This window comes from Hyperoodon ampullatus, assembly GCF_949752795.1.
Source record: "Hyperoodon ampullatus genome assembly, chromosome: 18".
Classification (NCBI taxonomy): Eukaryota; Metazoa; Chordata; class Mammalia; order Artiodactyla; family Ziphiidae; genus Hyperoodon; species Hyperoodon ampullatus.
The window spans coordinates 38,905,501-38,977,589 of NC_136931.1; the positions used below are offsets into that span (position 1 = coordinate 38,905,501).

Genomic DNA, 72,089 nt, shown 5'->3' on the forward strand with positions numbered 1-72,089 from the left:
ACCCCTCCCCACAGCACCTTTCTCCCGCCTTGTTGCTTTCCTCCTCTCGGCACCATGTCTTTGTTCTCTGTTTGTCATCGGACTCCTGCCCTAGAATGTCACCAGGAAGAGTAGGGATGTCTGTTGTCCTTGCCGCTGTCTCCCCAGCACTGTTTTGTTGAGTGGGGCAGTGGAGAGTCCTGGGAAGGGGAAACCACGTGACCTCAAATCAAATGGACCTCTTTGGCCCGAGTGGGGAGCTGAGTTTAGAAGGGACCCGAGAGGAAGCTGGAGGCCGGTTAGCCACTCCCCTGCAGCCCTCCAGACGGTGAGCACAGACAGGGTTAGACGGACGTTGCTGCTTGTAAGTAAGCCCTGGAGGAGGGTGGGGGGCATTTGTTAAGAAACAGGATGAAGTGTGACATCTTGAAACCAGGACCACAAACCCATGGCTGGCTCAGGACCTGCCCACCCAGCTCCCTGGCCCTCGTTGGGTAGACCTCAGGCTCCCACTTCTCAGGACTCCCCAGTGGTTCTGCCTCAAGCATCATGTGAGAGAAATCAGGCCATGATTAGGGAAGGCTCCTGACAAGTTCAGGAAGAAAAGAATTTCTGCCGGGGAAGGATAGAGGGAAGGGAGGTCATGCCAGCAGATGCCCAGTTTCCCAGCATTTTCATGGACACTGGAGTTGAGGCAGTGGGGAGTCCTGGAAGGCTGTCCAAGGATTTGGTGTCCCGAAGTCTGGGATCAAATCCCAGTTCTTCCTTTTACCACTGAATAGCTTTTTAGTTTGTGTGCATTCAGCTGCAAGTAACAGTTTACGCTGATGAGTGATGGTGGAAACTGTCCTCTTATTTTTTTTAACACATTTTTTAAAATGTACTTTTTGGGGAATTCCCTGGTGGTTCAGTGGTTAGGACTTGGAGCCTTCACTGCTGTGGCCCGTGTTCAGTCCCTGGTCAGGGAACAAAGATCCCACAAGCCTTGGGGCATGGCCAAAAAAAACCCCAAAACCAAAAAACAAATTATAAAAAACCAAAAGCTATTTTTGAAACATTTGCAACGGAGTGTCTCCATCCCATCTTTGTCCCATCTGCTGGGTCCCCCTCCTAGTTCATAAGTGGGTTTAGTGCTGTAGAGATCCTTCTGGAAGTTCTTTAGACCTAGAAAGGCATTTAGGATATATAGTCTTTTTTTTTTAAGTAGATGTATAGTTGATTTACTAGAATATATATTCTTGTATCTCCTCCCTACTGTCTTTAAGCAGATGGTAACGTTTTATACACTGTTCTGCATTTTACTTTCGCACAGAACAATAGTCGTGGAGAACTTTCTCTGTCAGTATATGGAGAACATCCTTGTTCCTTTTTAAAAAATAGCATCTTTATTAACATATAATTCACATACCATGAAATTCACCCATCTAAAGTGTACAATTCAGCACTTTCTAGTAGATTCACAGGTTATATATTCAAGATTATATAATGTGCAACCATCACCACTATCTAGTTTCAGAACATTTTTATCACCACCCCCCCAAAAAATTTTGTGCCCAAGAACAGCCACTTCAAATTCCTCCCTCTCCACAGCCTCTGGCAACCACTAATCTTTCTGTCTCTGTGGATTTGTCTATTCTGGACAGTTCATAAAATGGGATCATACAATATATGGTCCTTTGTGTCTGGCTTCTTTCACTCAGCATGATGCTTTCAAGGATCATCCATGTTGTACTGTGGTATATCAGTACCTCATTCCTTTTGATGTCTGAGTAATATCCCACCAAATTGAGAGACCACGTTTTGTGGATCCATGCATCCGTTGGTGGACATTTGGGTTATTTCAACCTTTTGGCTATTATGAATAATGCTGCTATGGACATTTGTATACAGGTTTTTGTGTGAATGCATGTATTCATTTCTCTTGGCTATATATGTAGGAGTGATATTGCTGGGTCACATGGTAACAGTGTTTAACTGTTTGGGGAGTTTCCCAGACTACTTTCCACTGAGGCCCCGCCACTTTCCATTCCCACCAGCAGTGTATGAGTGTTCTGATTTCTACACATCCTCACCAGCACTGATTATTGTCTGTCTTTTTGATTGTAGCCATCCTAGTGGGTGAAGCAGTCTCCACTTGTGGGTTTTTTTTTTTTCTTTTTTTTGCGGTACACGGGCCTCTCACTGTTGTGACCTCTCCCGTTGCGGACGCACAGTCATGGGGCCATGGCTCACAGGCCCATCCGCTCCGCGACATGTGGGGTCTTCCCAGACGGGGGCACGAACCCGTGTCCCCTGCATCAGAAGGCGGACTCTCAACCACTGCGCCACCAGGGAAGCCCATCCACTTGTGGTTTTGATTTGCATTTCCCTGGTGGCTAATGATGTTGAGCATCTCTTCATGGGCTTGTTGGCCATTTGTATTCTTTAAAAAAAATTTTTTTTTAAATTTTAAGTTGGAGTATAGTTGATTTACAATGTTGTGTTAATTTCAGGTATACAGCAAAGTGATTCAGTTATATATGTACATATATGTATTGTTTTTCAGATTCTTTTCCCATATAGGTGGCCATTTGTATTCTTCATTCTTTTTTACAGCTGCATAGTATTCCCATTTAGATGGACCCAGTTTATTTAACCTGTTTTCCAGTGATGGCCAGTGGATCACTTCCAATATCTCGCTGGTAGACACACACCTTGCCCTAAAAACCTCCTAAATGTATAATTTTGGATATATCAGGTTGTACCTGTAGGATCAGACCATGAGTGAAATCTCCAGGTAAAGGGTAAATAAATGTGCTATAATCTTGACCAATATTTCCCTGTACAGTTGATTCTCATTCCCACATGCCATATTTGTGAATTCATCTACCTGCTAAAATTTCTTTGTAACCCCCAGATCAGCACACCGGGTGCTTTCCCAGTCATTTACAGACATGTGCAGAGCAAGTGAAAAATTTGAGTTGTCCTGTGTGCCTGTTCCCAGCTGAGATCAACCAGGGCGACCCTCTGTCTTCTTGTTTCAGCTCTTACTGTAGCCAAGTGGCTTTTTCTTGGTCTGTTTAGTGCCACGTTTTTCACATTTTGGGGCTTTTGGTTGCTGGTTTAGCTGTTTAAAATGCCCCACAAACATTGTGCTGAAGTGTTGGCTAGTGTTCCTAAGTTCCAGAAGGCTGTGATGTGTCTCAGATGAGCTTCGTTCAGGTGTGAGTTACAGCGCCGTTGGTTATGGGTCTACTGCGAATGAATCAGCCGTATATATTAAATCAGGCGTCTTTAAACAGAAACACACGTAAGAACAAGGTTATGTATTGATCAGTTGATGAAAATGTTGGGACCAGAGGCTCATAAGAACCTGTATTTCCCCCAGGAGCAATAGTTCCTTATTCTCTAATTCAGTGTTTGTGGCAACTTTGTCGAACATAACTACCACGAATAACAAGAATCGATTGTGTAGGGTTTTTTTGTTTTTTGTTTTTTTAAGCTGTGCTTTACTGGGATACAAATGAAGTATAATAAAAGGCACAAACCTTAAGTGCACTGCTTGATGAATTTTGGCAAATATTACCTATGTGACCATCACCCAGATCTAGCTACAGACCGTTTCCATCATCCCAGAAGGTTTCCTCGTGGACCTTCCTAGTCAGTACTTAGCCCTCTCCCCCTCCTGCTGCTCGCTTAAGGCCATCACACCTCCGATGTTTTTCCCCATCACTTTCACCAGAACTTTACTTCAAGGGGATCGCACAGTGAATGGTCTTTTGTGTCTGGCTTCCTTTCCTCAGCATGGTGGATTTGAGATTCATCCATGAGCTTGCGTGTATCAGTAGTTTATTCCCTTTCATTATCAAGCTGTATTCAAGTGCGTGGATATAACATAGTTTGTTTCTCCATCTACCAGTCGATGGACACTGTGCTGTTTCCAATTTGGGGCTTTTGTGAATAATGCTGCTATGAAAATTTCTGTACAAATGTTTTTGTAGACATACTTTTCACATCCATTAAGTCAATTCCTTGAAGTGGAATTTCTGGGTATGTGTATGTTGAACCTTAGTTAATTCAGGCTTTTAGTTCTCTTCTGGAACAACATATCTAGTTGAAGGCCATTCCAGGAATATTTGGCAGCTCAGTATTGCCAGGATGCTGGGTCTGTCTCTGATTCACTGGGCCTTCCCCCTCAGGAGTGCAAAATGGCTGCTGTAGCACTGGCCATTGTCACCATGCTTCACATCATTCTCTCAAGCAGGAAAGAGTAGGGGCAAATAATCTTCCCAATGTAAGGTTCTGTCTTTTTTATCCAAATGTAAAAATCTTCCCATGTCCACACTTGGCTGCAAAGGAGGCTGAGAAAGGAAGTCTCTGGCAAAGGGGCAAAAGGCCTATACTCACTGTGAGTCGTCCTCTTAGGAGGGTACATTGCTGAATGGAACCAAATCCAAGTTCTGTTTAAAAGGATATCAGACTGAGACTGGCTGTTGGACCCTCCTGAGCCTCGGAGAGGACCCTGCGAGGCCACATTGTCAGGGGCCTGGACACTGGCTAGGAACTGGTGGCTTGTGTTCTATACAAGAGCAAGAGCCCCAGAAGGAAAACTAAAGAGACAAAAGCTTCTAGAGCAGTGGTCCTTGGACCAGCAGCATCAGCATCACCTGGGAACTTGTTAGAAATGCAAATTTTCAGCACCCCTCGCCCCTGCCCCCAACCTGCTGTTTCTGAAATCCATTCTTTCATTCTTTATTTTAAAAGCCTTCCAGGTGATTCTGGTGCCTGCCCACGTTTAGGAACAAGTGGTCTAAAGCATGTGTGGAATGTTGTAGGGGCTTTTCTTTCCCCTTCGCTTCTCTTAACTCCATTTTTTCCTGAACTTGAAGTGTTCTGTTTTGCTTGATGCCCTAGGCAGCCCTGTGTCTGGTCAGTGTAATCGCTGCTTTTGTTCCCTTCACCCCACCCCGTTACCTGTTTCACTCCTCAGAGTTTCCCCCCTGTTTTTTATACACTAGTATTAAGAAAAAATTCAAAAACCTTTTCAGATGCCTGATTTTCTTGGCAAGTCTGTGGCTTTATAGCTTCATTTAGAACAGCGGTGAATGGCAAAAAGGGAAAGAGAGAACATAGCAAACATTTCTAGTGTGTGACCACCTGTGTAAACAAGGCTTTTAGGAGCTAGACACCAGTTGCTTTATGAGCAATCCAAGTTTTATAGGGCACGCTTTTCTGTTGTTAAACTAATTCAGTGATTTTAGAACTCTAAAGGTCACTGAACATAAAGGTGGTGTCGATTTTAATTGCTCTCCAAATAGCTCTTTCTTTCTCTCTCCCCAAAAGTCTGGGTAGATGGATAGATGAAAAGAGAGATGGTGAGGCCTAGATCTGGGCAGGAATAGTGGTCATGGAGAGGAGGAGATAAAGTGGAGAGATTTGGGAGGTGGAATGGGTAAGACTTGGGTGAGGGACTTCCCTGGTGGCACAGTGGTTAAGAATCCACCTGCCAATGCAGGGAACATGGCTTCAATCCCCGGCCCGGAAAGATCCCACATGCTGCGGAGCAGCTAAACCCGTGCGCCACAACTAATGAGCCTGCGCTCTAGAGCCCGTGAGCCACAACTACTGAGCCTGCATGCCACAACTACTGAAGCCCATGCACCTAGAGCCCGTGCCCCACAACAAGAGAAGCCACCACAGTGAGAAGCACGTGCACCACAACAAAGAATAGCCCCCGTCGCCGCAACTAGAGAATGCCTGCACGCAGCAATGAAGACCCAGTGCAGCCAAAAATAAATGAATTAATTAAAAAAAAAAAGAAAGAGTTGGGTGAGTCCGAGGTGTGAGGTCAAAGTTGGTACTTAGTCTCTAGAGAGGGCTGTATCAGCTAGCTGCTGCCACATAACAAATAACCCCCAACTTTAGAGGCTGTTCTGGTTACTGTCGCTGTTTAACAAATTACCCCAAAATGTAGCAGCTTAATGGAACAACTGTATTATGCTCACAGGTTTTATGGGCCAAGAATTTGACATGGAATTTGCCCTAGTGGGTCTCTGCTCCATGATGTCTGCAGTCTTGGCTGGGAAGACTCGCAGGCTGGGGGCTGAGGGCTTGTTCATATGCCATGCATGGCACCTGGGCTGGGATGACTTGAAGATAAGACCATCAACCAGAGCATCTACTCATGGTCTCTCCATGTGTCTAGCTTAGGCTTCCCCATAGCATGGTGGCCTCAGAGCGGTAAGAATTCTATTAAGGTGGCTTATTAGGGCTTCCAGGGTAAATGTCCTGGTGGACATGGCAGAAACTGAGTTGACTTTTATGACCTAGCTTCAGAAGTCACATAGTGGCACTTCTGTTGCACTGTCCTGGTTGAAGTAGTCACAAAGTTTCCTCAATTCAAGGGGACTGGCAAGATCACACCTGGGTAGATCATGCGAGGTTGTAGACATTATTTCAGCCATCTTTGGAAAACACGATGCGCCACAGTGGATTAAAACAAAACTGTGGTTCCACTGGTTAGAATTTGGCCTTGGGTACCTCTGGTTACTTCTGTCTTAACCTGGGTGTGGTCAGCTGTAGGTCAGCTAGGCAGCTCTGCTTCTAGGGCTTGGCTGGCTGTGAGCTGGGATGATAGAGGTGATGGGCATGTGTCTCTTGTCCTCCGAAAGGCTAGCCTGGACTTTGTCACATGGCAGCTGGGCAAAGAGTAGGCTCAGAAACGCACACCATCACTTCCACCCCATTCTGTTGGCCAAGGCAAGTCAAAAGGCCAGCCCAAGTTCAAGGGTTGGATAATAAATAGGAGGAGCTGTAAACAGTGGGACTAGGGAGAAGAAGAGTCTTTGGCCCCAGTGGTCTTTTTTCCAGATCCCCTTACCATCAGCCCTCTCCCATTTTGCTGGGCCTGTCTTCTCAATCAGCGGATTCACAGAGTACAGTCCTTGACCCACGGAAGGCTTTGAGAGTCCTTGTGATGGGCTGCAAAGATGTGTAGAAATGCCAACTCGTTTGTGTCAGGTTGTGTTTGACTGCAAATAACGGAAAACCTAACAGTGGCTTAAACTGTAAGGATTAAGAAGTCTGGAGGCAGGCAACCCATGAGGAGTTGTTAAGAACCTAGTTTTTTTCTCTCCTCTCATCAGTTATCCTCCGTAGGTGGGCTTATCAGCGTCAGATTTATTGCCTCATGATTGCAAAATAGCTGCCACAGCTCCAGTCTTCTCAACTGTATTCAAAGCTGGAAGCAGGAAGCAAAAGACTTTCTCCCTAGAGAAGCTCTGTCTTTATATTCTGGAAGAAAACCTTTCCCAAATTCTGTCTTCCCCAAAAGATTCATTGAGCAGAACCCAACTCTCTACACTTTGGCTTTTACTTATTTGCAAAACTATGGCTAGCCTAGCTGCTAGGAAGCCTGGGAAAGTGAATGGCTGATAAAGGGGAGAGCAGTGCCACTGGCCTCGTCCAATTATTTTAAAGCTATTTTGGCCACAACCCACAGTAGGAAATATGTACACACAGAGACACACAAAATTGAAACGAGTATCACAAACTGATCCTTTTGCTTACCCTGTGTGATGCCTTTTAATATTTCCTATTCTATCCCATTCCATTTGACCCCATACTCTTTAACTTAAAACAAAATTCCTTGTCACAACCTGCTAATTTGATTTCACAACCGTCAAAGGCATGACCCATAGTTTGAAAAAGACTGACTGACTCAGAACAGCGTTTGTTTACATCTTGGAATTGGCAGGGGTTACCCCGAGCAGCATCAGGCTTCTGTGAGCAAGGTGAGGAGGGGCGGGGAAATGGTGTTTGGAAAAGCAACAGCTAGACTTTGCCACATCCTCTTCACCTATCACTTCCCATGAGCAAATGGTAGTGTTCCGTCGACTTTCATTTCTATGACTTGCAAATAACCTGAGGGTTACTAGCATTAAATTAAATCTAAATTAAAATTAGCCTGTTTCTGGAGCTTTGCGGGGACTTTTAATTCTGTATCCTGCTCAGCAGCCTGGCTTCTGCACAACTCCTGATGACAACGCAAAACTCCGATGGCATTCCAAGTGCCGGAGGAATTCACAGGATTTTCTGGAAGGACACTTTGTCATTGTTGCATAGTGGCTGTTCTCTTGAGCTGGTTGTGGTTTCGCAAGCCCATCTTTTCGTGCTTTTTATAGCCCAGTGGTGGAGAACGAGGTTCTTCAGAATCACAGGGTCTGAGTTCAAATTCTGGCCTCACAGTGTGGTTTGGGGCAAGTGTCCTGACCCCTGGGAGCCTCAGTTTCCTGCGCTGTGGGAAATGTTCCTCCTGCCTCCCCGGGGACTGGGAGGAATCAATAGGTGTGGGGTTAGCACAGGGCCTGATACCAAGGAAGCACTGGGACAGGGTAGGCTCTTCCTAGATGTATCAGCCAGCTTCGGCTGAGTGATTTGCAGTAATGAGTGAGCCCTAGATCTCAGCAGCTGACAGCAGCAAAGGCTCCTCTCTCGCTCGTGTGTCCGAGCTTCGTGCATTGGCTGTGGCTCCGTCCACGTATCCATTGTCATGCCAGGACTCGGCAGAACCGTGCGATGGCTTTTAAAGCTTCTGCTCTGAAGGAGCGCAAGGCGTCCACTCCCCTGTGCGTAATTTGGGGTTGCAGCTTGGCATGCTAATTGTGTGTCCCCGACCTCCCCTGGTCACTTTTTCAAAAGCTTTTTGAGTATGTGTGTGTCGAGGAAGGAGAGGGGCGTCTAATGTCACCCCTGGTTGAGAACCACTAGTCCTGATCTTGCCCAAAGTCAAGGACTGGGTCTGCTTTTGTTCGTTACGGTATCCTCAGCTCTCCCCCATGCTGGACACAGGGCGGGCAATTAGTAAATGCCTTTCTCACCAGGCTGCTCTTTGAACGAATGATTGGGTTTGTTTAACCACATGTGCAAATTCATTTGTTCACCCCACAAATATTTAGTGACCCCCTACCATGTGCCATGCTCTGTGCAGGCTCTGGGTGTCCCACAGGGAACAAAACAGACAAAATCCCTGTCCTTGGTGGGGGTTGACATTTTGGTGGGGGAGATAGACGACAAAAATTCAGAGAGACGTATGATTTTTTGATGTTCAAGTATTTTCAAAATAAAAAATTTTCATTTTGGAAAACTGCAAATGTGCTCAAAGTAGAATAGTAAAACATGGACCCCATCAACCAACTCTTTGCCAATTTTCAGTTTTCCGCCACTCTGACAGACCAGCGCTGTCCAAGAGAGCTTTCTGCCACCATGGGAATATTCTAGATCTGCGGTGTCCTGTGGGGTAGCCAGCAGCCACGTGTGGCTGTCAAGCCCACGAAATGTCGCCACCGTGACCGCGAACTAAATGTTTAATTTCCTTTACACTCTTAAGGTAAATCTTTTTTATTTAAAACTTTCACATTCCTCATTGTCCCCTTTTTTTCGCATTTGTTTATTGCAGTAAAATATACATAACACAACCTACCATCTCATCCATTTCGAAGTGTACGATTCAGCGACAGTAAGTGCGTTTGCATAGTTGTGCAACCTTCACCCCCATCCTTCTCCAGAACTTGTAGCATCTTGCAGAACTGAAACTCTGCACCCACTAAACAATAACTCCCGGTTTCTCCTCCCCTGCCCCCAGTCCCTGGCAGCTGCCATTCTACTTCCTGTCTCTCCGTCATAAGTGGCATCAGATGGTATCTTTGTCTTTTTGTCACTGGCTCACTTCACCTAGCTTAAGGTCATCCATGCTGTTGCGTGTATCAGAATTTCCTCCCTGAATACTATTCCATTGTAAATAGACACCACATTTGGCTTATCCATTCATCTGTTGATGGACACTTGGGTTGTTTCTACCTTTTGGCTCTTGTGAATAGTGTTGCTGTGATCGTGGGTGTATAAATCTGTCTTCAAGACCCTGCTTTCAATTCTTTTGTGTATATATCCAGAAGTGGACTTGCTAGGTCATATGCTAATTCTATTTTTAATTTTTTGAGGAACCGCCAAAGTGTTTTTCACAGCAGCTGCAACATTTTACATTTCCACTAACTAACAGGGCACCAGGGTTCCAGTTTCTCCAGGTCCTCGGCAAGACTTGTTAATGTTTGGTTTTTTGATAGTAGCCCTTCTAATGGGGGTGAGGCGGCATCTGTGGTTTTGATTGCATTTCCCTAATGATTGGTGGTGTGGATCATCTTTTCCTGTGCTTATGGCCATTTGTATATCTTCTTTGGACAAATAACTACTCAAGTCATTTGCCCTAATTTCATTTCATTAGCTTGAACTTAAATGCGCGTAGTCACACATGGCTAGTGGCTTCCGTATTGGACAGCGCAGGTCAGTATGCCCCTGACCTCCCAGAACTGGATTATTTTGCAGTAAATCACAGACATTTGATCATTTCACCCCTATGTATTTTAGGATGTATTACTAAAAGGTAAGAACTCTAAAGGAAAAAAAGCAGAAAAACAAAAACACTATGCCATTGTTATACCTAGAATCTTAATCCCAATTTCTTAGTATCATCAGATATCCAGACAGCATTCAAATTCTGTCTTTCCACTCTCAGTGGGTCCATTTGTGTCTTTCAAGGCTCCCTCTGTCTGCCGGGTTGAGAGCTGCAGGCTCCTGGGTAGCCCTGTGCATGAGTGGGTAGGGGGCACGTATCACTGGTTGTGTGTGGCCCATGGTTTCCCATTCACCACTCTATTTAGCCTCGTTTATCTCACCTGACAAATGGGGTAACAACAGGGGTTTGGAAGGACCCAAGGAGACCTGGTACCTGGCAGTTTAAGTCGGACCACGTGCATAATCAAATGATATGTCAACCCTTCCATATGGTAACTCCATTTTTCGTTTTTGAAGGAGCCTCCATGCTGTTCTCCATATTGGCTGCACCAATTTCCGTTCCCACCAACAGTGCAGGAAGGTTCCCCTTTCTCCACACCGTCTCCAGCATTTATTATTTGTAGACTTTTTGATGATGGCATTCTGACTGGTGTGAGGTGATACCTCATTGTAGTTTTGATTTGCATTTCTCTGATAATTAGCAATGTTGAGCATCTTTTCATGTGCCTGTTGACCATTTGTATGTCTTCTTTGGAGAAATGACTCTTCAGGTGTTCTGCCCACTTTTTGATTGGGTTGTTTGTTTTGTTGTTATTGAGTTGTATGAGCTGTTTGTATATTTTGGAAATTAAGCCCTTGTCAGTCACATCATTTGCAAGTATCTTCTCCCAGGCTATAGGTTGTCTTTTCCTTTTGTTTCTGGTTTCCTTTACTGTGCAAAAGCATATAAGTTTGATTAGGTCCCATTTGTTTATTTTTGCTTTCATTTCTGTTGCCTTGGGTGTAAACCCTTCAAAATGTGCTCAAGGGCCAAACGTGACAAAAGGCACCAGGTGGAAAAGCTGGGGCCTGGGGACTTTTGTCCAACCTGACTGTGCTGTGGCCAGAAAGTTTTGCTATTTGCCCCACTAGGTGAGATTCACAATGGCAGCTAAAATGATTGTGTAACAGTATCTATTGCTTACAAAATACTTTACTACACCAGAGGATTAAAGGCCTAAGAGCCTCTCCACTGCCATACGTGAAAATAAGGACTATGATTGTGCCCATTTTACAGATGAGGGCACTGAAGCCTAGAGCGGTGAAGTCACTTGCCCGACTTCAGCCCATGTGTGGGGAAGTGGAGATTTGAACTGCTGACTCCAACCCCAAACTGTAACCCCATGCTGGGCCTCTTGGCATCAACCTGATAGGCGACATAGATGCCAACCCTGGCACCTGAACGAGGGACGCATCTCAGGGGAACCCCGGACCTGCTGATCATTGACAAATGTTTTTCTTTTTATTATGGAAACTTTCGAGAAGGTGTACATTAACTAGAACGGTGTACTGAGCCCCCAGGTAGCCATCATCCAGCTCTAACAGTTACCAACATTTGCCATGTCTGTTAGCTCTCCTCCCCCACTACAACTCTATGCTGATTATTTATTTTGTACAGTTTTTTTTTTGTTTGTTTGTTTGTTTTGCGGTACGCGGGCCTCTCACTGTTGTGGCCTCTCCCGTTGCGGAGCACAGGCTCCGGACGTGCAGGCTCAGCGGCCATGGCTCACAGGCCTAGGCGCTCCGCGGTATGTGGGATCTTCCCGGACCGGGGCACGAACCTGCGTCCCGTGCATCGACAGGCGGACTCTCAACCACTGCGCCACCAGGGAAGCCCTGTTTTGTACAGTTTTTTAAAGGTAAAATTAACATGGTTGAATTGACATGTGTTGACATACACAAACCTGAGCTGTGAATTTTTAAACCCCCATGTAACGGACACCGCATCACCATGCAGAACCTTGCCCTCTCCCCGGAAAGTCCCCCTCGTCCATTGCTCTGCTGTTACCATCTGAATGAAAACACATGGATAACAGATTCTCACAGGCTGGAGCCTCCCACTGGACATTCACCCGCAGATCCCCTTTGGAGAGCCCTGTTGAGGAGACACCCACCTCCTGGCTCTACTTCTGGTCCGACGTTTACAGAACTTGGGCCACACCCAAAGCTTGGGGCATGGAGGAGGGGGGAACCCACATGGAGCTGGCGGCGCTCACAAAGCCACCTTGGGCGCTTGTGATCACCCTGGTCCAGGGCAGTGCACCTGGAATCTAGATGGGCCAGAATCCCGTGTTCCAGGGTCTTGTGACAGATGCTTTCTAGATCTTTCCAGGGCCTGGGGCTCTCCATACAAAGGAGAAGCAGCTCCCGTTCCTGCTCTCTTCCATCTGCTCGCTTTATCGCTTTTTTGGATCTGAGCTATCCCAGGCATTCACAAAATGCTAACAAAGGCTGTCACCCAGCTTCGTCTTATCTTGACACTGTGGCGTGTTGGCTTCACATTTAAAAGAGAAACAATATGAGGAGAGGACTGTCTGTGGGATAGTGGTTAAGGGCGGGGACTCTGGAGTCAGCCGACCTTGGCTCAGACCCCAGCCTGACCACTGACCACTGGAGGGATATAGAGCGTATGGCTCGCCGTTCTGAGCCTCGCCTTCCTCATCTGTGGAATGGGGCTGCGAAAAGCACCTGCTTCATAGGGATTCAAAGACGGTGAACAGGCTGATACGTGCAGAGTACTTCAAACCAGCAGCCATCATCATCGTCATCACAGCCACCATCATTACTGTCATCAGGTCAATCCTTGTTAGTCGTGGATTCCATATTTGTGAATCCGCCTATTTGCTAACATTGTTAACCCCCAAATCCGTACTCACGGCGCTTTCCTGGTCACTTGCAGACGTGTGCAGAGCCGTGAGTCTATCTTGAGTCTCCCGATGCACGTGCTACCAGCTGAGGTTGAACGCGGTGACCCTCTGCCTCTCTGTTCAGCTCGAGAGCTATAAACAAGCATCCTCTTTAGTGCCCTGTTGTTTTGCACTTTTGTGCTTTTTGTGGGTGGTTTTGCTGTTAAAGACGGCCCCTCCCGTGTAGGGCTGAAGGGCCGCCCACTGTCCATAAGCACAGGAAGGCTGCGATGTGCTCTGGAGAGATCGTGCGTGTGAGGTGACCTGCCCTCAGGCACGAGTTACAGCGCTGTGGGCCTTGAGCTCGGTGTGAGCGAATCAACCATTTATATTAAACAGGGTGTCTTTATTGTTTTTTTAATTATTTTTAAAATAAATTTATTTATTTATTTATTATTTATGGCTGAGTTGGGTCTTCGTTGCTGTGCGCGGGATTTCTCTAGTTGCGACGAGCAGGGGCTACTCTCGTGGTGCGCGGGCTTCTCATTGCGGTGGCTTCTCCTGTTGCGGAGCACGGGCCCTAGGCGCGCAGGCTTAGTAGTTGTAGCGCACGGGCTCTGTTGCTCCACGGCTTGCGGGATCTTCCCGGACCAGGGCTCAAACCCGTGTCCCCTGCATTGGCAGGCAGACCTCAACCACTGCGCCACCAGGGAAGTCCCAAACAAGGTGTCTTTAAACAGAAACACACATAAACCAAGGGGATGTATTGATGGGTTGATGAGAATGGGACCAGAGGCTGGCAGGAAGCTAACCCTGTCTTTCCCCAGGGGCTGCAGCTCAGCGGCCATAATCGCAAATTCATGGTGACCTTATAGGACATAAGCACCTCAGATGATGAGACCTGACTGTATTTTGCTAGATTGAAGTGCTGATGGATTATATCATATAATGTTATATACTATTGCATGATGTGTGTGTGTGTGAATATATATATATATGTACACACACTGTATGTAGATATAGTGCAGTGTGTCTGCATATATATGTGATAATGTACAGTGTTGTTTCCTGTGTTTCTTTTTTTTTTGTTGTTGTTGTTGTTTTTTGCGGTATGCGGGCCTCCCACTGTTGTGGCCTCTCCCCTTGCAGAGCACAGGCTCCGGACGCGCAGGCTCAGCGGCCATGTCTCACGGGCCCAGCCGTTCCACGGCATGTGGGATCTTTCCAGACCGGGGCACGAACCCACGTCCCCTGCATCAGCAGGCGGACTCTCAACCACTGCACCACCAGGGCAGCCACTTTCCTGTGGTTTTAAACTTGTATTTGACCTCTCGTCTCTCTGGCTACATCTTTCTCCTTTTCACTGACTGTCTCACTCACAGCCTCTCTCTCATTCTCTCTCCACAGCTGGCCCCCAAAAGGACCCTCCCCACATCCCCAGCTGGGGGCCCTGCGTAGAGCTGGAGTGGACGCCCCCTCCTTCCCTTCATGATTCGTTTGTAGCGCAGGTAACCAGCCAAGCATCCCGCTCATTCCCGGAGGGGCCGTGGTCTCCTGTCCACCTCCCCGGAAAGGACGTTCCTTCTTGGAAGAGCCTGGCTCAGCCACATCCTTCAGCCCCGCCCTCTCCATCCTGGGCCCCCTGGGTCATTCGGGCCATTCCCCCCCAACCTCCATGCCATCTGCAGGCAGGATCTCCCTCCCCCCTTTCCGTCTTCTCCAGATTCTCTGCAGATCCTGCCTTGTCATTCCCTGGCCAGGCCTTGCCCACCTTAGGCTGGTTAGGAAGGGCAGGGGCTCGTAGGCCACAGAGCTGGTGACATGGGAAGACAGTGGGTGTGGGCGGAGATATGAAGCCAGAGAGAGTGTGTTATCTTGCCGCACGGATGCAGCAAGAGCCTTGGAAGGGCCTCTCTGGGGACAGTCCCCGGGGCCAGCTCTAGAGGCGAGCGTGATGGGTGTGTGAGGCTCCGGGGCCATGTATTTCTGTTCTAGACTGGGCTTGTTAACCCAGGGCCCGTGAAGTGTGTACGTGTGTGCATACGTGTGTGTGTGTGTGTCCCATGACACACTTCCCCCTGGGAAAGAACGTGTAACATTTCTGGCCCACATGCATGCTTCTGGCAAGAGGGTCCTTTGTTTTCATCAGACTCTCCAGGGTACTGTTCAGAGAAGCCCCTGAACTAACCATGTGGGGTCCCTCCCTGAGATTCTTTATGTCACAGAGCCGTCGAGGGTAATAGGGGCTGTAGTGGTGATCAGGAAGTTCAGAGAATGCTATTGGGGGTTAGGGGTGGTGACCCAGCTGGGTGGGGGCACGACAGTCACCATGTCCTCAGTGAGTTCGGGACCATCCCCCTCCCCCTACCAAGAAGAAAAAGAGAGGGTAACAACTCCACGGCCCTGGACTGGGATTGTGTGTGATTTCTCATCGTGTTCTGTCTGCGTGGTTGAGAGGGAAGGATGCGTGGGCTGATGGAAGGATGGGCGGATGGGGACTTCCCTGGCGGTCCAGTGGTTAGGACTCAGTGCTTTCCCTGCCCGGGCCCGGGTTCAGTCCCTGATCGGAGAACTGAGATCCCGCAAGCCTCTCAGTGCGGCCCAAAAAAGTAAAAAGGAGGAGCGGATGGAAGGACGGGTCAGTTTGTGTGTTTGGAAGACAAGAAAGATGGGCGGTTGGGTGGAAGTTTGTAAAGATGGGTGCATGGAAGCTTGGTAGGATGTCTGGATCGGTGGTGGTTGGCGCGTGGGTGGATGGGCAAACAGAGAACTTGTTTTCTCACTTGTAAAATGGGGCACACGGCATCCCTTTCCCATGGGGGCTGAACAAGCTAACATTTGTGAAACGCTTGGCACAGTGCCTGGCACATGGTAAGCAGGAGCCAAATGTTAGCCGTCCTCATCCTCATCATTCTGACAGGCTCGGCCCGGCTCTGGCGGTTCCTCTGACTCAGAGCGCCTGCCCTCCTGGCCCCTCTCCCTCTCTGTTCCCCGCCTTGAGAACCACGCTGCATGTGTCTTCCAGGGGGACCCAGAGCCTGGGCCCCTTCATGCCGCCTCCCCTCCCTCCCTCCTTCACCCAGTCACGTGTAGGACAGGAGCACAGGCTTGGGGCCAGACTTGTGGGTTCAGGGCTGGCTCTGCCACCTGCTAGCTGGGAGACAGAGAACCATGGTCTCAGCTTTTCCTTTTACTCGTCTGCAAAGCGGGGGTGGCAGGACCCACCTCGAGGGATACTGTGGGGATTAAATGAGATACATGTGTGTGAAGCACTTAGCACGGGGCCTGCATGTGATCAGGACTCAGTCTGGGTTGATGTCATCACCATCGTCATCAGATGCTGGGGAGAGAGAGGGAGGAGGAAAAGGCAGCTGTCTGTCTCTGATCAGGAGGCTCTGGTACGGAGGGCACCTGCCCCACCCCTACCCATGCCCCTAGACTTAAGGGGACAGAAACCCTGACCCCTCCAGGGGTCTTGGCCCCAGGGAATGGTCCTTGCAGGGAGGGTCCTGGCACGCTGCCGACATCTAACTTGTCTCCCTTGCCCTCTTCCCGCCCCGCCCCATCCAGTGGCGATGGATGATGAGGATGGGAGATGCTTACTAGACGTGATTTGGTGAGTAATGGGCTCCCCACCCCACCCCACCCTCCCCCACCCTCCCCTCCCCTGTCCCTCATCTCCTCAAATGTCTCTCCCCTTCTCTCTTTCAGTGACCCTCAGGCCCTCAATGACTTCTTACATGGATCTGAGAAGGTGAGTGCTGGGGCAGGGAGAAGCATCCCCAGGGCAGGGGCCTGTGGAATTGGGAGCTGAGAGACACTCCCCGCTGATTCAGTAGACATCTGCCCCTTGCCTTCCATGAGCCAGGCCCCAGGGTTATGGCAGAGAGTGAAAGAGATGGCAAATCCCTGCCCTCACTCCATACACATTTCCTTGGTAAACAAAGCAACCGAGAGCTAATAAAGGTGATGGTGGAAAGCACCATGCAGAGCAGCATAAGAAATAATAATGTCACTTGCACAACAAAAGAGGTTTAAAAGAAAATGAATGGGAGGCGGAAGCAGGGGCTTCTTCTCTAGCTGGTGTGAACCTGAAGGATCAAAGGGAGGTGGCCATGGTGCTCTGGGCAGGGGAAGGACAGGTAGGAAGGTTGGAAAGTTTGAGAAAGAAGGCCAGTGGGGCCGGAATGAAGGGGAAACTAGAAGGTGGTAAGACTGGAGTGGACAAAAATCACCAGGTCATGAAGGGCTTGGAGGACTTGATCGAGGAGTTCAGACTTTATTCTGAACGTGACAGGCAGTTCTGACGGGTTATTAAGCAGGAGAATGCCACATTCCGTTTGCCCTCCAGAGAGTGGAACAAAGTGGGGGAGAGTGGATGTCTGTTGAGCCGAGGAGCTGTATCAGTCACCTACAGCTGCATAACAAGTTATCCCATCACTTAGTGACTTAAAACAACATTTGTTAGAGCTCTCAGTTTCTGAGGGTCAGGAACTGGGGAGTGCTTAGCTGGGTGTCTAGCTCAGTGTCTCCCCTGAGTAGCAATCAGGATGTTGCCTGGAGCCACTGTCATCTGAGGGCTTGTCTGGGGCTGGAGGATGTGCCTCCACAATGACTCACTGCCGTGGCAGTTGGCTGGAGGCCTCAGCTCCTCACCATGTGGGCCTCCCCCTAGGATTGCTTGAGTGTCCTCACAGCATGGCAGCTGGTTCCCCCAGAGCAAGTGACCCAAGGGAGAGAGGCAGGAGGAAGCTCAGTGCCTTTTATGACCTAGTCTCCAAAGTCGCACACTGTCACTTCCGTCATACTGCATTTACTAGAAGCGAGTCACTAAGCCCGCCCACACTCACAGGGAGGGAACGGGGCTCTGCTCCTTGAAAGGGGATGTATCAAATAATCTGTGGAGCGGAGGCGAGTGCGGAGCAGAAGTTGGTGGCCTGGGCCCCAGGGCAGGCACGGGAGGAGGTACCAGATGCTGGCTCTGGGATCTGTCTGGGAGGCAGAATCACTAGACTTGCTGGTGGCTTAGACGGTGAGGAAGAAAGAGCATCCAGAATGCCTCCTGGACTTGACCTGAGCAGCTGAGTGGGTGGTGGTACCGTTCTCTGAGACTGGGAGTTCGAGGTGGATGCCAGAAGTCCAAGGGCGGCTATTGGATATACCAGTCGGGGGTTCTGGAAAAAGATCAGCTGGACAGAGAAACTGGGGAGGCTTGGCTGTGGACAGCCATTCATTGGGCGCTTAGGGCCTGTTGTAGACATTGCCTATGTCTGCGGGAACGAGACAGGTCTCTGTGCTCCGAGACACGGGAACAGCACGCACGTTAGGCGCCCGGGTGGCAGGGCGTGCCGGGTGCTTGGGCTGGGCAGTGGAAGGAGTGACTTAGTAGGAAGGGACGGACAGTTGTCGGGAGGAGGTGACAAATGTGACAGGCCCTGCCAGATGTGTTACCAAAGACGCTTGAGCAAAGCCACGGAGGCAGGATTCTAGAGTTCAAGGCAGGCATGTCAGGAGAGGCTCGGACTCAGTGCTGGGGTTGCCTCGCGTTTTAATCTTGCAGCCAAGCCCCTTTCTTTGGGGCGACTTTTCTGGAGGCGGAGTTTCCTGTACCCCTCGAATCTCCCCCCGCAACCCCCCCACCTCGTCTTTGTCTTTTTGTCCCATGTAACCCTCAATTGGTTTTTGTTCTAGAGGTGGGCCGGCCCACTGCCCAGCTGACCTTTGACCTTGGGTGGGGGCGGGTCTTGTTGCAGCTTGACAGTGATGAGCTCCTGGATAATCCCGGGGAGGCCCAAAGTGCCTTCTATGAAGGTCCTGGGGTAAGTGGCCCGGGGGCTCGGGGAAGGCCGTGGGCTCCAGGCATCACCCAAGTCGCCTGTGGTGGCAGCCAGTGGGGGAGGGGAGAAGGGGTCACACTCGTCCCCTGAGGCACTTTGCCGGGAGGGGGGCAGGGGGCAGCCACTGAGGGGCAGTGTGGGGTGGAGGTGAGGCTGGAGCTGCTGGACCCCCAGCTGTGCCCTCCGGCCCCTCAGAGAAGGAGGTGTGGTCCTGAGTCCCTGGCCTTGGAGGGCAGCTGCTACAGAGCTGGAACAGAGGCAGAGGCTGGCTCTGGAGTTCACAGTGGGCAGGGCGGGGGCGCTGGGGGGTCCTGTCCCGGCCCAGCCATGGGTGGGGTGTGTGACCTGGGGGAAGGGGATCGACTGCTGTGGACCTCAGTCTCCACCTGGAAGATGAAGGCAGGGGTGATGAGCAAAGCCCAGAGCGGGGAACACAGTGGACTTTTATTGAGCACCTACTGTGTGCCGGGCCCATTACTCAGTGCCAGTCGTCCCTCCCTCTTCTTCCTCTTCTGTGGCCTCTCCCCTCCCCGCTTCGCTCCCCATCCCTCCCCCTCCTTTTTCCTCCTCCCCCCTCTTCTCTCTCCCTCCCACTCCCCCCTCCTCCGTCTTCATTAACATAACTATCAGTTACCAAATACCTATCATATGCCAGGTCCTTTACAGTAATTTTCATTTAGTCCTCACAACAACCACAGTAACATTCCAAATAATTTATCTGGCATAATATAAATGACTAAATCCAGAACCCAACAAATACACATTATGTTCATGTTATTACATTTACGGACCAGTAACAATGTGCATTATTCTTACCCGTGCCATCCTCTTAATGCCCATAACGTCCTGGTCAGGTTCTCAGCACCTCCTGTACGTGACGTCAGTGAACGTCACGACTGTCCTAGGAGGCGGGTTTGGTTATGGCCATTTAGCGGTTAGGAACTCAGAACTGCCTGGTCCTTGGTTGGGGGCTGAGCCGGAGCCCCATCCTGCCAGGCACTGCCCTCCACTCAGCAGCAGGATGACCCCTTTCCCCTGTCTGGGAGGCAAGGAGGGAGCAGTGCCCACCTCACTGAGCTGTTATTAATGACAACATGGACAGTAATAATGACGGTAAGAACGATAGATGATGTTTCTCGCGTGCCAGCCAAGAGCCACGTACTGCTCTGAGCCATCCACAAGGATTAACTCAGAATCTTTCAAACTACAGGTGTTGTTATTTTTTTTTAATTTTATTTATTTTATTTATTTATTTTTGGCTGCGTTGGGTCTTCATTGCTGTGCGTGGGCTTTCTCTAGTTCCAGCGAGTGGGGGCTACTCTTCGTTGCAGTGCGCGGGCTTCTCGTTGCAGTGGCTTCTCTTGTTGCAGAGCATGGGCTCTAGGCGTGCAGGCTTCAGTAGTTGTGGCTTGCGGGCGCTAGAGCGCAGGCTCACTAGTGGCGCATGGGCTTAGTTGCTCCGCGGCATGTGGGATCTTCCCGGACCAGGGCTCGAACCCGTGTCCCCTGCATTGGCAGGCAATTCTTAACCACTGTGCCACCAGGGAAGCCCCCGAACTACAGGTTTTGATCCATTGCCTGGTCAAGTATCAGTGGGTTTTCCATGCCCTTGGCATAATTATTATTTGTGGAATATTTGCTCTAAAATGCATGTATAGATTACACACTCGTGTCCTGGATTGCCATCCCGGAAAGCATTTAAGAAACATCAGGTTCGGGACTTCCTTGGTGGTGCAGTGGTTGGGAGTCTGCCTGCCAATGCAGAGCCCTGGTCTGGGAAGATCCCACATGTCGCAGAGCAACTAGGCCCCTGAGCCACAACTACTGAGCCTGCGCGTCTGGAGCTTGTGCTCCGCAACGAGAGGCCGTGACGGTGACAGGCCCGCGCACCGCGATGAAGAGTGGCCCCCGCTTCCCGCAACTAGAGAAAGCCCTCGCACAGAAACGAAGACCCAACGCAGCAAAACAACAACAACAACAAAAAGTTAAAGGGCATTAAAAACAAACAAACCAGATATATATGGGTAGGCATTTTCCATCCCAGTTACAGAATGAGAAAACTGAGACTCAAACAGGGAAAATGACTTGCCCAAGGTGGCAAAGAAGGAAGAAGAGCCAGGCTGTAGATTCTGGTTCATCTGATGCCAGAGTCCTTTCCCCAACCACAGTGCCCGCACCGCTTCCAACTCAACTTCCTCCTCTGCTCCTCCTCCCTCCCCGTCTTTTCAGATGTACTGAGCTGCAACCTGGCCCTTCTGTGAAGCCTCCTGACACCACCGTTTGCCCTGCTCCCCTAGCCAGTCCCTCCGAAGGCAGCACACAGTTACAGACACAATCACACCTTTAAGCCATCAATCCTCTGAGGTGTCCCTCTTCCTCATCTCAGTTAATAGCATCTACTCAGTTGCTCAAACCCCAACCTGCCCTGCCAACCTCCATCTGTCCTTTTCCTTACCAGCTCTCCCTGTGACGTGAGGCCCATCAGCAAGTCTGAATCTACTTCTAACGTGATCCCTAATGCTTGCGCTTCTGGCCTCTTCACTGCTCCTCCAGCCCAGGCCACCATCTCCGCTGAGAGCCTTCCAGCTACTCTCCAGGATTCCCGTCTTGCCGTCCACGGCCCCCACACAGCAGCTAGAGCTTTGCACAGCCTCCCCTGGTTCCCATGGCAGAGTCTGTGCTTTGCCTCACCGGGGCCTGGAAGTGGGTCTCAGCCTCAGCAGCATCCTCAGTGTGGCTTCCCACCCCCGCGCCATCCACCTGCCAGCGTCTGCCACTCCGTCACTCCCTCGGACTTGGCCCCCTGCTGTACTTTCCTCATGTCACTTTGTGGTGGACACAAGGTCTGACTCCCCAGTGGCCATTTCTGCTTGCTCTTCTTTTCCTGGCAAATGGGATTCCAGTTTGGATCGGGTGACAACAAATTTGAGGGAGCACACTGGTTCTCCCCACTCCTGGAACTGGGGGGAACACAACTTATGCTTTTGTCCTGGAGAGAAATCTTGAGGGTCTGGGATAACGGTGGCCACTTCCCTTTCCACTGCCACGGATCAGTTTAGAAAGAGCACGGGCTACAGTTCTGGCCGAGGAGACGTGAGGGGCGTTCTGTGGGGCGCTGCTACAAGCTTTCCTCACTTTTAAAAAGGGGAACAAGGAAGGGAGGGAGCTGCTCTCTGCCCTGCACCCTCCGAAGGTTTGGGTGCTCCGTGTACAAGAGGGGATTCTTGCTGCAGCTGCTGCAGCCGAGTTGCAGATGCTGGCCACTGCTGGCAGGCCTTGACTTCACCGTGGAGCCACTGGCACCACCACGTGTCCTGAGAGCTTAAACCTACGCTGACTCCTCTGTTACTACGGCCAAAACCATATGCACTATAGATATCTAAACTCACCTTTTTGCTGCTTTATCACTCCTACCTTCCCGCTCCTAAAATGTAAGCTCTGTGAGGGGAGGGGCCTGTCCCTCCATCACTATGTCCCCATCACGTGGACTGGGCATTGTCTGGCACAGCTACAGCAGGTGCTTGATAAATGCTGGCTGCATTCAAGTATGAGGCTCCTCCAGGGCAGGGACTCAGTCACTGTGGCTTCTGGGAGCGGCAGGGGCTCAAAAGCCTTCGCTGGATCAACAAGCAGGGAAGCCAGAAGACAGCTGCTTAAAAAACTAATTTAATAATATATAAGGAAAAACGTACAAAAACAAACTAACAAAGGAGACGCAACAGGGCTCGAGGTGCCCATGCCAACTAGCTGCCCACGCAGAGGGCCGATGCCAGCCCCTAGCTCGCCCTCCTCCTCCTACAGTTGGAAGGGCTCCACGGGCCACCTTGCCCTGACGGTGGGATCCACGTGGTCCTGAAGGCGGTGCCACTTCATGTGGGCATTCCGACCCTTGATCTTGCCAAACACCCTGAGGAGGCACCAGAGGACACAGGGGTCAGAGCAGGGGAAGGCGGGTAGCCCTGAGGGGGGCACCCAAGAGGGCTGAGGGCAGGCGGTGTGGGAACGTCCAGGGAAAGGACGGTACCTCTCACACTCCCGGCAGGGAAAGAAGCCCTGGCCCTTGCTGCTCCCCGGCAGCTCAGGGGTCCGCTTCGAGCCGGTGTTGGGGCTGGAGTTGGGGATGGACTCCCTCCTGTAACTCTCAGTAGTCCTCTGTAATTCGGGGGTTGGACGGTGGCTGCGTTTCCTCCGAGGGCTACGAGTGACCTGCAGAGGGGGCAGAGGTGATGAAAGGGTGCTGACCGCCCCGCCGCCCTTCTAAGGGAGAAGCAGGTGTCCAGAGCGTCCAGACGTCACGGGGTGCACCCCCCCCACCGCCACCCAGCTTGGATGGGCACCGGGCATCCAGATCCGTGCTGAACTCCTGAAGCCCTACCCCGAGACCCTCTACCTTCGCTTCTGTCCTGTCTGCTTCACCCAGCTCTCTCTTGACCCTCTTTTCTGGCACTGGGGCTCGGCCGCGGTCAGAATCGATCATTATTTTCTGAGTGTAGTAGTACTCAACACACTGGGCTACTGTTTTAGTCTGGACCTAGTGGAGGAAGACAGAGGCCGGCTAAGGACAGTGCCTCAGGAGCAGCAGTGAGGATGGCGTTGACGCCCTAAATCCCCTCCCCATGGGGCCAGCTGCCACTTTTTGAAAGCCCTCCTGAAACGTCTCTCCCCTATGGCTTGGTATGCTCCTCTGCTACGGGGGACAGAGAATCACAAAGTCCTCCTGGGGATGAAGGAGTTCAGAGAGAAGCCACCAGAGTCAACACCATCTAAGCTCTGCATGCTCTGAGCAACAAGGCTGGCCCAGGAAGGCTTCTCTCCAGGAAAACGCACACAAAGGTACACACGAGGACGCTCACTGTGACATCATGTGGAGCCACATGTCTACCGACTGGGACTAATTAAAGCAGAGTGTCCTTACGTGGTGGATACCTCATAGCCTTATGCGACAGCTAGGCAGAGCCCTCCAAAAAACTGAAGAGGAAGGAATACTTCCCAACTCAGTCTGTAAGTTCAACATTTCTCTGATACCAAAGCCAGACAAAAATATTACAAGGAAACAAGGCTACAGACCAATGTCCCTCATGAACATAGATGAAAATTTTTAAACAAAACTTTAACGAACAGAATCCAACAATATATATATGTATATATATATATATATATATATATATATAAAGGACAATATACCATGACTAAGTGGAGCTCATCCCAGAAACGTGAGGTTGGTTTAACAATCTAAAATCAATGTAATTCATCATATTAAACTTAAAAAAGAGAAATCATATGAGCATCTTGATAGGTGCAGAAAAAGCATTTGATACAATCCAATGTCCATTCCTGATGTAAACTCTCAGCACAATAGGCATAGAAGGAACTTCTCTTCAACCTGATAAATGATACCTACAAAATCCCTACAGCTAACGGTGGAGTGGTTTCCCCTCAAATATCATGAACAAGGCAAGGATTTCCACTCTCACCACTTCTACTCAATACTGTACTGGTGGTTCTAGAGTGCAAAAAGGCAAGAAAAAAAGTAAAGGCATCCAGGTTGGAAAGGAAGAAATAAAAGTGTCTTTATTTGCAGATGATATGACTGTCTATGTAGAAAATTCAGTGGAATCCACAAAGAAGTTACCAAAACTAGTAAGTTAGTTTGGCAACATTTCAGAACACAAGATCAATATAAAAATCAATTTTATTTCTATACATACTAGCAACAAACCATTGGAAACTGAAATAAAAAAGAACTCTATAACATCATAAAAATCACAAGTACTGGGCTTCGCTGGTGGCGCAGTGGTTCAGAGTCCGCCTGCCGATGCAAGGACACGAGTTCGTGCCCCGGTCCTGGAGGATGCCACGTGCCATGGAGCGGCGGGGCCCGTGAGCCATGGCTGCTGGGCCTGCGCGTCCGGGGCCTGTGCTCCGCGGCGGAAGAGGCCACAATGGTGAGAGGCCCGCGTACCGCAAAAAAAAAAAACCCAACAAAAACAGAAAAAAAACCAAGCGCTTAGGAATAAATCCGACAAAAAGTATGCAACAACTGTACACTAAAAACTTCAAAACATTGCTGAAAAATTAAAGATTGAAATAGAGCGATATACCCTGTTCACGAGTCAGAAGACTCAATATTGTTAAGGTAACAACTCTCCCCAGTTGACCTATAGAGTCAAAAACAGTACCAATCAAGTTCCTAGCAGGAATTTTTATTTTGAAATTGACAAGTTATTTCTAAAATTCATAGGGAAATAAAAAGGATCTAGAATACAAAAAATAACTTTGAAAAAGAATAACAAAGTTGAAGGACTAACATTTTCTGATTTCAAGACTTAGAATAAAGCTACAGTAAGAAAGACAGTATGGGAATAGCTTAATAAAAGACAAACAGATCAATGGAACAGAATACAGCGTCCAGAAGTAGATGCATATATATATGGCCAACTGATATTTAACAAAGGTACAAAAGCAACTGAGTGGAGAAAGTATGGTCTTTCCAACAAAAGGCATTGGAACAATAAATATCCATATGCAAAAAATGAACTCACCTTGTACCCCATAAAAAAATAAACTTAAAATGGATCATAAATCTAGAAATAAAACCTAAAACTAGAAAACCTCCAGAAGAAAACATAGGGGAAAATCTTTGTGACTTTGGGTTAGGCAAAGATTTCTTAGATACAACACGAAAAGCACAGTCTATAAAAGAGAAACTAGTAAGTTAGGCTTAAGCAAAATTAAAAACTTTTCTTCGAAAGACACTGTTAGGAGACTGACAAATTGCATATTGGGAGAAAATATTTCCAAAGCATATATCTGGATAAAGGACTGGTGTTCAGAACAAAATAAGAATTCCTACAGCTCAATAAAAACACAGACACTCCAATAAAATCAGAGGCAAAAGATATGGACAGCTCACCAGAGAAGGTGCACATATAGCAAAAAAACACAAAGATGCTCAGCATCATTAGTCATTAGGAAAATGGAGTCAGATGCTACTGTACACTCATTAGAATGGCTAACATTAAAGAGACTTAGCATACCAAGTGTCGACGAGGGTGTGGAGCAACTGGACCTTTCATAACCTGCTGGTGGGAATGGGAAGTGGTATAGCCACTTTGGAAAACAGTTTGGCAGTTTCTTCAAAAGTTAAACATACATCTATTGTAAGTTACCCTCATTCCCCTCCTAGGTATTTATAATCCCACCCCCATCTCTGCAAAAAAAAAAAAGAACCCAGTACATGTCTGTACAAAGACTTGTACGTGAATGTTCAGAGCAGCTTTATCTGTAGTCATCAGTAACTGGAAACTGCCAACAGGTGGATGATTAAATGAATAGTGGTCGGTCCACACTGTGGTATACTCCTCAACAATAAAGGGATGAACTATGGGTACACACGACAACATGGATGAATCTCAAAATCATTAGGTTGAGTGTAAGAAGCCAGACAAAGCAGATCACATGCTGTATGATTATTCCATTTATAGAAACCTCTAGAAAATGCAAACTAATTTAGAGTGACAGAAAGTAGACAAGACTTGACTAGGGACCCGGGTGGCAGGAAGGAAGGGTTGCAAAGGGGCAGGAGGGAACTTTGGGGGGTGACAGATATTTTCATCATCTTGATCATGGTGGTGGTCTTACAAGTGTATAAATATGTCAAAAACATTAAATCTTACACTTTGATTATGTGCAGTTTGGCGTACATCAAGTTACAAAAAGAGCAAAATAATCAGCAGGATATTAAGTATATGATGTCATCCTTCTTTGAGAAAGTGCATATAGGTGTGTAAAATCCGTATGGGCAGTAAATACCTGTCAGGTTATCAATCAGAAGTGGGATTGTGGGGAGGGGCCTGGAGGGCTTTATTTTGAACATGGGATTCATTTCTGTACCGTTTGGGGTTGTTCAAAGCAATGGCATTTCAGTTGTCAACTGTTCACAGCATGAGCAGAGTATCGCCCCTGACAGGCCCTGCAGTTCTAGCGCCTCGGCCGTGTGAAGGAGCCTTGTCTACACCAGCCTGCCATGTTCGCCTTACCATCTTGTGTATCAAGTAGAAGTCCTTCTTGTAGGCACAGAACGCCTTCTTAAAGAGCCTCTTCTCCATGGAGGTCCAGATGTCCAAACCTATTGGAGAAACAGCCAAGAGGAGGAAGAATGTTTCTCCTTCTGGGACCACAGCCACGGCTGAAGTGCAGACTCCCCTCTTTTTTTAGGCCACCGAGCGCCCATTATATGCCAAGATTTCTGCTAAGCCCCTTACTTGCTTTATCTCACACAATCCTCACAAAAACCTTAGCAGGTAGGGGCTCTTACCATCCCCACTTGACAGGTGCAGCAACTTGAGGCTTCCTCTGGTTAAGAGACTTGCCAAGGGCAGGCGTGGGCCCCTGGTTGCCTGACTCCAAGGCTGGAGTGCTCAACTGCGGAACGTGAGCCCAACCCAACCTGGCACCCACCTTGTGGCCACGAAGAGCCCACGAGGGAACCAGTGGAAAGGGGAAGGTTGGGTCCAACTAGAGAACAGCACCCACTGAGTCCCCCAGAGACGACGGGCCCTTCTGGGAGGGCAGGTGCAGGCCCCAAGAGAACTCCGGGAGGCACGTGCAGAGCTTGCCATGGAAACTGACTGGCTCGCAGGGGCCTCAGCCAGGCTAAAACCACGTGGGCAGCCACGCTCGTTACCTGTGTAGTGATAGTTGGCTAGAGGGTGAGTCCGTGGCTTCTGGGGTCCTCTCAGTAAGAGGGTCTCCAGGGCAACCTGGAACGAGAGGAGTGGTGGGCAACTCTCTGAGAGAGGGAAGGTGAGGTAGAGGCCCGCCTTCATTCTTTCATTCGTTCAGAAAATATGTGCAGCCCTCCCAAAAGCCACCCCTACCCCAGGGCGACTCAAAGTGTGGTCGGTCTGTGGACTGGCCACCAGCTGTGAACCACTTGGGACACACTGCCTACAGCACTAAGCAGACTGGTGAGTGCAGCTGACGTTACCTTTTTCATAGCAAGATTTACTTGATGACGAAACAGTGTGTGGACTTATTCTGGCACAAGCTCCTTATTTCTTCAGGGAGCAGCATTTGGAGTGGCACCGCCCCCGCCCTACCCCATGTTATGTTCCTCATAGCACTAATCTTTTTTATTTTTTTTATTTTTTTTTTTTGCAGTACGCAGGCCTCTCACTGTTGTGGCCTCTCCCGTTGCAGAGCACAGGCTCCGGACGCACAGGCTCAGCGGCCATGGCTCACGGGCCCAGCCGCTCCGCAGCATGTGGGATCTTCCCGGACCGGTGCATGAACCCGTGTCCCCTGCATCGGCAGGCAGACTCTCAACCACTGCACCACCAGAGAAGCCCAGCACTAATCATTATCTATCACTTTTAAAAAATGTATTTCATGTGCTCACTCTCCTAAAATGTAAGCCCTGCAAAGAGAGGGCATTTGTCTTGCTCAACAGCGTAACCCCGGTCAGGACTAGCTATGCAGTTTGCAGGACCCAGCGCAAAATGGAAACACGGGGCCCTGTGCTCAGAAACTATTAAGAATTTCAAGATGGTGGCAGCAGAGCATTACACCAAGAATGGGCCCCTGAGCTGGCCCCAGCCTGATACCATGACAGCACCAGGTATCAGGAGGACCCAGTAAATGTGTGCTGATTACTCTGCTGAGCACCCACCACGTGCCAGCCACTGCCTCTCAGCTTGAGAAAAAGCACCATGTAGCCCTGACTCTTGGGTCTCCAACTCGGGTGACGTGACTTCCTCCCCCACTACACACAGTTGGACTTCTTCATTTTCTAAACTTCAGGATTGTGAGGAGGGTCCTTGGAGAAGGCAGAGGCATTTCTGTTGCATCAGAGGTTTTCATACACCATTTTTAATCAAAAAGTGAATGTTCAGTAAATAAACCAGATTAATGCAGGCCCTGAGTTGGTTCTGCTACGCACCGCCTCCCCAGTGCTGCGCTGAGATGAGGTAACGCTGGAGGAACCCTGGTGCTCTGCTGTCACCCCAGATAAATAACTGATTGAGCCCGTATGTGTGCATTTCCCCTACGTTCAAAAGGACACCACCAGTCCCAAAGCGACCAGGGAGAAGGGTGGGTGGCCAGCCTTTGGTTCTCGTGAGCTGCAAAGCCCCAAGTAGAAGGCACGTGTCTTGCGCCTAGAGGCCCTGGCCCTAAGAGAGCAGGGAGCTTCCCACAGCTCCTCTGAGCCCACCCTCGCCTGCACCTCACCTGGATGTTGCCCTGGGCTTCATGCAGGCAGTGCAGAGCGAGCTCCAGGTTGGTGCCCCCGCCCGGCATCACGCTGGAGCAGGCCACGTTGCAGAGATCGGTCACTGTTTCCAGCAGGCAGCCCGGCAGCGGGAAGGAGAGGAGACGCAGAGGGTCAGCAAGTGCCAGAGAGGAAACCTCCCCAACAGCACAGATGGGGCGGGGGGCTCCTGTCACTATCTCCCTCACCTCTCTGCTAAAAGCAGGCTGAGGGAAGGGAGGGACAAGGAGGACGGGCAGAAACCCTGCTCCTGGCACCTGCTCTGGATGGCCTGCCCAGCTACTGGGTGAGAGGAGAGGTGGGGCAAGGGACTGCAGCACAGCAAAGCAGTCCTGCGCTGAAGGCCAGCTCTGCCCACCCCACCCCCACCTGGGGATCACTGCTTCTTGGTCAAGGTGAGAACTGGGAGGAGAAACCCCTTGGGGATGGAGAAGGGCCCTCGGGAACCTGGCCCCAAAGTCTCAGCCACCTCTATCCTGTGTTTTCGGGTTGGTCATCACATCTCCCCATGGCTTCCAGACCAGAGTAGCTACATGCTCGTCACTTCCAGCCAGTGATCTGTCCTGGAGCTCTGGGATCTCAGCCTGAAACTGGCTTCCTATGTTGATGTGTCTGAAATGAGGCCACACACACGGACATAAAGACATATGTGTGTGACCAAGATGGGAAATACAAGAGAGATGTGCGGTGAGCCCTGCTCAGCAGGGCTGTGGAACCCACCTTTTGGCCATCTCTCAGACACAGGGAGTGCTCATCAGCCCAGTAGACACGCGCAGGTATTCCAGAGACCTCTTGAGGGATACTTCCTTCCTTCCTCCAATTGGCTTTATCGCCAGATTTCTGGCTTCAGGCATTTGGGGTCTAGGACAGGGGAGGTATGTGCTGATACCTGGCATTCTTCTGTATCCAAGGTAACATCCAAGCTACAAAACAGTATCTCACTGCGCCGTCACCAATTCTATGTAGAACCCCAGGGTGCTGGGCATTCTGTCCCCAGAGATCCAACTATGGTATGTCTGGACAGAAGGAATATTGGGGAAACGCCTGGAAAAATCCACCACTTCTCTCCTAGGGAGGCTCTGGATCTAGACCTGACTTTCCCGTGATGAAGGCTCCCTTGGGAAAAACCGACACTGGAATGCAAGGAGGGTAAAAGCATCCCCACATTGCAAGGACTCTCAGGTTTTAAGTCTGTTCCAACTCACGGTTCAGTGCTGATCTTGCTGTTGTCCTTCACCACACTGATGCCAAAAGAGCCATCCATGTGACCTGGAAAACACCCAAAGAAGAGCCTCAAGAAGACTGGCTACAACTGACCCATGAGGCCCTTTCTGCCTGCCTTTCTAGAGCAGCTAAAAGCAGGCTCTTCAAGATTGCATGGTATACACACACTACTGTATATAAAATAGATCATCAACAAGGACCTACTGTATAGCACAGGGAACTATACTCAATGCTCTGTAATAACCTATATGGGAAAAGAATCTAAAAAAGAATAGATATGTGAATATGTATAACAAAATCACTTTGCTGTATACCTGAAACTAACACATTGTAAATCAACTCTAATCCAATATAAAATTGAAAATTAGAAAAAAAAGATTGCATGGTATGGAGTTTCCTCAAAAATTAAAAGTAGAACTACCATATCATGCAGCAAACCCACTTCTGGGTATTCATCCAAAAGAACTGCACTCAAGACCTCAAAAAGATATCTGAACTCCCATGTTCACTCCAGCACTATTCATAAGAGCCAAGATGTGGAAACAACCTAAATGTCCACTGACAGATGAGCACATAAAGGAAATGTGACATAAACATACAATGAAATACCATTTAGCCTTAAAAGGAAATTCTGCAATATGCAACAACTTAGATGACCATTGAGGACATTATACTAAGTGACATAAGCCAGTCACAGAAAGAGAAATACGGCATGACTCCACTTATATAACGTACCTAAAGTAGTTGAATTCATATTGATAGAATCAAAGAGTGGAATAGGGGTTACCAGGGGTTGGGGGAGTGGGAAATGGGAGGTTACTAATCAATGGGCATAAAGTTTCAATTAATCAAGCTCTAGAAATCTGCTGTATAACATTGTACCTATAGTCAACAATACTGTAATGCACACTTAAATCTTTGTTAAAAGAACAGATCACAGATCAACTGTTCACATCACAATAAAATAAAATAAAAAGATTGCATGGAATGGAAAAGGAATCTATGAACTTCCGGGTAGTATGGCGGAAGAGTAAGACGCAGAGATCACCTTCCTCCCCACAGATACACCAGAAATACAGCTACACGTGGAACAACTCCTACAGAACACCTACTGAACGCTGGCAGAAGACCCCAGACCTCCCAAAAGGCTCGCCCCGCACTCCGTGCCCCTCCCTCCCGCCCGGCCTCAGTGAGCCAGAGTTCCCGAAGAGGCTGCTCCTTTAACCCTGTCCTGTCCGAGCGAAGAACAGACGCCCTCCGGAGACCTACACGCAGAGGCGGGGCCAAATCCAAAGCTGAGACCCAGGAGCTGTGAGAACAAAGAAGAGAAAGGGAAACCTCTCCCAGCAGCCTCAGAAGCAGCGGATTAAAGCTCCACAATCAATTTGATGTACCCTGCATCTGTGGAATACATGAATAGACAACAAATCATCCCAAATTGAGGAGCCAGGAGTCAGTGCTGTGCCTCTGAGGTGGGAGAGCCAACTTCAGGACACTGGTCCACAAGAGACCTCCCAGCTCCACATAATATCAAACGGCGAAAATCTTCCAGAGATCTCCATCTCAACACCAGCACCCAGCTTCACTCAACGACCAGCAAGCTACAGTGCTGGACACCCTATGCCAAACAACTAGCAAGACAGGAACACAATGCCACCCATTAGCAGAGAGGTGGCCTAGAATCATAAAAAGTCCGCAGATACCCCAAAACACACCACCAGACGTGGACCTGCCCACCAGAAAGACAAGATCCAGCCTCATCCACCAGAACACAGGCACTAGTCCCCTCCACCAGGAAGCCTACACAACCCACTAAACCAACCTTAGCCACTGGGGACAGACACCAAAAACAATGGGAACTACGAACCTGCAGCCTGCAAAAAGGAGACCCCAAACACAGTAACATAAGCAAAATGAGAAGACAGAAAATCACACAGCAGGAGAAGGAGCAAGATAAAAACCCACCAGACCTAACAAATGAAGAGGTAATAGGCAGTCTACCTGAAAAAGAAGTCAGAATAATGATGGTAAAGATGATCCAAGATTCTATTTCCAAGATCCAAAATCTTGGAAATAGAATAGACAAAATGCAAGAAACAGTTAACAAGGACCTAGAAGAACTAAAGATGAATCAAGCATCGATTAAAAACACAATAAATGAAATAAAAAATACTCTAGATGGGATCAATAGCAGAATAACTGAGGCAGAAGAACGGATAAGTGAGGTGGAAGATAAAATAGTGGAAATAACTGCTGCAGAGCAAAATAAAGAAAAAAGAATGAAAAGAACAGAGGACAGTCTCAGAGACCTCTGGGACAACATGAAACGCACCAACATTCGAATTATAGGGGTTCCAGAAGAAGAAAAGAGAAAGAAAGGGACTGAGAAAATATTTGAAGAGATTATAGTTGAAAACTTCCCTAATATGGGAAAGGAAATAGTTAATCAAGTCCAGGAGGCACAGAGAGTCCCATACAGAATAAATCCAAGGAGAAATACGCCAAGACACATATTAATCAAACTGTCAAAAATTAAACACAAAGACATATGAAAAGCAGCAAGGCAAAAACAACAAATAACACACAAGGGAATCCCCATCAGGATAACAGCTGATCTCTCAGCAGAAACTCTACAAGCCAGAAGGGAGTGGCAGGACATAATTAAAGTGATGAAGGAGAGAAACCTGCAACCAAGATTACTCTACCCAGCAAGGATCTCATTCAGATTGGATGGAGAAATTAAAACGTTTACAGACAAGCAAAAGCTGAGAGAGTTCAGCACCACCAAACCAGCTTTACAACAAATGCTAAAGGAGCTTCTCTAGGCAAGAAACACAACAGAAGGAAAAGACCTACAATAACGAACCCAAAACAATTAAGAAAATGGGAATAGGAACATACATATCGATAATTACCTTAATTGTAAATGGACTAAATGCTCCCACCAAAAGACAAAGATTGGCTGAATGGATACAAAAACAAGACCCATATATATGCTGTCTACAAGAGACCCACTTTAGACCTAGAGACACACACAGACTGAAAGTAAGGGGATGGAAAAAGATATTCCATGCAAATAGAAACTAAAAGAAAGCTGGAGTAGCAATTCTCATATCAGACAAAATAGACTTTAAAATAAAGACTATTAGAAGAGACAAAGAAGGACACTACATAATGATCAAGGGATCGATCCAAGAAGAAGATATAACAATTGTAAATATTTATGCACCAAACATAGGAGCACCTCAATACATAAGGCAAATACTAACAGCCATAAAAGGAGAAATCGACAGTAACACAATCATAGTAGGGGACTTTAACACCCCACTTTCACCAATGGACAGATCATCCAAAATGAAAATAAATAAGGAAACACAAGCTTTAAATGATACATTAAACAAGATGGACTTAATTGATAGGTATAGGACATTCCATCCAAAAACAACAGAATACACATTTTTCTCAAGTGCTCATGGAACATTCTCCAGGATAGATCATATCTTGGGTCACAAATCAAGCCTTGGTAAATTTAAGAAAATTGAAATTGTATCAAGTATCTTTTCCGACCACAATGCTATGAGACTAGATGTCAATTACAGGAAAAGAGCTGTAAAAAATACAAACACATGGAGGCTAAACAATACACTACTTAATAACGAAGTGATCACTGAAGAAATCAAAGAGGAAATTTAAAAATACCTAGAAACAAATGACAATGGAGACACGACGACCCAAAACCTATGGGATGCAGCAAAAGCAGTTCTAAGAGGGAAGTTTATAGCAATACAATCCCACCTTAAGAAACAGGAAACATCTCGAATAAACAACCTAACCTTGCACCGAAAGCAATTAGAGAAAGAAGAACAAAAACATCCCAAAGTTAGCAGAAGGAAAGAAATCATAAAAATCAGATCAGAAATAAATGAAAAAGAAATCAAGGAAACGATAGCAAAGATCAATAAAACTAAAAGCTGGTTCTTTGAGAAGATAAACAAAATTGATAAACCAGTAGCCAGACTCATCAAGAAAAAAAGGGAGAAGACTCAAATCAATAGAATTAGAAATGAAAAAGGAGAAGGAACAACTGACACTGCAGAAATACAAAAGATCATGAGAGATTACTATAAGCAACTCTATGCCAATAAAATGGACAACCTGGAAGAAATGGACAAATTCTTAGAAATGCACAACCTGCCAAGACTGAATCAGGAAGAAATAGAAAATATGAACACACCAATCACAAGCACTGAAATTGAAACTGTGATAAAAAATCTTCCAACAAACAAAAGCCCAGGACCAGATGGCTTCACAGGCGAATTCTATCAAACATTTAGAGAAGAGCTAACGCCTATCATTCTCAAACTCTTCCAAAATATAGCAGAGGGAGGAACACTCCCAAACTCATTCTACGAGGCCACCATCACCTTGATACCAAAACCAGACAAAGATGTCACAAAGAAAGAAAACTACAGGCCAATATCACTGATGAACATAGATGCAAAAATCCTCAACAAAATACTAGCAAACAGAATCCAACAGCACATTAAAAGGATCATACACCATGATCAAGTGGGGTTTATTCCAGGAATGCAAGGATTCTTCAATATACGCAAATCAATCAACGTGATACACCATATTAACAAATTGAAGGAGAAAAACCATATGATCATCTCAATAGATGCAGAGAAAGCTTTTGACAAAATTCAACACCCATTTATGATAAAAACCCTGCAGAAAGTAGGCATAGAGGGAACTTTCCTCAACATAATAAAGGCCATATATGACAAACCCACAGCCAACATCGTCCTCAATGGTGAAAAACTGAAACCATTTCCACTAAGATCAAGAACAAGACAAGGTTGCCCACTCTCACCACTCTTATTCAAAACAGTTTTGGAAGTTTTAGCCACAGCAATCAGAGAAGAAAAGGAAATAAAAGGAATCCAAATTGGAAAAGAAGAAGTAAAGCTGTCACTGTTTGCAGATGACATGATACTATACATAGAGAATCCTAAAGATGTTATGAGAAAACTACTAGAGCTAATCAATGAATTTGGTCAAGTTGCAGGATACAAAATTAATGCACAGAAATCTCTGGCATTCCTATATACTAATGATGAAAAATCTGAAAGTGAAATCAACGAAACACTCCCATTTACCATCGCAACAAAAAGAATAAAATATCTAGGAATAAACCTACCTAAGGAGACAAAAGACCTGTATGCAGAAAATTATAAGACACTGATGAAAGAAATTAAAGATGATACAAATAGATGGAGAGATGTACCGTGTTCTTGGATTGGAAGAATCAACATTGTGAAAATGACTCTACTACCCAAAGCAATCTACAGAGTCAATGCAATCACTATCAAACTACCACTGGCATTTTTCACAGAACTAGAACAAAAAATTTCACAATTTGTATGGAAACACAAAAGACCCCGAATAGCCAAAGCAATCTTGAGAACGAAAAATGGAGCTGCAGGAATCAGGCTCCCTGACTTCAGACTATACTACAAAGCTACAGTAATCAAGACAGTATGGTACTGGCACAAAAACAGAAAGATAGATCAATGGAACAGGATAGAAAGCCCAGAGATAAACCCACGGACATATGGTCACCTTATCTTTGATAAAGGAGGCAGGAATGTACAGTGGAGAAAGGACAGTCTCTTCAATAAGTGGTGCTGGGAAAACTGGACAGGGACATGTAAAAGTATGAGATTAGATCACTCCCTAACACCATACACAAAAATAAGCTCCAAATGGATTAAAGACCTAAATGTAAGGCCAGACACTATCAAACTCTTAGAGGAAAACATAGGCAGAACACTCTATGACATAAATCACAGCAAGATCCTTTTGGACCCACCTCCTAGAGAAATGGAAATAAAGACAAAAATAAACACATGGGACCTAATGAAACTTCAAAGCTTTTGCACAGCAAAGGAAACCATAAACAAGACCAAAAGACAACCCTCACAATGGGAGAAAATATTTGCAAATGAAGCAACTGACAAAGGATTAATCTCCAAAATTTATAAGCAGCTCATGCAGCTCAATAACAAAAAAACAAACAACCCAATCCAAAAATGGGCAGAAGACCTAAATAGACATTTCTCCACAGAAGATATACAGACTGCCAACAAACACATGAAAGGATGCTCAACATCTTTACTCATTAGAGAAATGCAAATCAAAACTACAATGAGATATCATCTCACACCAGTCAGAATGGCCATCATCAAAAAATCTAGAAACAATAAATGCTGGAGAGGGTGTGGAAAAAAGGGAACACTCTTGCACTGCTGGTGGGAATGTGAATTGGTACAGCCACTATGGAGAATGGTAAGGAGGTTCCTTAAAAAACTACAAATAGAACTACCATATGACCCAGCAATCCCACTACTGGGCATATACCCTGACAAAACCATAATTCAAAAAGAGACATGTACCAAAATGTTCATAGCAGCCCTATTTACAATAGCCCGGAGATGGAAACAAACTAAGTGTCCATCATCGGATGAATGGGTAAAGAAGATGTGGCACATATATACAATGGAATATTACTCAGCCATAAAAAGAAATGAAATTGAGCTATTTGTAATGAGGTGGATGGACCTAGAGTCTGTCATACAGAGTGAAGTAAGTCAGAAAGAGAAAGACAAATACTGTATGCTGACACATATATATGGAATTTAAGAAAAAAAAATGTCATGAAGAACATAGGGGTAAGACAGGAATAAAAACACAGACCTACTAGAGAATGGACTTGAGGATATGGCGAGGGGGAAGGGTAAGCTGTGACAAAGTGGAAGAGCGGCATGGACATATATACACTACCAAACGTAAGGTAGATAGCTAGTGAGAAGCAGCCGCATAGCACAGGGAGATCAGCTCGGTGCTTTGTGACCGCCTGGAGGGGTGGGATAGGGAAGGGTGGGAGGGAGATGCAAAAGGGAGGGGATATGGGAACATATGTGTATGTATGACTGATTAAATTTGTTATAAAGAAAAAAATACTATACTTTATAGATGTGCAGTTTCTTGTATGCTAATTATATCTCAATAAATCTGTTAAAATATCTGCATAAAAAAAAAAGATTGCATGGAAGGGGGATAAGACTTCTGAAAAAGTAGAGTAAGGAACTCGGCAAAACAACAAATTTACTGACAAAAATCATTAAAAAAAAAAAAAAGAACAGTAAGCCAAAGTCTCTGCAAGTTGTCCTAAAGGCATACAGCATTTTAAGAAATACTCATTCAAGAAAATCTACTAAATCTTGGTAAGAACAGTGAGAGTCTGTGGCACTGGAGCCATGGCCCACTCCCTTACCCACCTAGCCCCCAGCTCTTTGTAACGGAAGCTCTACCCAGGTAGGTGCAGCCAAGGAGATGGGCGCTTCTTCTTCCCCTGGCTCCCATGCTTAAAGAATTAAAGTAAGATAAAATAAAAATTTCTCATCAAAGAGAAAATGCCAACAAGAGATGGAAATTATTTTTTTAAAAAGAAACAAATGTGGACTTCCCTGGCGCTCCAGTGGTTAAGACTCCGTGCCTCCACTGCAGGGGGCATGGGTTTGATCCCTAGTCGAGGAACTAAGATCCTGCATGCTGTGCGATGTAGTCAAAAAAGAAAAAAAAGAAGAACCAAATGGAAATAATTCAGGGGTTAAAAAAGTACAATAACCAAAATAAGGCTCAACAGTAGATCTGAGCTGGCAGAAGAAATGATCAGCAAACCTGAAGATAGAACAATGGAGACTACGAAATCTGAAGAACAGAGAGAAAAAAAATGTACGAAAGTGAAGAGAGCCTCAGAGAAATGTAAGATGTGAATAAATGCAAGAATACATATGTAGTGGGAGTCCCAGAAAGAGGGGAGAAAGGGACAGAATATTTAAAGTATTAATGGCTGAAAACTTCCCAAAGTTGATGAAAAACAATATGTATATCCAGCAAACTCTATAAACTCCAAGAAAGATTAACACACAGAGATCTACATCCAGACATAACATAGGCAAAATGTGGAAAGCAAAAATAAAGACAAGATCTTGAAAGCAAAAAGGGAAAAACAATTTGTTACATACAAGGGCACTACAGTAAAATTAACAGCTAACTTCTTAACAGAAACGATGTAGGTTACAAGGCAATGGGATAATATATTCAAATTACTGAAAGTAAAAGAGTGTCAACCAAGTATCTTATATTCAGCAAATTATCTTGCAAAAATGAAGGTAAAATAAAGACACTCCCAGATAAATAGAAACTGAGAATACCTGTTGCTGGCAGACTTGTCTTACAAGAAATATTAAAGGTGAAATATTATTCACCCCGCAAAATGGAACAAAGTGCTGATACATAGTGCAACGTGGATGAAACCTAAAAACATCATGCTAACTAAAAGAAGGCATTCATAAAGGACCACATACTGTATGATTCCACTCATAGGAAATATGCAGAATAGCCACATCGATAGAGACAAAGTAGATTAGTCGTTACCCATGGCTGGGGATGGGGAGGATGGAAAGGAGGGACTGCTAATAAGTACAGGGCTTCTTTTGGGGATGATGAAAATTTCTGAAAACTGATGGTAGTGATGGTTGCACAGCTCTGTGAATATACTAAAAACCATTGAATTCTATACTTTAAAGGGATGAATTGTATGGTATGTGAATTATATATCCCTAATAAAAATAGATACTAAAGAAAGTCCTTCAGATTGAAAGCAAATGACATCAGATGGTAACTTGAATCCAAAGCAAAAAAAATAGCGAAGCGCTAGTAAATATGGGTAACTATAAAAATCACTATGATTACATATTTCTTTTCTTAAGTGCCTTAAAAAATAACTGCATAAAACAATATGTATTGTGGGCCTCTAACATATAGAAATATAATATATGTGACAGTAACTGCACAAGGAGCACAGCTGCATTGGAGTAAAGGAATATCACCTCAGACAGTAACTCAAATCCACAAGAATAAATGAAGAGATCAGAAATGGTAAATAAGAAGGTTAATATAACAACCTCTATAAATCATGCTTGCTTTCCTTTATTCTCTCAGTGTTTTTACACGAAATAAAAGTATATAAAGCAATAAACATGACCAGTAAGGTATTACTGGGTCTCTCACATATAATAGCAAAAGAGTTAGAAGGAAGAGAGCTAGATAGGAGCAGTGTTTCTATATTTCATTGTTAGCGAGTTATTACACATCCTAACAGATTCTGATAACACATATATTTTAAGTGGTTTAGAGCAACCACTAAGAAATGACTAAGAAAAAGTGAAAAATTAACAGAATTAAAATGTTACACTAGAAAATACTCTCTTAATACAAAAGAAAGCAGGAAAGGAGGAACAGAGGGAGAAAAAGACATGTAACGTATAGAAAATAGAAAGCAAAATGGCAGATGTAAATCCAACCATATCAATATAACATTAAACAAGAATAGATTAAACAAACCAAGCCAAAAGGCAGAGTTTCTAAGACTGGATAAAAAAACACATGATCCAACTAATGGTGTCTAGAGGTAACATGCTTTATTTTCAAAGACACAAATAGGCTGAAAGTAAAAGAAGAGAAAAATATATACCAAGAAAACAACAACCAAAAAAGAGAATGGAATGACTATACTAATGTCAGGCACATTAGACTTTAAAACAAGAAAATATTACCAGAAATAATGATAAAATTATTGTAGTAATGACAAATGAAGTCACAATCACATCACAATGATAAAAGGTCAAGCCGTGAGGAAGATGTGACAATTACAAACATATACACACCTAAAAACAGAACCCCAAAATACACCAAGCAACAAACGACAGAACTGAAGGATGAAATAAACCATTAAAAAATAATAGTTGGAGGTTTCACTACTTTCAACAGTGGATAGGGCACCTAGGCAGAAGATCAACAAGGAACTTGAAACTAACTAGACAAAACAGACAAAATACAGCATTCCACTAAACATCAGTAGAATACATTCTTCTCAAATTCACATGGAACATTCTTCAAGACAGACCGGATTCTAGCCCATATAACATGCCTCAATAAATTTTAAATTTTAAAATAAATTTAAGGGAATTCCCTGGCGGTCCAGTCATTAGGACTCCACGCTTCCACTGCAGGGGGGATGGGTTCGATCCCTGGTGGGGAACTAAGATCCTGCAAACCACACAGCACAGCCAAAAAAATTTAAAAAAAAATTAAATAAATTAAATTGAAAAAGAAACAAAGTATGTTCTCTGACCACAAGAGGATTAGATTACAAATCAATAAAAGGCAGCAATTTGGAAAATTCACAAATATGTGAAAATTAAGCAACACACTCTTTAATAGTGTATTAAACAGGAAGTGCAATGATTAATTAGAAAATACTTTAGCTGAATGAATATAAAAACACAACATACTAAAACTTACAAAATGTAGCTAAAGCAATGTTCAGAAGGAAATCTATAGCTGTAAAATGCCTGTATTAAAAAAGAAGAAAAATCTCAAATCATTTATGGTCAACTGATTTTCCACAAAGGCACCAAGACAGGGCTTCCCTGGTGGCGCAGTGGTTGAGAGTCTGCCTGGCGATGCAGGGGACATGGGTTCGTGCCCCGGTCTGGGAAGATCCCACATGCCGCGGAGCAGCTGGGTCCGTGAACCATGGCCACTGAGCCTGCGCGTCCGGAGCCTGTGACCCGCAACGGGAGAGGCCACAACAGTGAGAGGCCCGTGGGCCGCAAAAGAAAACAAAACAAAACAAAGTACCAAGACAATTCAATGAGAAAAGAACAGTATTTTCAAGTGCTGGAAGAACTGATACATACATGGAAAAGAATAAATTTGGACTCCTACCTCATATAGTATATAAAAGTTAACTACAGATTGATCACAGGCCTAAGAATAAGTTGGACTTCATCAAAATTAAAAACATGTGTACTGCAAACCATATCATAAATAACAGGAAAGGGCAACCCACAAAATGGGAGAGAATTTGCAAATCATATATCTGATAAGGGGCTTGCATCCAGACTATATAAGGAACTGAGACAACTCAATAATAAAAAGATAAGAATTCAATTTAAAAAATGGGCAAAGGATCTGAGCAGACATTTCTCCCGAGAAGATATACAAATGGATAATAAGCACATGGAAAGATGCTCAACATCGTTAGCCATCGGGGAAATGTAAATCAAAACCACAATGAGGGGGCTTCCCTGGTGGTGCAGTGGTTGAGAGTCCGCCTGCCGATGCAGGGGACGCAGGTTCGTGCCCCGGTCCGGGAGGATCCCGCTTGCTGTGGTGCGGCTGGGCCCGAGAGCCATGGTCACTGAGCCTGCGCATCCGGAGCCTGTGCTCCACAAAGGGCGAGGCCACAAACACTGAGAGGCCCACGTACCGCAAACAAACAAACAAACAAACAAACACCCCACAATGAGCTACCACTTTACACCCACTAGGATGGTTATAATGAAAAAGACAGATAAGAAGTGTTAGCAAGGATGTGGAGAAACTGGAACTTTCATACAATGCTGGTGGAAATTTAAAATGACCCGCCCATTTTGGAAAACAGTCCGGCAGTTCCTTAAACGATTAGACATAGTTACCCTTTGACCCAGCAATTCCACTCTGAGCTGTATACCCAAGAGAAATGAGGACTTATGTCCAAAAACAACTTATACATAAATGTTCTTAACAGCACTATTTGCAATAGCCAAAGGACGAAAACAACCCAAATGCCCCTCAACTGATGAATGGATAAAATGTTGTCTCTCCAGAGAATGGAATATCATTCATCCATAAAAAGAAATGAAGCACTGAGGCATAGTACAACATGGATGAACCTTGACAACATTATTCTAAGTGAACAAACTAGACACAGAATGTCACATATTGTACGATCCCAATTATATGAAATGTCCAGAATAGGGAGACCCATAGAAAAAGTAGGTTGGTAGACTGGTGGTTGCCCAGGGCAGAGGAGCTGGGGGCTACAGGGCCTGTGTGTAACCGCTCGTGGATATAATCATCTGGGGTGATGAAAATGCTCTAGAATTAGATTGTGGGATGGGTGTACAATCCTAAGAATACACTAAAAAATCACTGTACACTTTAAATGGGTGATTCGTATGGCATGTGAATTATATCTCAATAAAGCTGTTTAAACAATTACTCGACAGGGCAGGCAGAATGGTGGTTAGGCTAAATTGAGTCTATTTTCTTTCTGGCTACAAAATTATAAGCACCTAGAAGGCTGCTGGTCCCAGATGGTCCTGGGATAGTTCTGAACAGCAACAGGACCCCCAGACCACACCCAAGCGTAGGCCAGAGGGAATGGCTGGACCAAATTCTACAGGGGGCGGGGGTCTGGCCCCCCGCAGGCCTATCATGGGGTGATCAAGCTCACTCACCAAGCATGGCGCTGATGAGCCTGTCGGGACGGGCCCGGGCAGATGTGGAACACAGAGTGTTGAAATACAGCCCAGAGCCCTCCCGGATGGGGCTGAGCATCGGGGGCGGCGTGTAGGCAGGGCACTGGGACAGTCCCTTCAGGAGGCGGTCCACCAGGAACACGGGCGAGCACAGGCAGCTCTGGCGGCATCCTCCCGGGCCCGGCTCCCCAGACATGGAGGGCGGAGGAGGGATAAGCAGTGCCTTGGGCCGGAGGAGCTTCTTCCGCTTCCTGTGTTGGCTGCTCTCCTTGTTGTCTCTCTCTTCCCCGTCCTTCTCCTGTCCCTGGAGAAAAAGAGACTTCAGAATCACAGGGGTCACCAGAGGCCACCAGCCCCACAGCTCAGTCCTCAAGATGGCCTGAGAGTGGGAAAGGGTACTGAACAGCCAGACGCACACCCAGCATGGCCGTGCAAAGAGTCCTCAGCGCAGGAAGCCAGGCAGGGCCACCACGCCTGAGCCAGATTCCAGACACTAAGCCGGGCAATGTTTGAGGCTGGGGCCTTTTCAGGCACCCACACCTCCCAAGGAGAGGCCTTCACTCAGACCATTTTGGAAACTCATGTCCGTTGTTAAAGTGACTGGCACTTAAAGAGTGGGGGCCAGATGGATGCAACAGCATGACAAAAGGAAAACCTGTTGCCCTCAAAATGACAGCAGCTCCTGCGAGACCAACAGTGGGTTCCATGCACCCCGTCTCCGAGTCCAGCATGAACTTCTCCAAGTGGGGTCTTCCAGCACAGGCTGAAGAGACGACGGCTTGACCTTGCTACACTCTCTCTTACCTCCACGCAATCTCCCCTCCTCTCTGCCCATCTTACCCCTCCTCATCCTCCAGCTCTCAGCTGCAACACCCCCTTCCTCAGGCAGGGTTTCTGGTGCCCCAGGGGCTCCTACAGCTCCCTCTCCCAGCCCGGCCAGTTGTGGGTCATCAGTATCCGGGGATGGGTCTAACTACTCCGCTGGGCTGGGAGCCCCAGGAGACGGGGGCAGGCCTGTTGTGGTCCCTGCAGTGTCCCCAGCCCTGCCCAGCACAGGGCCAGACACAAAGGAATTTCACTGGAGGTTGAATGGATGAAGGAACATGCAAATCAAGCTCTTCTGGAGTCAGGATTTGGGGGCTTTTCTCACAGCTCCCACTGGAAGCTGGAAAGCAGCTGGAAGGAAGTGCACCCACCTTGCTCTCCGGGGGATGGTTCGCTGAAGCCACAGGCACCGACACAGGGACCACCAAAGGGGCTGCGGTCATGTTGTCCAAGGACTTCCTGCCTCCCGGGGAACTCTGCCTGTCCCCCCTCCAGCCTCAGCACCTGTCTTGGTGGCTTGCAAACTCCATGCCACACACCTACACACAGAGAAGAGCCAGCCCTTTAAGAGACACAGTACGTAGGGAGCAAGGGGCCCCTCCAGAGCAGCAGAGCCCTGACTCCCGGACCCCAGCCAGGCTTCCCGCAGGAGGGCGGCTCCATCCTGAGATGAATGGCAGCTTCGAGCCCCTTCACCTGCGGCTCCTGCTTCCCTCGAGGTGACGGCCACTGGTCGCTGTGAAAACACATGTGGCTGCTCAGCCCTCTCTCTGTATAAAACATCTGGCTGCAATTCTTGCAGACGTAAGAGCTCCTTGGCTCTGCCCAGTCTGTGGGACCACCATTGTGCTGGTTACTGTGGGGAAGAAAGGGAGAATGGGACTCGGTCCCCAAACACTGATCCTCTGACAGATTTGGACGAACCCTAAAGAAATGGAGATGATGCCCCCGATTCTCTGTGACCTGGTGCTCGCCCCTTCAGGAGTGAAGCATCCAGAGCTCGCTCACCCAGGGCCAGCACATCAAAGCCACCAGAGGATTCCCGAGGGGCTTCGGAACTTACCAGCCACACGCCATGTTCTCCTCCTTCATCGGGTGGGGGAGCCGGTAGATATTTCCACCCTGAAGACGAAAATACATCTGAGCCAACATATCAGAAATGAGATGCAAGAGTGAAAACTATAAGACTTGGAAGAAAACACAGGTATAATTCTTGGTGACCCTGGAGTAAGCAGTGGTTTCTTGGATGACTCCAAAACCAAACAAAAGACAGACGTATTGGACTTCATCAAAACTTACAACTTCTGTGCTTCAAAGGACAGCATCAAGAAGTGAAAACACAGAATAAGAGAAAGAAGTGCAAATCATGTATCTGATAAGGGACTATGTAGATTTCTGTATCTGTGATACATAATGAACTCTCAAAGCTCAAAAATAAAATCACAACACAATTTAAAAATGGGCAAAGACTCTGAAGAGACACTTATCCAAAGAGGATATACAAATGGCCAATAAAGACATTAAAAGATGCTCAGGATTATTAGCCATCAGGGAAATGCAAATTAAACCATAATAAGATTATCATTTCCCACCCACTAAGGTGGCTGTAATCAAAAGAACCAACTGGACAATAACAAGTGTTGGTGAGGATGCAGAGAAACTGCAGGCCTCATACACTCTGGGTAGGGATATAAAACAGCACAGCTTTTTGGAAAAGTCTGGCACTTCCTACAATAGAATTACCCTATAGCCCAGGAATTCCACTCCTAGGTATTTTCCAAGAGAAATGAAAACATATGTCTAAACAATAATCTGTACACAAATGTTCATAGCAGCGTTATCACAATGGCCAAGAAATGAAAACAACCCATGTATCTATCAGTTGATGAATGGATAAATAAAATAGGGTGTATCCATACAATGAACAACTTACCAGCGATAAAAAGGAGTGAAGTTCTGACTCGTGCTACAGCACTGAGGAACTCGGAGAACATCATATGAAGTGAAAGAAGCGAAAGACACAAAAGGCCACGCAGCATTATGATTCCAATCACATGAAGTGTCCAGAATAGGCAAATCCATGGAGACAGAAGGTAGATGCATGGTTGCCAGGGGCTGGGAGGGATGGAGAGATTGTGGGTGACAACCCAGGGTGTTGGGTTTCTTTTTGCGGTGATGAAAGTGTTTTGGCAAAGAGTGGCGATGGGTGCACAACCTCGTAAACAAACTGGATGGTGCACCTCAGGATGGCGAATTAGATGGCACGTCAATATTAAACCTGTGGAAAAAAAAAGAGGAGGAGGTAGCTGTGGTGTGACAGGAAGGATGCTGGACCTCGGAACAGCACGAAGAGACGTGGCCAAGCTCTCTGCGCCCAGGACCTCATGGGCACGATGTGGGAGGACCCAAGCTGCTCCACAAGGGCGGACCGGCGCCAGGCCTGCAGCAGGGGCCAAGTCGGACTTGTGGACCTGTGATTCACAACCAGAATAGACACAGCATTTCACGTACAAATATCAAGGGCAAAGGAGCTCTGCCTTTCATTCTCTGAAAAAGTGAAGGAGGCAAATCCAAAAGGAAGCCAAAGGCAGAAAGAAAGCAAATAGAAAAAGTTTAGTGAAGAAACATGACGCAAAGTGTCTCTGACAACTCTAAAGCCCTGTTCTGTTTTGTGTGTGTGTGTTGCAGGGCGGAGGGTGATGGGAGGAACCATCACCCCTCTGGACCTTCAATCCCCCCTCTGTAAACAAACGGCATCTGACGATTTGCTGAGGTTATATACAGTGCCTGGACAAGTCAGAAACACGGACACAGGTAAGGACGACACTCTGCCTCCCGCATGGTTAGGTCCCGTGAGAGGGCCCTGGTACCTGGATCCTGTTGAGTATCATCAGCTTGGACTTGGAGTCCCAGGGAGGATCCGCTGGAGGCCCGGCCAATGACGAGAAGGAGGCCATGGCTACCTGGCTTGGAGAAGCCGCACAGCACATATCCATTTTCTTTTTTTTTTTTTTTTTTTTTTTTTGTGGTACACGGGCCTCTCACTGTTGTGGCCTCTCCCGTTGTGGAGCACAGGCTCCGGACGCGCAGGCTCAGCGTCCATGGCCCACGGGGCCAGCCGCTCCGCGGCATGCGGGATCCTCCCGGACCGGAGCACGAACCCGTGTCCCCTGCATCGGCAGGCGGACCCTAAACCACTGCGCCACCAGGGAAGCCCTCACATATCCATTTTCACTTTCTCCTTCCGGAAGCCTGGAAGGCGCTGGGCCCTGGAGTTGCCAGAGAAGAGCCTGTAGCCTCCGCCCCAGGAGCAGGCCGGGCCCTCTTCACCTTTTGTGGCCCCAGAAGCCGTGCCATTCTCAGCCTAGGCCTGCTTCCCTGGGAGGTGGGCTCTGGATGACTCCTCTCCTCCTAACTGGGTCTGACGCAGGGCCCCGGGGGAGAAGATGTCCCACAGGTCCAAGGTCCCTTTCGAGGACCTCAACTGCTTCGCCAGAGAGGAGATGTCTGGGTTCCCAGGAGGGTCCAGGGACGACGCTGTGAGGGCAGGTGGAGCAGCAGCCACTTTTGGTCTTCCCTTTGTGTCCTGGCTCACTCTGCTGGGGGAGGCCTCTGTGGGGAAAGCAGGTTTGGATTTTCTCCTGCGGGTTAGGGATCCCTCTGGATCAGGGTTCACGGGGCCAGCATGGAGAGTCAACAGTGGGCGCCATAGGCGGGGGCTACTGTGGCCACGGCCCCTGCAGTGACTTCAGGGCAATTTGCTTGCCGTCAGGTGTGGGAAGCTGGGAGGAGGCGGCGGCACCTGGGTGTGGGAGGAGATCTGCTGGGACTTGGTGATCATCTGGAACACCTGCATCTGCTCGTGGCGCACCAGAGATTCCTGAGACTTCAGGAACAGCTGCCGGAAGAGCGGCGTGGCATCCGACGGGAGGCCGCTGGACTTTGGGCTGTCCTGGGGGCTAGGCTCACCAGGGTTCTGCCACGAGGAGTCGCAGTCAAATTTGCGCCTCTTGGAAGCCCAGGAGTCGTCTTCCCCACTGGTGCTGACATATCTAGGGTCACCCGAGGCCTCCCCTGGTGCCTTCAGGAGCGTGGGAGGGAAGGGCGGCATGTCCTCCAGACCGGTGCCCCGGCTGGGTGAGGGCTCCGCCGCAGGGGAGTCGCTGCTGAGCCCGGGGCCAGGCTCGGAGCCCTCCCGGGACAGAACTGCAGAGGGCTTGTGGACGACAAACATACTGTTTCCTTTGCTCTTAGGGCAGCCCGACAGGTTTCAGAGCCACTGGAAACTGTGGCTTGATGGCTGGGAACTGGCGGGGACAGTCTGGCAACGGAACAGAGGCAGGAAGGCGGGCAGGGGAGCGCCCTCGGGCCAGCCCTCCAGGGATGATGGGGGCTGGAGCAGCAGCAGCTCCGGCTCGGCTGGGTCGGGGCCGCTGTTCTCCGCTGCATGCGAGTGGATGGCCGTGAACAGGTCCGTGGCAGGCTCCTTCCGTGGGGGCCAGGGCTCCTCGGGAACCTCAGTGCCCAGGGCTCCTGAGGCCGCCGGGGTGCTGGCTGGGCCGCAGAAGGAGGACCCTGACGAGGGCAGGGAGGAACAGGCCGTGCTCCTCCCTTCCCCGCTGTCTGAAGGCCCTCCCGGGGCTGGCCTGGGAGAAGGGATCTTCTGTCAGACGATGCTGCTCACGATACAGTGCAGGAGGTCTCGGTTGGGCAAGAGGGAGCTGGGGGATGGGGCTTCCGGGGGCACCAGGGACCACAGGCTCGCGGGTGCGGGCTGGCTTGCCACCTCGTGCACATGGGGTGAGTTCCCGCAGGGCTCCTCCTCCGGGGGGGGCCTCCTTGAGGATGCACAGGCCGTGCTGGACCTCGGAGTGCCAGTGCAGGGAGCGGTAGTCGCAGTAGCTCTTGCTGCAGCCCTGCGCACTGCACACAAAGGGCTTGGTCTTCTGGTGGGTGAGCATGTGCCTGGTCCTGGAATCACATGAGGAGAAAGTTAGTGGGTGTCTCGGCGTGGGTCACTAACTGCAGGAACCCAGACGTGTCCCCAGGGGGCAGCAGCATCGCAACTCAGAAACTGTGCTCAGACCCTATGAGGAAAGACCCCTGCTAAGGCCAAAGCCGTCTGGAAGGGGGAGCTCTTGCCCTCATCCCTAAGCAAACCCCTAATTTGAGATTAAAAACATCAGTGGGAGCCAAGTCAGAGTTCCCCAAAGTGGGTTCCTAAGGAACACCAGTCTCCAGGGTTGCTCCCTGAGGACTTGGGCCCAGCTGGCAAATAAGTTTGGAAAAAACACTCTTTACTTCTTGGAGGATCCTAGTAGCAAACTGAAAAGCCACAGAGCAGATAAAGAGAGATCTGTTGAACTTTCCATGTCTCTCAAACTTATTTGCCCACAAAACCATTTTTTTAAATAGACACATTTAGCGTCCCCAAGAACCAGAGATGCAGAGTTCTGAGAACGCACTTGAGGAAATGCTAAGTTGGGGATGATCCTTCCTTGAACAAAGGAGTCTTTGCCTTCCCACAGGAGTCCTCTAGACAGTGACCTGGGAGCCACACAGGAAAAAAAAAAAAAAAAAAGAAAAAGAAAAAGCCAAATGTGCCTATAATTTCTGCAAATATAAAAGAATGCAAGTATGTATTATATTTACATCATACTTATACCTGCATTAATATATTATAAACAAATGGGTAAATCACCCTCTGGGTTCCCAACAATCCTACTCCGGATGGTTCTAATCAATGGGACCCAGTAAATAATGAAACCCTTTCCCAAACGTGGACCCTTGGCCTCCATCTGAGGGAAGCAGCAGAGAGGGCATCCGGAGACCCACTTTCTAGCCCTATTACCAGCTTGTGACAGGAGTAAATCATTTCCCATCCTTAATGGCGAGAGGGGAGAGGATACAATGAAAGCGGGATCCATCGAAGCCTCAGTAAAGGCCGGGCGAGCTGTAAACATGCAAGGGATCGTCCTCTCCCACTTACGAGTCTCTCAGTTTGAAAGCCTGTCTCTCCTCCCTCGGCAGCAAGAAAACTTATCATTTCTAAGACATGAAGAACAAATGGAATTCTGCTCCTCTTACACTGAGCTTGCTTTTTAAAGTCAAGTTTAAAAAAAAAATCGAGTTAATAAAAGGGGGAATTAAAAAAGGAAAAAAAGAGAGTGAACACTCCATTGCCATGTTCTAGAAACAGGCATTTCAGAACCCCTCACGCCCTGGTGTTATCCCAACATATATTCCTCATGGAGTGCATACCTGTTCTGCTCAGACAACTACCAGGGACTCTGAAAATTTCTCTACACAGTTAGCCCAACTCCCTCCATGACAAAATTGCCTCTGGAGTGTGTTTTTAAAGCACATGGGTCCTGTCTGCAAATCGCAGTGGCGCTCTCCTCACTGGAGTGAATCTGGAGGCTGGGGAGGGCAGGCTGTCCGGGGCAGTGTAGGCCCTGCCCCCCACAAACACTGGCCGTGGGAGGAGCACAGGTCGCACACACCTGGGACACCCGACGGTGGGGGGCGGTGCAGGTGGATGGGAGGGGATGCAAAAGAACCAGGAACACGCCCAGCCCCCAGCAGCCCCCTGAACAGATGTCCCGACCAGACTCCTACATACAGGTGGTCCTGACGCTTAAAGGCCTTGCTGCAGATTTTGCACACGTGTCTCCTCTCCTGGCAGTGTGTCGGGTAGTGCTTGCTGAGAGAACTGGCGCTGCTGAACACCTTCCCGCAGGGGCTGCAGTCCAGGAGTGGGTTCTGAGGGGAACTGTGCTGCCGCTTTCCTTTCCTTGTGCTCCCAGACGTGGCCCTGCCTCCTTCGTTAGCCTCTTTGGGCACCTTGAGCACGCCTAGCCCCAGGTCTAGACAGAGGGAGAAAGAACAGGTTATGACATCCGGGGACATCGGAGCCCGGGCGGAAGCGCTCTACCACCCTCGGAACAACTTCAGCAGCTGAGTCCAACTCAGGGAGATGGCCGAGAACCCCAACTTCAGCAGCTTCACTCGCAGAGAAGACCAGGCTTAGCACCAGGTGAGGGGGAGAAGGGACCCTGGTCAGGCCACACCTCCAGGGCGGCACCCAATCTTGAAGCCACACTTGGGGGGTAAGGGAGGGGACAGCAACAGTCTGAGTGCTTCCAGGACAGAGTGACTGGACAGGCAGGACTTCATGACGGTAACATCAACAGCACACTTGCAAGTGCAATCCAGAAATGCACAAGGCAAAATCTTAGAAAAGTTTAAGTCCTTTCTCCCAGCCAATTCCACTCTGGTTTTTTAATTAAGGAAATTAAGGCAGATCTGTACAAATTAACGGAGACCTTGCAGTGAACTGCAAGTGAGTTAACTGCAGCATTGTTTTTCCTGGTGAAATGTGAGAAACCACCTAATAACTGACACGAGGGCAGGTGGGTGACTGCATTCTAGTCTCAGTGGTCTATGGCGCAGGCATTTAAGATACAACTGTAGGAAAATATCCGATGACGTGAAAGGATGTTCATGCCGTACCACTAAGTGCTGTGCCACTAACAAGATGATTGCTGAAAAACGGAATGATCTAGTCTTTAGAAGGGACAAATAAATTTGAATACAAACAAACAGAATGGGATTGACTGGTAGGATCATGGATCATCTTAATTTTCCTTTTCCTGCCTATCTGAATTTTCCATGTTTATGTACTTTTTGGGTAAATGATAAAAGGTATTTCCACGAATCACCTCATCAGAGGAACAGGTGAAGAGGCTGGGAATGTCCATGTGGGAGAGGGAGATGTCTTCAAGTAGCTGAAGGGCCAGGATGTGGAGGAGGGAGCACACTGCTTCTGTCTTGCTACAAGGGGCAGAGCTAGATTTGATGAATAAAAGGTAAAGAGAGAGGGCTTCCCTGGTGGCGCAGTGGTTAAGAGTCCGCCTGCCGATGCAGGGGACACGGGTTCGTGCCCCGGTCTGGGAAGATCCCACATGCCGCGGAGCGGCTGGGCCCGTGAGCCATGGCTGCTGAGCCTGTGCGTCCGGAGCCTGTACTCCGCAATGGGAGAGGCCACAACAGTGAGAGGCCCATGTACCGCAAAAAAAAAAAAAAAAAAAAAAAGGTAAAGAGAGGGACTTCCCTGGTGGCGCAGTGATTAAGAATCCGCCTGCCAACGCAAGGGACATGGGGTCGAGCCCTGGTCCAGGAAGATCCCACATGCTGCGGAGCAGCAAAGCCCGTGCGCCACAACTACTGAGCCTGCGCTCTAGAGCCCACGAGCCACAACTACTGAAGCCCACGCGCCCAGAGCACGTGCTCCGCAACAAGAGAAGCCACCTCAATGAGAAGCCCGTGAATCACAACGAAAAGTAGCCCCCGCTTGCTGCAACTAGAGAAAGCCCACATGCAGCAACGAAGACCCAATGCAGCCAAAAATAAATAAATAAATTTATATTAAAAAGATGTGTAAAAAAAAGTATAGGGAAGCTGATTTTAAATCACTAGAAACGTAAGGACAGTGGATACAAGACCTAAGAACTCTGCAGGCTTGCTGCTGTGTTCCTAGCTCCTGGGATTCCCATTCCTGTACTCGTAGGCACACAGTAACTGTTGCATGGATGAATCATGGAAGATTTTTCTACCCCTTAAGATGGATTAGACTGCCTCACGTGATAGCAAGTTTAAAAACTGCCCTTCATCTAGGATGCAGCAGAGGCTGGACCCAAGAATCCAACAGGTCAGGGCGTGCATACTGCACTAAAGGACCCCAAAGGCTAATTCTCTGTGGCTGAGATGTAGCTTGAGAGACACAGCAGAAAGGAACCTCGACTCTCATCCCAACTCTGTCTCTGGCCATTTGTCACTTAACCTGTCTGGTCTACATCTTCTTCATAGGAAAAGCTGCTGTGTTGAGTGGTCGAATGATTCTAACAGTTTAAATGGCGGAAAATAGGACTCCCATGTGGGAAAGTCCTTGCCTTGATAACTTACTTTTAAAATGTTCATTAGAGGGCTTCCCTGGTGGCACAGTGGATAAGACTCCGCGCTCCCAATGCAGGGGGCCCGGGTTCGATCCCTGGTCAGGGAACTAGATACCATATGCATGTGGCAACTAAGAGTTCGCATACCACAGCTAGGGAGCCCACCTGCCACAACTAACACCTGGTGCAACCAAATAAATAAATAATAATATTTTTTTTTAAAAAGATGAGTATTTAAAATAAATAAATAAAAATAAAATAAAATGCTCATTAGGACCTCCCTGGTGGCATAGTGGTTAAGAATCCGCCTGCCAATGCAGGGGAGACGGGTTCGAGCCCTGGTCCGGGAAGATCCCACATGCCGCGGAGCAACTAAGCCCGTGCGCCACAACTACTGAGCCTGCACTCTACAGCCCGCGAGCCACAACTACTGAGCCCACGTGCCACAATTACTGAAGCCCGTGCACCTAGAGCCCGTGCTCTGCAACGAGAAGCCACCGCGATGAAGAGCCCGTACACAGCAAAGAAGAGTAGCCCCCGCTCGCCACAAATAGAGAAAGCCCGCGTGCAGCAACGAAGACCCAACGCAGCAAATAAACAAACAGAAGTTTTTCTCTAAAAATAAATAAATAAATAAAATGCTTATTAAAGCAACTGTTAAACTAGAGAACAAAATGTGGTTTCAAAAAAATTGGCAGGGACACTGAAAAACAGGCACATTGAGTCACTGGCCCGGGAAGCCACTTGCTCTTCCCAGAAAGCATGTGCACAAGCTCTAAAACTGTGTGTGTTCTCCAACCAGCAAGCCTACACGGAGGAATATGTGCGAAGAACTCATCCAAGAGAAAAGTCAATGGAAAAGTTATTCACAGATCCACTGTAACATTCTATCAGGCAAGAATATGGTCCGACAATACAATGGAATAACCATTACAATGACAACCGAATAGTCTACCTTCATATAAGAAAGCAGACTCACTAAGTTTTAGAAACTTCAAATGAATTAGACACTTAATACATCTCTGCAAAACCATGTGTACCCTAGTGGCCTCACCTACGTTTTTTAAAAATCCACGTGTGGGAGCCATGGTGGGGATTTTAATTGTTATTACTTTTCTTTATTTTCTAACTTTTCTATATAAATATATATCACTTTCTAATTAAAATATATAAGCATATCCATTTGTATGAATCTGAATTTAAGTTAGAGAAGTGTAAAGAGTTAAAATTTAACGTTCAGTGGATTTTTTTTAATAAGGTAACCAAAAAAAAAATCCTCAACTTTAAAACAAATTAGGAAAAATTGAACTAGATTAATGCTTTGTAACATTCACTGGGGGGCACAAACCCATATGAAAATCTGGTGAAATATCACAGTTTCTCTGCCCAGCAAAACGCACACGTACTCACCCTAGCAGCATTTTTAGGTAATTTCTGTGGTTCAGGTTGAGAACCTTAATTACTGTAACCAGGCCTGGCCCAGCACCTGCAATACCAAGGATGGCCTTGGTTTCTAGGATTTCACATTTAGCCATGGTTCCAACACGGGGACAAGGCGAACGGCTTGTCTACATTGTGTGGAGTGCGGGCCTCGGCAGTCTTTCATTCTAGCGAGTACGCAGGACAGTTCTTGAGCTGCTGATCCCAATTAACATTGACATTTGTTCTGCAGGGCTGTTCCAGACGTGGCCTTCCACGCGTGTGGTGTGATTATAAATACGAAGGAGCTCTAAGTCAACTCGTCTAAGCAACTTACCCAAGAACCCATGAAGTGGGTTAAAAACAAAAATCAAATTTATCCTATGGCGGAAGTCTGAAGGTAAACCAAAAGGTGATGTAACCAACGTCTCTGACTGTTCCACTAGTTCTCCCTTTGCTCCTCCGCTGCGGAAGAGAAAGACTTAGAACTGCATCAATGGACTGTGGGAAGGTATTCTAACAGTATTGGTAAAAATCACTACCCTCTGTCCAGTGCTTCCCAGCCTGCAAAGTGCTTTTACTTTCATTTCTTCTTTTGCTTCTTACTGCTGGCACTCTGGGGGGAAAGCAGAGTGGGTATTATTGTAAGGCAGTCTGAGATTCTGGATCTGCATACTCCACCAGCGGCTTCATGGAGTCACTGTCCTTCCCTGAATACACGGACAGGGCATCTAAGCTGTCCTCCAGCATCTCGCTGGGCGCGTCGGGCATCAGGAGGCTGAGGTCCAGGTCCAAGTGGCTCAGGCCGTCGTACAGCAGGTCTCGTGAGCCAGGCCCCAGATCCCGGTTGAGGGTGTCGCTGCATTTGAGCGCCTGGCTCTCGGGAAACGAAGGGAGGTGCATCTCGGATGGAAGGGTGCCCTTGTCCCCCAGGCTGCACTGGTCCATGGCTCTCCACTACCAGGTCTCAGCCAACAGCTACTCTCTAGACAAGCAAGGCTGTGTAAGGAGTCAGGGAGGAGAGAGCTCTTGGTGGTGTTTATTTCCTGAGAATGAACGAGGACGAATCACAATTATGAGATGGCAACACACATGGTGGATAGAGCGTGGACTTGGAATTCAAACAGACCTGTATGGGGGTTTGTTCTCGGCCACTTAACAGCCACATGACCTTGGGCAAGTCACTTAAGGTCCATGAGCCCTAGTTTCCTCATCTGTAAACTGAGCGTAAGAGTACCTCCATCATAAGATGGTTGTAAGGAAAAAGCAACCGAAATGTCCATCAACAGAGGAATGGATAAAGAAGATGTGGTACATATATACAATGCAATATTACTCAGCAATAAAAGAGAACAAACTAATGCCATTTGCAGCAACATGGATGGACCTAGAGATTGTCATACTGAGTGAAGTCAGTCAGACACAGAAAGACAAATATCATAGGATATCACTTATATATGGAATCTAAAAAAAGGGGGATATAAATGAACTTATTTATAAAACGGAAGCAGAGACATGGATGTAGAAAACAAATTTATGTTTACCAGGGGATGGTGGGGGGAAGGGATAAATTGTGAGATTGGGATTGACATACACACTACTATATATAAAACAGATAACTAATAAGAACCTACTGTATAGTACAGGTAACTCTACTCAATACTCTGTAATGGCCTATATGGGAAACGAATCTCAAAAAAGAGTTGATATATGTATATGTATAACTGATTCACTTTGCTGTACACCTGAAACTAACACAACATTGTAAATCAACTATACCCCTATAAAAATTAAAAAAAGAAGAAGAAGAAGAAAAAAAAAGATTGTTGTAAGGAATAAATGAAAGGATTTTGGCAACATGGTGGACTAAACTGACCTCTTTCTCCAACTATAAACACATAGAGATAGGAGAAAAGACCATTTTTAATACAGAGTCAAGCTCAAGAGACAGGTAAGACCCCAAGTGCCAGCAACAATGAGGAAACTCAAAGCCACAGGTGCGAGCACAAGTTGGCCCAAGGGGAAAGTCAGACTCCAATACAGGGCCTGGAACTGTCATCCAATATGGTGGCCACCAGTCACATGTGGTGATGACACACTGGAAATGTGGCCCCGAATTGAGACCTGCTGTGAATGTCAAATACACTGGATTTGGAAGACTTAGTACCCCAAATAATTCATTTTCATATTGATTACATGTTGAAATGATAATATTTCGGATCTACTGGCTTAAATGTAATATGTTATTAAAATTAATTTCATCTACCTCTTTATTTTTTAATGTGGCTATTTGCAAATTTTAAATTATATACATGGCTCATATTATATTTCTCTTAAAGAGCACTACCCTGGAGGCTGGGACCTGAGGTTGTAACAAACACATGGAAAAGGAAACAGGGACTTGAGTTCACAGGCAAGGGAGACCTGGGACCCTGGAAGAGCCAAGCCATCCACAGGAAAACTAAATAAATGAAAGAAAAACACCGCACACAAGCCGTGAAAAGCATCACAAGAACTAGTTAAAAACAGGACGAGAGACAACAAAACCTAGCAGAGAAAAGAAGAAGACACAAGGGGCAAGGACATTTTTTAAAAGAAACAAATGAAACTTCTAGAAATGAAAGACTTGTAAATTTAAAACTCACTGGGAGGGTTAAACAGCAGATAAACAGTGCTGAAGACACAAATAAAGAACGGGCAGAGCAATCTGAAGATAATTCTCCCCCAGAATTCAGTGCAGAGAGAGAAACAAATGGAAAATACAAATGAAGAAGCAAATGCAAAAGTCCAACATATGCCTAAAAGGGGTCCTGAAAGGGAAGAGGAGAGGATGGAGAAGACATGGTACCTCAGGATGGCGGAGGGATTTCCAGAACTGCGGAAACACAGGGCTCCAGACTTAAAGATATGATTCTTGAAGGTATATGGTTAATCATGAACAAGCACTGCAAGGCCAGAGCAGGACAAAAAAAAAATGAATTCACTCCTCGACACACAAGCAGAACTGCAGAACCCTAAAGACCAAGAGAAAACCCTAAAGACTACCAGGAAGACCAGGCAGATCATTTACAACTTCTCAACAGAAACGAGGCTAGAAGACAAGGACTACCACCACCTGCAGACTGAGGAAAGGCAGGAGTCAGCGCAGAACTCAATGCACAGGAAAACCAGGATTCAAGAGTCTACACAGACTTTTCCAGACAAGGCATAAGGCTGTACCTTGTACACTTTGGCTCAAACACTACCACAGGTTTTGAATCATTTAGTAAAAACAAAAAGAAAGATGAAGATTCACTTCATACTTTAAGTATTCACACTCAAAGAATCTAACCGTAACCGCCAGAGAAAAGGAATAAACTATGTAACATGTAAACTAGTAGAATTGATCCTAAAAAGAAAAAGAGAGAAAAGAGTCAAAATATTAAAATCAGAAATTAAAGAAGGGACATCACTCATGATCTTACAAAATTCAAAGGATTGTAAAGGAATACTATGAACAACTGCATGCCAACAAATTAGGCAACTCAGAGAAAAACGGACAGATTTCTAGAAAGATATAAATTACCAAAACTGACTCGAGGAAACAGACTATCTGAAAAGACCTATAAGGGTAAAAAGCTTGAATTACTCATTTAAAAACTTCCCACCCATGCCAGCATAGAAACAGTGAAAACAATCTACCTTGTCTGAACTGTGGAAAATAGTAAGGTTCACAGCAACCAAGCAAACACTTATCAAGAGAAAGGTGAATGAACCACCCCCGCTTCCCCACTCTCCAGCTCAGCAGTGATTCTGAAGACAGCACCCCCCTTCTCTTGTGGGTTCCTGGTGTGGGAGGGAGCAGACAGGACCTTGTTCTCAAAGAACTGAGGCTGTCTGTCCTGACCTGTCAAATAGCTTCTGAAGGTCTAATGAAAAGGTGTTGCCTTTGGGAGTTGCCTTCTGAGTTGTGTCTAACTCAGAATTTGCTCAGAGCAGAGAGTGGCCATGGGGAAGGCATTTGTCAAAAACATTCAAGGCAGTCAACCAGTCACTGCAGCCTGGGGCAAAGGATATTAACTGAGGCCGACAACAGACAGCACTGAAAGCCAGGGAGAAAAGCTGGAGAGTGAGATGCTTTGGGGAACAAGGGCTCTGAAAGGGCTCCACACTGGCAGTTTCTTACAAAGCTAAACATAAACAGGGCCTTACCATACCATCCAGCCATCACACTTCTAGGTATCCACCCCAATAAGCTGAAAACTTATGTCCATACAAATGTTTACAGCAGCTTTATTCATAACTGCCAAAAACTGGAAGCAACCAAGATGTCTCTCAACAGAAGAATGGATAAACGAACTGCGGTACATCATATAATGGGATATTATCCAGCAATAAAAAGCAAAGAGCTATTGGACTTCCCTGGTGGCGCAGTGGTTAGGAGTCCGCCTGCCGATGCAGGGGACACGGGTTCGATCCCTGGTCCGGGAAGATCTCACATGTCACGGAGCAACTAAGCCCGTGCGCCACAACTACTGAGCCCACGTGCCACAACTACTGAAGCCCGCGTGCCTGGAGCCCACGCTCTGCAACAAGAGAAGCCACCGCAATGAGAAGCCCGTGCACCGCAATGAAGAGTAGCCCCCGCCCGCCGCAACTAGAGAAAGCCTGCGCACAGCAATGAAGACCCGATGTAAGCTGTAAGCTGCCTGCTGAATGTTGAAGGCCTGTCCCAACACTCACCCAGATGTCAACTGCAGAGACTGTGAGTTGTTTGATGTGGGGTTTGTTTGTTTTGCTTTGAACATTTAAGGAAATCTCTGTCAAATGTCTCTTTGGACACTTAAGGAAATCTCTGTCAAATCTCAGAAGAGACACTTCACTGACCACGCGTGACAAAAAATACAGTCTTTCTAAAATTAGCCTAAAGTCACTAAACGAACAAACAATTAGAACCCACACTGGACAACAGCAAAGCCTGGGGTGGAGGTGCGGGGGAGAATCTGATTCCCAGAGGTACCATATTATAATATTCAAAATGTCCAGTTTTTCAACAAAAAGTTATGACGTATGCAAAGTATTTCACATAAATGGCATCAAACAATATGCAGCCTTTTCTGTCTGGCTGCTTTCACTAAGCATAGCATTTTCGAGTTTGATCCCCCCCTTGGGGCACATATCATCACTTTATTCCCTTTTATGGATGAACACTATTCCACTGTGTGGATAGAACACATTTTCTTCATCCATTCATCTGCTGATGAGTATTCGGGTTGTTTCCATTCTGGGCTATCACGCGTAATTCTGTCCATAGCGAGACATTTAATAAACGCTTGACGACTCACTGATAAATCGAGTGGATCCTAGAATAACTGGAGTTTGGGCTAGTTTCCTAGGCCATAGGCTTCGACTGTTTTGAAACCTTTCATGTTGCAATGGAATAGACTAGCTGCAAGTGTAACGTCTGAGTGTCACATTATGTGTCCGCCTGTGTGTCTGTGTTAAGTAGCCTACTGAGGGGGCTCAAATTAAAGTTCACTGCAGGTCTGAAATCCTGTACCAGAACTCCGGGACCCAAGTGAGTTTCAGAATTCACAATCTGAGGGATTCAGAAAGGTAAATCAATGCATACGCCACACTGTAAGTAACCGCCAGTGGGTCCAGGGCAGCACCTGGTGACCAAATCATTCTTTCTGCATTGAAACCCTGACAGCTCAGAGTAAACAGAATCCATAAAGACAGGAAAGAGCAATATGTGAGTTCAGGTGTGGCCACAAAGAGGTCTGAGCCACCTCAGCATTTTCAGAGCTTCTGGGAATTCTAAATTGCAGACAAGGGAATGTGGATGACAGAAGTTTATATTTTAAGGCAAAGTGAATTTCTCTGCCAATTCCAAAGTTTCTTCTACAGTGCTGCTCTAAAGTGTTCCCAGCACTCCAAGGGGAAAAGAACCCATCTCCTTCACCTCCCGACTATAAAAACAAGCAAATAATATAAAACATAAAGCATTACTTAAAAGTAACATAAAGCAACATCTTATAAAGTAAAACTGTAAGCGTTTTCTCCTTGTCAGGTAGCACATCAAGTGCTCTTCGGGCCTTAATTCACTCACCCCTCACAACGACCCCGAGGTCGGTTCTATCATTACTCCCACTTTGCAGAGAAGAAAAGGGACTCTGGGAGGGTAAATCATTTGTCCACACTCACACAACTAACAGGTAGTTGAACCAGATCTTAAACCCAGATTATTATTTTTTTTTGTATATATTTATTTTTGCGGTACGTGGGCCTCTCACTGTTGTGGCCTCTCCCGTTGCGGAGCACAGGCTCTGGACGCACAGGCTCAGCGGCCATGGCTCACGGGCCCAGCCACTCCACGGCATGTGGGATCTTCCCGGACCGGGGCACGTACCCGTGTCCCCTGCATCGGCAGGCGGACGCTCAACCACTGCGCCACCAGGGAAGCCCAAACCCAGATATCTTGACTTTAGAGCTTGTGTTCTTACCCGTTGCACAATACTGATTCCCTATAAATTAATCTGTAGACTGCACTGCACCAATTATACTAGAAAACACAAAAGGTGCCAATGGGGGCGGGGTGGAAGACAGGATTATGTCTCAGGATTTCCCCAATGCCGAAATTGCCTTCCTTCCAACATACTCCTATAGTCCATAGAACAAACTGGTCCGGTTACAACCTCAGGCAGGCACGCCAGAAGTCCAAAGGCTGGGCTTTGACATTTACATCCTTTTCCAGATAGTAAAGCAACACCCCCCCCCACCCCGCTCAACCAGTACTGAACTTGCTCTTGTTCTGTCAACAGATAAATTCAATTCAACAAGTTTTAGCACCTTCTATGCACAGAGCTCCCCGCTAGTCCCTGTAGGGCAGGGTTTCTGGTCCCCTGGAGACATTCCCAAGCTTCCAACTACTCTTTACAAGACTTTTGTAATTTTGTGCTTTCGTTTTGAGAACAATCTAAACAAGAAAATCTGTATATCTGGATTATTGGATTACCACTTTATAACCCAGTAATACTACCATTTGGTTTCAATGCCCGGGCTTTGTTTAGGATTGCACTAATGCCACTAACGCTGACTAGGACTACTTTAATTGCTGCAGGCTAATGAGAAGAGGACAGAGGTGGATTGAGCTCATGATAATGCTTTTGGCCTCAACTAAAGCCAGTGGACATGATGGTACAAGTGGAGGTTTTGCTGCAGTTCAAACTGAAAAAGGGATGGGAGATCTGAGATACCACAGGGCCTGTTAAACCCAAAAGGGCCCGGTGTGGCAGTCTGCAAAGTATTTGTTTCAAGGAAGCCGTTAAATTCCAGCAAAATAGCAGCCCTCTCATTAAATTAATGTTTGTAATTTGAGTTACATTAGTTCGGTTGCTTTGTTTCTATTTGATTGGCAAATTGACTTTGGCTTTATGGTGGCACGAGAGCTGTAAGCTTTAGGAACTTGTGCCTCATTTTAGCATCATTTAGGCCTTGTTTAATAGTTTAAAAAACAGTTTAAGTCAACACTGGAGATCCAAAGCAATTTTATTTTTTTTTTCTTTTGAAAAAGGCCTATCGGGGCTTCCCTGGTGGCACAGTGGTTGACAGTCCGCCTGCCGATGCAGGGGACACGGGTTCGTGCCCCAGTCCGGGAGGATCCCACATGCCACGGAGCAGCTGGGCACATGAGCCATGGCCGCTGAGCCTGTGCGTCCCGAGCCTGTGCTCCGCAATGGAAGAGGCCACAGCAGTGAGAGGCCTGCGTACTGCAAAGAAATAAAATAAAATAAATAAAAATAAAAATAATAAAAAGGCCTATCATTCCACGACTGGTGGGGTAGGAGGAGAAAGAGATTCTCCTGTGAAATGCTACAACCTCTTGGGAAAGTAACCCACCATAGATTCTAGACCGCAGCCATAAATCCACAATTAGGTAAATAATATTTACTGAGGCCTTGTTTGGAGGGAAGGGAGAGAACAATTTCAATATCTACCTGTTCTATAGAAATGTTTTACTCAGCCTGCAGTAAATTTCAATATTTTTCAATTAGTTACCAAGTTGAAAAATCTGTCAGAGTTTTTTTGGACAGAGTATCACTGTCCAAAAGAACCTTCTGAGCTGCTGGAAATGTTCTAAATCTGCATTGTCCAATGACAGCCACTCAGCACATGCAGTTAATGAGCAGCTAGAAATGCAGCTAGTGCAACTGACAAACTAAGTTCTTTATTTTATTTAATTTTAATTAAGTTAGCTACAAATGGCTTGTGGCTACCACCTGGGACACTGCATTGAAAATAAGCTTATCCAAATTCTATTTAAAAACCTGGGGAAAAATATCTGATGCTCTGTCAACACTGAGTCCACAAAGCAACAACTGGCTGGAGCTGAGAAGCCACAGCTGCCTTTAGACACAGCATGCACTCTCCAGTTTGTCACAGTCCTCACCACTCCCTAACCTCTTACACCTGGCCATACCGCTCATCTATATGCCCTGCCCAGCCCCTCGAGACATCTGAATTTATGACACTGATTTGTGCCGTTGCCCTTGACCACCTTCTCTTCACTCGGCTTTACCAAATGAAACGCTTCCAAAGAAGACCGAAACGCCCCCTCTACTGCAGAGAATACTCCCAACATAACTAAGTCTGAGATTATTTCCCCCTCCTCTCAACTCTGATAAGCACTTGTCTGAAAATCCATGTAACACTCATCCTGAATGGCTTCAAAATTTAATTATCTTTCAGGTTCTTCTATTTCCCCCCGGACTATAAGCTCTAGGATGACTTTGACTCTACCTTATGTGTCTCTACTTCTGATAGCATCTTGCTGGTCACAGAACTCTGATCAAAGAAGGCTCTCAGCATCCCTTTCCTTATGAGTGACAGGATTCCATTGGGCCACCTCTCTTCCTCTTTGAGCAGCCCTAACCTGTTGGTGTGTCAGCTTTGCCACCTCCCCCTCCCCACCAAGAGCCACCTTCTCTTCCTCTCTGTGCATCAGTGTTACCAGGGAGACAGTGATCATGTCTCAGTAACATCAGGTTGTTGGAGCAGGGAGGTAGGAGAGACTTGCAGCTTTTACCCCGCCGATGCCAATTCTTTCCTTATTTTCCCACTCCAAACATTGTTGTAAACTACAGGCTTCTTTTGTTTAACCTACACAGTGTTTTTAAAAATTGGATCAAAAAAAAAAAAAAAAGAAAAGAAAAAAAAATTGGATCAGATTGCCTGAATACCCCAAAAATAAAAAATAAATAAAAATTGGATCAGCCACCAACATTTTTTTTAATGGGGAGATTACACCTAGAGATATGACTTTCTGCCTTCTTTTTAAAATGATTAGATTTGATATTCCCGGATAGGTAATAATAGGATAGAGTGAGGGACAACGGCCATCTCTGGATGGGGCAATGGCCTCCAGGTCCCACAGTCCCCACTTACCTTCCGGCCTGGCCCCCATAATAACCACCATCATAATACTAAGAATAGCAGCAAACATTTACTAAAGCGTTATCATGTTTCAAGCATCACTGCAATCACTTATATATCACTTCATTTAATTCCCACAACATCCCTTTGAGGCATAAACTATATTATTGACCCTATTTTATGGATGAGGTGAATAAAGTCCACACAAGTTAAGTAACTTGTCCCAAATCAAGGTTAGCATTCAACCCTGGGAAGTCTGACTTCAAAGCCCTCACCCTTAACCACTCACTGTGCTGTGATTCCACGCTTGACGCTGGGATTCCTGCCCTATACTCTGCACTTACATTCTTCACTTGAACAACCAAGGAAAACTCCTCCTCTAGCCATGGAACCAATATAGAATTTTCACCGTAAGTTTCACTCATTTCCTCTGATCGCTCATTTAAAAAGCAGATATAAAGCTTATGCTGGAAAACAGAACGACACAGAGGAATCAGAAGGCTATGATTGCACTTGCCAGAGAGACTTCTTACATAGAATTAACTAAACGAGGAAAAGAGACATCAAAGTTTCTCACTCCACAAGCTCTTCCTACCAGAAAATGCAGACAATCGTTAAAACCTAGAATAGACATTTTCGTAGTGAGGACAATGAGAGGACCCCCGGGGTCCTCGAGAGTCTTTCACGGAGTCTCTGAGGTCAAAATTATTTTCATAACAATATTTAGACGTTATCTGCCCTTCCTATTCAGTGAAACTTTCCAGGGGCTACAGGACTTATCTCAAAAGGCTGAATGCAGAAGCAGATATAAGACTCCAGATGACTCTAAAAATGTAAAACGGGACTTCCCTGCTGGCACAGTGGTTAAGAATCCGCCTAACAATGCAGGGGACACGGGTTCCAGCCCTGGTACGGGAAGATCTCACATGCCGCAGAGCAACTAAACCCGTGAACCACAACTACTGAAGCCCATGTGCCTAGAGCCCGTGCTCTGCAACAAGAGAAGCCACTGCAATGAGAAGCCTGTTCACTGCAATGAAGAGCAGCCCCCGCTCACCAGAACTAGAGAAAAGCCTGCGCACAGCAACAAAGACCGAACGCAGCACTCCCAAAACGATGCCACTATTCTTGCTAAATTTTTTATCTTCTGAAATATAGTTTTTTAATTAAAATGTCAATTATGTTAATACATAATGGGTTTACTATTGATATTTTTAAATGAATTAATTTTTTACAATTTATGTTTTAACTTTTAATACAGCAAATATCAGCAGATACAGTTCACATGCACAAAAAGACCCTGAGGTCTTCAATAATTTTTAAGTGTAAAGGGGTCCTAAGATAAAAAAGTCTGAGAACTGCTGCTCTCAAGAGAAAAAGTCCAGCATGGACGCATGGGCCCAAATAGGTGTGTATATGTGTCTAACCTAAACCCAAAATTCCAAACTGGTGGCCAGTAACATGTTTTGCAAGCTCCCACACCTTGGTGTGGTCTTTAATAAGGTCTTTAAGTACTTATATTTAAATACTTTAATAATTTAAAATTTAATAATTTTAATAAATATATTAAATATTTAAATAAAGGTCTTTAAATACTTACTAAATTGGTTGTCAACATTTAAAGATCAAAAAGCTTCACATAAAGACAGTGTTCTGGTTTCTTCTGGGAAAAAAAAAAAAGAAAGTAAAAGTTCTGGCAACACTGCCCTGACATTTCCACTTGGCCATTTCCACTGGCTGGCATCGCTTAGATGGGGAACACAATCTTAGGTTTGCCAGTCTGGGCCTTTACCTGCCCATCCCCTGCAGGTATCTAAGTTGCTGAGCTAGAGAAAAAAAAAAAGGGTTTCTTTGCAATAAATGATAAAACATACACCAATCTAATAAATGTCTGCATTCCTACAGAGCAGTCAACATGTACAATAAATAACCCTTTTCCTCATCTGACCTCCCAAAGCAGCAACTTCTAATGGTTTCACCATTGGTACAGAGACCCTTGCATTGATGAGAAACCCTTCTGAGAAAGAAAGGAATCCATCTGACAAAGTGGATGTCCTCAGACAAATGCAAAGGGAGGAAACTCACCAGGAGAAGTGCGAGTGAATGAAAGAACCTCCAGGAACAGGAGGGCCCAGTTTAGGTCGCACAGTGAAGGGGGTTCAGGTGACAGACCATTAGATATTTCCTCCTGGAATGCTGGGTAATAAATTCGGGACACTCATCCAACTTCTTTTGCCCTGAAAGCAGGTGGTGGAAAGGCAGGGGCAATCAGAACTTGGGTCGCCAAAGCAAGGGCACAGGTGTAAAACTGGGGGAGATTGGCAATTTTTGCAAGAAAGAAGAAAGCAACACTGAACTGGGGAGATCTAGGTAGGAAAAGGGATTTTGTTGTTAGAGGAGTTATCTTCTTTCTTTCCGTATTTTTCCTCCCTTGGGAAGGAACCTGGAGAGCTTTGCTGGGAGAAGCCTAATAGGGGTGGAACTGGTGAGGAAAAGGGGTTTTCGATGGAGAGTTGGGGAAGGCGGTTGGAACAATAAATATTAGACGAGAGAGAAAGTGGAAGGACTGAGCTGGTTTGTTATCAGTGGAAAGATCTTCCAAACAGGGGGACTCTTGGTGGGAAGAAAGAATTTTTACTGGAAAGTGATCCTCAATGGAGGAGAAATCTGGGAAAGAAAAAATAATTTCTTTGCTAGAGGAAGCTCCTAAAAGGAGCGGGAGGGGCGTAATCAAGGAGTCTGGGAGGGCTTTTTGGTTTTGCTGGAAGATCCTAAAAGGAAACAAATCTGGGTCCCCTAAAGGGAGGGGGTCTCTTCAGAAGGAAAGGAGATTTTAGCACCAGGGGCCTAGAAAGCAGAGGGCGAATGCAAGGCCGACATGCAGAAAGTGCGGAGGTCGGGTAGGGCCCGCGGCGCGAGCTGGGGAGCTGTGAGGGGGCAGTTGGGGCCTCACGGGGGACGGGATAGGAAAGAAAAGTCGGCCCGGGCCTCTAAGGAGAGCCTTCTCCAAGGGGGAAGGGGCTGCGGGGATGCAGAAGGTGCGTGACGCGGTGCGAGGGGCACCCGCCGCGCCTGCTGCGCCCCTCGAAAGGGAGATTGGGCACCCCTGAAGAAGAAATATAAACGAATTCGATTTTAAAAGGGGGGAGGGGTTGAAGAATGAGGAAGGGGCGGGAAAGGACGGGGTAGGGAGGAAGGGGAGGGGGCCAGGGGCAGCAGCAACCGGGTTTTACCCGACCCTGGGGTCTCGCACGCCGGGCCTCGTGCCTTGCGGGCCTGCCGGCAGCCGCCGCCTCCCCTTCGCCGCCCGCCGGCCGGCCGGGCGCGCACTCGCACCCGGGCCCGCTCCTGGGGCTGCCCGCTCACCGGCAGGGCAGGCGCGCGTGCGTGGCCGCTGGCCGCCTCCCACCGCCAGAGAGGCCTCGGGCGCGCGCCACGCGCCGCCCGGGCTTCCGGCGCCCCGCACCGCCCGGGCTTCCGGCGCCTCGCACCGCCCGAGCTTCCGGCGCGTGGCTCCCGGCCGCGCATGCTCTGAGGCTCTTAGGCCGCCGCCGAGGGGCGGGGCCACGCGGGGGGCGGGTCTTGGCGTGCTCAGGTGACCAGTGGCGGGCGGGAAAGGAGGCGGTTGGTCGCCATTTGGTAAGGAGGGTGGTTGAAGGCGGGAGAGTGTGAAGGGGCAGCGGGAAAGGAGCTTTGGGGGGAGGGGCCGGCCCCCCACGACCCACACACCGAGGCCGAGAGTCGGGCAGCTCCGGCCATTGTTCCTTGAGAGCATCGTTCGGACGCAGCATGGGGAGCTGCGGCTCCCCGCGGGCCGCTGTGAGCTGCAGCCTCCCGCGATGCAGGCGAGGGGGTTGAGAGTAGGGGCCGCCCTCGCGTTGTCGTGGGGCCTAGCGAGGCAGTCGCCCGTGCTCCCGAGGGGCCACCGAGGCCTTCCTGGCAGTGGGTTGGGAAGATGTGGGGCTGCAGAAGCACAAAGCGGGACGCGATCTGCTCCGCCTTTCTTTAAGCAAACCCTGAACCACGTGTGGGTCAGGCTATGTCCTGAGCTGTGCTGCCGGACAGAAGGAAACCGGGAAGAGCAATGGGCCGGGGTGGAAGGTGGGGGCGTGCTGATCGGCCAAGAAGGCTGAACCGTGGAACGACTTAGAAGGGGAATTCATTCCTTAGAAATTGCGCACTGAAAACCTATGGAGACAGCAGATTTGTGGTTGCCTGGGGGCGGGAATGGGTATCGACTAGTAAACAAACTCGAGGGGATCTGCTTGGGGTGGTGGAAATATTCTGAAAGTGGGTTGTAGCAATGGCCGCACAACGTGGTGACTTTACTAAAAATCCTTGTATTTTACACTTCAAATGGGTGACTTTCATGTAACTTCTATCCCAATAAAGTTTTGATGTTTTAAAAAATTGATCCCTGGGGTAGGTAGAGCAGAGAGGAGAGGAAAAGGACTGGCATTCCACTTTTGGATTCCTTCATTCAACAAATATTGTTTATGGAGTTTCCGTTTCGTTCTGAAATACCGCAGTATATGAGTCAAACACCCCTGCCCTGGTTTATGTTCTAGAGCAACGCTGTCTGGTAGAAATAGAATACAAGCCCCAAGTGCCAGTCACAAAGTTTTACATTTCCTAGTAGGCATATTTTTTAAAGATTAAAAAAAAGTGAAATTAATAATACAATTTAACCCTAAATGTTATTTCAACAGGTAATCAATACAAAAATTTTTAATGAGATAATTTACTTTGGGGGAGACTTTAAAATCTGGTGTATATTTTACATTTACAGGACATGTCAGTTCAGACCAGCCACATTCCAAAGGCTCCATAGCCCAATGCAGCTAACGGCTTTGGTACTGAACAGCAAGCATACCTTTAGTGGGGGACAGGCAAATACATTTAGAATGCAATGTGGTTATCCTTTTTGAAAAATGTAAGGAAAGAAGGTAGAGACTGTCCGAGGATTCTATTTTCTATAGGTCAATAAAAGCCTCTCTGGCAAAGTTACACTGAGCAGAGACTGGAAAGCCATGAGGAAGGGAGCTATAAAAATATCTGGGGGAGGAGCAAGTGCAAAGGCCCTGAGGCAGGAAGAGGTGGGATCCGTTTGAACAGCAGTGACCAGTGTGGTTAGAACGATGTGAGTAAAGGAAAGCGTAAACTAGGGGCATATTATGTAGGGCCTTGTAGGTTATGCAAAGACAGGGATTAAAAACCTGCCTTCGTTTTAGGAGGGATTCTTCATTTATATAGCAAACACTAAAAAATGCTGAGTTTCAGCAGTGTGATCTCTTGGTGGAAGAAATGAGGACCCTGGCCAATGGGTAGATGAGAGTTTAAAGAACAGGACTTAAGCTCCTGAAGGAAACTGACATTTTCCTGTCCTTTGACAAACATTGATCACTTTATGGACAGAGACAAGATCCTTGCAACACATAACACAAAGAAGTAGCATTCAGAAATTATTTTAGAAGACTACAAGTTAATGCGACAGCCCAATGAACAAATAAAAGATATGAAGAGGCGCTTCATACAAGAGGAAACATAGGAAAAGGGGCCTAATTGTAGCAAGATTTTAATGCAAATTAAAACCACAGATATTAGGTCACACCCACCAGTTTGGCAAATTGTTACATTTTTTCTATCACGCAGAGCAAGGGGAACTCACAGTACTGGTCATGGGTAAACTTGGTACAATCACAGTGGAGTACAAATTGAAGATATTGAATAAAATAAAAGATGTGATGTGTCCCATGCCCCAGCAATCCAGGGATTGACGGTAGAGAAACTTGCTCATATGCACTAGGAGATGTGCACATGAATAGTCATAAGCAGCAAGGTTTGTAATAAAACAAAAAAACCCACTTGGATTGGATGATTCTGGAACAGAAAAAGGACATTAGTGGAAAAACTAGTGAAATCTTAAAGACAAATTCAATGCAGGGGACACGGGTTTGAGCCCTGGTCTGGGAGGATCCCACATGCCGCGGAGCAACTAAACCCGTGTGCCACAACTACTGAGCCTGCGCTCTAGAGCCCGCGAGCCACAACTACTGAGCCCACGTGCCACAACTACTGAAGCCCACGAACCTAGAGACTGTGCTCTGCAACAAGAGAAGCCACCGCAATGAGAAGCCTGTGCGCCGCAACCAAGAGTAGCCCCCGCTCGCTACAGCTAGAGAAAAGTCCGCGTGCAGCGACGAAGACTCAACGCAGGCAAAAAAGAAAAAAAAATTAAATTATTGATGAAAGTTCAACTAAAATTCGGTAGTCACATTAAACTTAAATGTTGCGCCGCAACCAAGAGTAGCCCCCGCTCGCTACAGCTAGAGAAAAGTCCGCGTGCAGCGACGAAGACTCAACGCAGGCAAAAAAGAAAAAAAAATTAAATTATTGATGAAAGTTCAACTAAAATTCGGTAGTCACATTAAACTTAAATGTTAGTGATTAGATTATACTTTTTTACTAAATTTTGATTAAAATGGAGTCAATAAAAGTAAACAGTGAATTAAAATTAAATTTTCAATTATAAAATTACATTTTCTGCAGATGATGTTTTACAATTTTAATTCTACAATGAAAGGAATTCATGCAACATGTGTGTGAAGGTAGCAAACGCAGGGCCTGGTGCATGGGAGATGCTCTGATGGGTGAGTTTCGAGGTAGGACGTGAGCTCAGGCTTAGAAGCTGGGGATGCTAACCTCTTGCCAGAGACCACATGCCATGGTGGAAGGAGCATGAGCTCTGAATCAAATATTTATCAGAAGCAGCAGCATCCCTGCCATGTGCCAGGCACTGTTTGAAGCCCTTTACATATATGAACTCACTTGAATCCTTATAAGCACCCTATGAGGCAGATAGTATTCTTATCCCCGTTTTCCAGATGAGTAAACTGAGGCACAGAGACACTCATCGAATCAATGGAGGAGTCAGGATCCAAAGACCTGGATTTGAACCCAGCCTAACCCACAAGCTATATGGCCTCAGTCGAACCTCAGTTTCTGCCCCGCAGATTGAGGACAGCGACCCACTGTGTTGGAGGTCACAAAGAGAAAATGGGAATACTTGGAAGAAAGCCCTCACTGAATCCTAACATATGCTGAACATATGTGAATGATTAAAGAGCCAGGAGGGAGGCTGGCAGTCCTGTCAGGGAAAAAGACAGGAGCAAAGGTACTGAGGCCTCACCTTGAAGGCCGGGCCAGTATGGCTGTGTGGAAGTTGCTACAGGAGATGGGGAGTGAGGTGTGTTTGTGCCTGAATCCTGGATGCCTCCTGGAGCAGCCTTCTTCCTTCTGGTGCTTAGTGAATGTGCCACTTGGTGGCCACAGGGCAGGGCACTCTTCTGGTAATGCTGGTTCCCATGGGTGGGGTCAGTGTGACTCTGAGGGGGGTCAGCTCCTTGGGTCAGGGCCTCGCACCCTGAAGACATTTCCCATTATCTCCGGTGGAGTCTCAGAATTCCCCCCAAACCCCCAGAGAAAACTCACCTCAATTTAGGAAAGCGAAATAGGTTGTAGAACTGGAAAGGACCAGAGATGTCATCTGGTCCAACCCTTTCAATATACGCAGATCAGGAGATTGAGGCCCAGAGAGGGCAAGGGACTTGCCTAAAGTTACACAGCAAGTCAATGGCAGAAACAGGGCCAGGTGCAGCTATCTTGACTCCTGGACCTGTGCTTTTTCCTCTCCCCCAGGTTTGTGTATGGGAGTATCTGGGTATTCACATGAATTGAACAGATGGGAGCAGGGGAGGGGAGCTGCCAGCCATATTGCACTAAAGGAGAATTGGGTGGTGCTTGCCTTGACAGTAAACAACAACCGCCATGCTATTAAATTTTTTTTAAGTTTGACATTCAGCCATTTTACTGAATCAATGATTCAACCAAGTATTTCCTAAGTCTCTACTATATCTCCAGTAAGCGAAGCACCAAAGGAGATTATAGACAAAGACCCAAGAAATTGTCCCACCTTGTTAGGTCTTAATGTTTTTGTCCCCCCCTAAATTCATATGCTGAAACCTAACTCCCAATGTGATGGTATTAGGAGGTGGGCCTTTGAGATATGATTAGATCATGGGGGTAGAGCCCTCATGAATGGGATTAGTGCCCTTTTAATTGATTTTTTATTAAAATTTTTTTATTGAAGTATAGTTGATTTACAATGTTGTGTTAGTTTCAGGTGTACAACAAAATGATTCATATATATATATATATATATATATATATATATATATATATATATATATATATAAAATGTTCTTCTTCAGATTCTCTTCCCTTGTAGGTTACTACAAAATATTGAGTATAGCTCCCTGTGCTATACAGTAGGTCCTTGTTCATTATCTATTTTATATATAGTAGTGTGTACATGTTAATCCCAAACTCCTGATTTATCCCTCTCCTTTCCCCTTTGGTAACCATAAGTTTGTTTTCTATGTCTGTGGGTCTCTTTCTGTTTTGTATGTAAGTTCATTTGTATCTTTTTATTGACTCCACATATAAGCAGTATCGTATAT

At 46.9% G+C, this 72,089-nt stretch overlaps 1 pseudogene across 1 annotated transcript; it reads right to left on the bottom strand.

Annotated features, from left to right (window-relative positions):
- Positions 1 to 22,680: 22,680 nt before the first annotated feature.
- Positions 22,681 to 55,534, bottom strand: LOC307066828 (zinc finger protein 541-like; annotated as a pseudogene). Its single transcript has 16 exons — positions 54,798 to 55,534; positions 50,406 to 50,649; positions 47,019 to 48,754; positions 46,654 to 46,782; positions 44,847 to 44,905; positions 44,480 to 44,639; positions 44,155 to 44,322; positions 42,938 to 43,262; positions 30,506 to 30,569; positions 29,770 to 29,912; positions 29,261 to 29,364; positions 27,717 to 27,792; positions 27,070 to 27,158; positions 23,421 to 23,561; positions 23,055 to 23,236; positions 22,681 to 22,937 (listed from the first exon to the last, which is right to left on the bottom strand). The product of its transcript is annotated as a zinc finger protein 541-like (transcript).
- Positions 55,535 to 72,089: the final 16,555 nt, after the last annotated feature.